The sequence below is a fragment of the Cricetulus griseus genome, chromosome 9 (assembly GCF_003668045.3).
Source record: "Cricetulus griseus strain 17A/GY chromosome 9, alternate assembly CriGri-PICRH-1.0, whole genome shotgun sequence".
Taxonomy (NCBI): Eukaryota; Metazoa; Chordata; class Mammalia; order Rodentia; family Cricetidae; genus Cricetulus; species Cricetulus griseus.
The window spans coordinates 4,103,867-4,175,955 of record NC_048602.1 but is presented as its reverse complement, the minus strand read 5'-3'; the positions used below and the strand labels follow the sequence as shown (position 1 = coordinate 4,175,955).

At 46.0% G+C, this 72,089-nt stretch overlaps 1 protein-coding gene across 4 annotated transcripts; it reads right to left on the bottom strand.

Annotated features, from left to right (window-relative positions):
• Positions 1 to 23,802: 23,802 nt before the first annotated feature.
• On the bottom strand, positions 23,803 to 65,783 carry Lsm14a (LSM14A mRNA processing body assembly factor). 4 transcript variants are annotated; one of them, XM_027430264.2, is made up of 11 exons: positions 65,484 to 65,777; positions 48,132 to 48,295; positions 46,115 to 46,244; positions 40,986 to 41,108; positions 36,424 to 36,600; positions 36,082 to 36,147; positions 32,033 to 32,215; positions 31,764 to 31,935; positions 29,188 to 29,419; positions 27,156 to 27,212; positions 23,803 to 25,102 (listed from the first exon to the last, which is right to left on the bottom strand). In XM_027430264.2, the coding sequence occupies exons 1-10, from the start codon at positions 65,602 to 65,604 to the stop codon at positions 27,189 to 27,191; spliced, it is 1,392 nt and encodes a 463-aa protein (XP_027286065.1). In that variant the 5' UTR covers positions 65,605 to 65,777; the 3' UTR covers positions 23,803 to 25,102; positions 27,156 to 27,188. The 4 variants fall into 4 exon arrangements, with proteins under 4 accessions (XP_027286065.1, XP_027286067.1, XP_027286066.1 ...); XM_027430266.2 differs by lacking the exon at positions 36,424 to 36,600 and having other exon boundaries at positions 65,484 to 65,783; XM_027430265.2 differs by lacking the exon at positions 27,156 to 27,212.
• Between the last annotated feature and the right edge of the window lie 6,306 nt (positions 65,784 to 72,089).

The window sequence follows — 72,089 nt, the reverse complement described above, 5'->3', positions numbered from 1 at the left end:
GGCTCAATCCAAGCTGTTCTGTGTGCGTGCGTGCGTGCGTGCGTGCGTGCGTGCGTGCGTGCGTGCGTGTGTCTGTGTGTCTGTGTGTCTCTGTGTCTCTGTGTCTGTGGTGGCAGGGATTGAACTCAGAGCCTGGTCCAAGACAGAGGAAATGCTCTACCACTGAGCTACACCCTCCCAGATCTTGCCTTCTTTAAAATGACGTCTATTTATTTAACGTGTGTAGGTGTTTTGTCTACATGTGTCTACGAATGTGTTCTTTGTGCTTGCCTCGTGGCTGCAGAAGAGGGCACCAGATCCCCTGGAACTGGAGTTACAGATGGTTGTGAGCTGTCATGTGGGTGCTGGGACCTGTACCTGGGTCCTCTGCAGGAACAGAAAGTGCTCTTAACCTTGGAGCTGCCTCTGCAGCCTCGGATTTCTGCTTTTTTGAGGCATTCTTACTATGTAGGTCAAGCTGCCCTTGAACTCCAGATTCTCTTGCCTCAACCCCCTGAATGTTGGGGTCACATCTGGTCAAATGACCTGCCCCTGTCATCCTCACTTCCAAATCCTGGATGGCTTCCTTGTGACAAGGAGTTAGGGCTGAGAACTTCTAATGTCTGGGCTTGCCGCGGGAGTCCAAGCACCTTGAGCTGAAGCCAAGGCAGGAGGCCTAACAAAAGGAAAATCTGATGCTATGTCTAAATTCCAGCTACCCTGGATGCTGAGCCAGGAGGACCACACGATCAGAGTCAACCTGGACTGTGGAGTGAGTTCAAAGTCAGCCTGAGCTTGGGCTTTAGTCAGACGTGTCTTAAAAAGTGAAAGGCAGGCTTAGGTGCAGCTCAGGAACAGCATGCTTGTTTAGCACGCGCCAGGTTGTACATGGGAGACTGCATCCCACAAGAGAAATAAAAGCCATGTGTGCTGTTCTCTGCGAGTTCAAGGCTAACCCTGTCTCTACAGAGAGTGCCATGACAGTCAGGGGACACAGTGAGACCTTGCCTTGTCTCTAAATAAATAATTAAAATAAAAGGTCACCTCACCAGGAAGCTACACCCAACCAATGACCTGCCATGAAGGGTGAACAGCCCCTCACAAACTGCCAGGGGTCCAGGAAAAGGGATGAAAGGTATTTGGGGCTCTGGCCTTGGGTGAGGTTCCCCTGAAAGCCAAGGGTGACTCCAGTTTGTCTATTTTACAGTCAACAGAGCCTAGGCCCTGTGGTGTATGATCCTGGCCAATGACAGTACCAAGAACTTGAAGGGGAATTCTGTGCCTTTGGTCCTACAAGATACAACTTTGAAGGAGTTAAGGATGGAGCCAATCAATGGTGGTCCACATCTTGAATCCCAGTACTCCAGGGGCAGAGACAGGAGGATGTAACGATATCTCTGGCTTTAGGTCAGCCTGGTCTATATAGTGAGTTCTAGGACAGCCAAGACTACACAGAGAAACCCTGTCTCGGGGGAAAAAGAGTTCAGGAGGAAATTGAGCATGGAGGCAGTCACCTATAGTCCCAGAATTCAGGAAGTGGAGTCAAGAGAATATCAAGTTCAAGGCCAGCCTAAGTCACATATGGAGCGTTTATCTCAAAGAAAACAGAATGAAAAGGAGTTCTTGGTTGCACACTTTCTGGAGCTTTCCACCCAGGGGCCAAGGATGAGGGAAGGATGCACAATCTATCTGGCTGTATAGCTGACTCTGTGGCCATGCATGCCCCCCTTCCCTGGGTGTGGGTGGACTTTCATTTTGGTTGTCAAAATGTAATAACCCCACCTCCTTGTCAATGGAACAAGAGGGGATTCATTAGCTCAAACAAAAAGGCACTTGTGGCCACCGGAACAACTGTCCTTGGCAACAGCCCTGATGCCCGGGGGTGGCTCGCACAGGGGCACTTTGCAGCATATCAGTTCGCTCTGGGCAGAGTAGGACAAAGGCTCCAAGGGGTCAGTCTTCATCCCTTCCACATACAACCAGCCAAACCAACTCCGAGGTTACTATGTGGCTCCAGGCACTCATTGCACAAGTGTGTGTGTGTGTGTTAAGAATGAAACCCAGAGACTGGCTGTGCTAGGCAAATGTTTTACCACTGGTCTAACTACCCTAGGTATATGCATTAGCTCTCAGCACTGTCACTCTAAACATGTCAGTTGAAACTTCAGTCCCAAACAAGGGACAGGAAAGTTGCCACTGGCTGAGTGACAGTGTGACTAGCTGTGACATAGTTACATAACGAGAGCACTGGTTACAAAGCCTGGATTTGAACCTTGGACTCCTTCCCAAAGGTGGCCTGGGACACACAAACCAAGACCGATCTCCTTTTCTGAAATAGGGTATCATGTAGCCCAGGATAGCCTTGAACTCCTGACTCTCTTGCATCCATGCCCTTCCTTGCTTTCAGTTTTTTTTTGTTTGTTTGTTTGTTTTTGGTGCTAGACATTGAGCCGAGGGCACATTAGGCAAGCACTCCACCAACTGAGCCACGTCCCCAGGTCTCTCCAGCTCAGCTCAGGTTTGATGCAGGTACTAGGGGGGAAGGAGTATGCACACAGACCCCCTGCACTGGGCAGCGGGCTGCCACCTACATAGAGTAAAGGAAGCAGGTCCTGTAGCCTTCATGGCAGCAGAGAGAGCGGGAAGGGGCAGGGCTTTCTTTTCCCTGTCCTTCAGTGCTTTTCAGGGCCTGAAGCTCACTCAGGTCCTCACAGTGCCTAGCAAGGCTGGACCTAACCTTAACTCCAACCTACATGAACGCTAGGGGAGCATGCTCCCGATCTGGGGCAAAGCTGAATACAACCTAATATTTACAGCCAAGTTATTTGAAATATCGGAGGAAAGGCTAAGCCTGTCAACCAAAACTCGACTCTACCTGCAAGGGTTTCATTTTACTGTTACTGTAGAAAATTATTGACCACAGCCAGTCCCTCTCTACACTGTAAGAAATGAGTCTGTGTGACACCATTCGGCTCAGAGTGAACAGGGGAAGAAGCTTCAAGCAACCTTTGAATCACCGTCGCTCTGAGTTTCTTTCCAACCAATGCTTAGGAAAAGGAGGGCCACTGAGATGGCTCAGTGAGTGAATGCGCTTGCCACCAAGCCTGATGACCTGAGTTCGAGCCCTAGGAGCCACATGGTGGAAGAAGAGAAGCAACCCCTGCAAGTTGTCCTTTGAGCCCCCCCCACACACACACACACACAAATGCATGCAATGAAACATCTGAGAGCCGGGCGTTGGTGGTGCACGCCTTTAATCCCAGCACTTGGGAAGCACAGATTGGCAGATATCTGTGTGTTCGAGGCCAGCCTGGTCTACAGAGTGAGTTCTGGGACAGCCTGGGTGGTTACCCAGAGAAACACTGTCTCAAACAAACAAACAAAAATGTCTGAGGTAGACAGACAGACAGACAGACAGACAGACACACACACACACACACACACACACACACACACACACACACACACACAGAGAGAGAGAGAGAGTCTAGAAAGGTTTCATAAATTGCCTACCCCCGCATACAGGTTTCTGGCCATGGGTCTCTCTGAAAGCATGTTTTCGTGGGGCCTCTCCTTGTAGAATGGTCTCTCCAAATCCTCCACTCTAAGTTTAAAATCATAGCATTTATCTCCCACCAGAACTCTGGCTGTATGCCCCCGTGACCTGTGAGCAGGGGTACTGCTCATTGCACACTCCACTGGGCCTCTAGCATCCGGTGCAGCACCCGGCAAACCACAGGGTTCACCAAGGCACTCAGGAACTCGTTCTGCGAATCTCTGAGCACCCAGGGACTACGTTAGGTATTGGAGAAAGAATGTCAAGTAAGAAAAAGGTAAACCGGCCTTTAATCCCAGCACTCGGGAGGCAGGGGCAGGTTGATCACTGTGAGTTCGAGACCCGCCTGGTCTACAGAGCGAGTTCCAGGATAGCCTCCAAAGCCACAGAGAAACCCTACCTTGAAAAAAGCAAAAACAAACAATCTCTCCCTCCCAACAAAGAAAAAAATGTTGTCTTTTGAGTGTTTCATCTTGTTTTGAGACAGGATCTCACTATGTATCCCTGGCTGTCCTGGAACTCGCTATATAAACTAGGCTGGCCTCAAACTCACAGAGCTCTACCTGCCTCTGCCTCCCAAAAGCTGGGATTGAAGGTGTATATTTTCTGCCTTTTTTTTTTTTTTTTTTTTGAGGTGAGGTCTTGCTTTGTTCTGTTTTGTGAAAAGGCTCACTGTGTAGTCCTAACTGGTTTAGAACTTGGTTTGTAGATCAGGATGACTTCAAACTCTGCTTCCTGAGGGCAGGGATTAAGAGCAGGTACTACCATGCCCTGGTAGGCTCTTGCTTGCATTTAGCCCGGGGTAGCCTTGAATTATTAATTCTCCTGCATCAGCCTCCTGAGTGCCAGGGTGGCTGCCTGGCAAAGTTGGTATTTATACCCTTGTGGTGAAGAAAACAGATTGCACACAATATACAAGCTACCTGATGCCACGAAGCAAAACAAAACAAAAACAAAAAGCGAGTCTGGAAGTCTGCTGCAAGGAAACCGTAAAGCCTTCTGGAAAGTTCTGAAGGCATGCTGGAAGCTCAATCTTTAAATTGACATTGGAAAAATGAGAAGGATTTGGCTGGGGAGAGGCCTCCAGGCAGAAGGGGCTGCCTGCACAGAGCATCTGAAGTAAGGAATTTGGCTCCTGTTAGGACGTGAGGAGAGGCCTGGGGAGTTCTCCTGGGACCACATCATACTTGGCAGGCTGGGAAGAACAGCTTGAAGAGAAACAAGAATTCCATGGAGAATTAGACGGAGCAGAGAGCATGGGGCCCCGGGAGTTAGCCGGACACAGAGGAATCTGTGTGTTATCAGAGGGGCAGAGCAACGGAGAGAATGCAAGGTCGCTGGATTCATGTCCAATAATTGCTACTTTTTTTTTTTTTGAGACAGGGTTTCTCTGTGTAGCCCTGGCTGTCCTGGAACTCACTCTGTAGACCAGGCTGTCCTTGAACTCACAGAGATCCCCTTATCTCTGCCTCCCAAGTGCTGGAGTTAAAGGCATGCACCACCACCATCAGGCTTATTTATTTATTTTTGATATTTACCTCATGCGCATGTGTGTTTATATGAATGTATGTATTATGTATGTGTGTGTGTATGTATGTATGTATGTATGTATGTATGTATGTATGTATGTAAGTGCATGCAGTACTTGAAAAGGCCAGCAGAGGGTGTCGGATCCCCAGGAACTGGAGTTGGTGGCAGTCGTCAGCAGTCATGTGGGTGCTGGGACCTGAACCCCAGCCCTCTGGAAGAACAGCTAGTGCTCTTAACCACTGAGCCATCTCTCCAGGTGTGTGCACCTGCGGAAGTCAGAGGACAGCTTGTAAGAGTCGGGTCTCCCCTTTGGCCACGTTGGTCCTGGGAACTGAACTCAGGGCATCAGGGCTGTGAGCAAGTGGTTTAAGTTGCTAGAGATGAGTTTCTCCTGTTTGGAGTTTCATGTAAATGGAGTCATGCCGCGTGTGTTTCTGTTTACACGTGTGTGTGTGTGTGTGTGTGTGTGTGTGTGTGTGTGTGTGTGTCAGGGACAGTGCTGGTGCTGGTGACTGTGGGAATCGGCCTCTCTCCTCCCACCATGTGGGCTCCTGGGACCTCAGGCTTGACAGCAGCCTCTGGAACTCACTGATCCATCTCACCAGCTCTTGTATTCTTTCCTTTTCTTTTCTTTACGTTTTTTGTTTTTTGTTTTTTTTTTTTTTTTTTTTTTTTTTTTTTTGTTTTTTTTTGAGACAGGGTTTGTCTGTGGCTTTGGAGCCTATCCTGGAACTAGCTCTTGTAGACCAGGCTGGTCTCGAACTCACAGAGATCCACCTGCCTCTGCCTCCCGAGTGCTGGGATTAAAGGCGTGCGCCACCACCGCCTGGCTATTCTTTTCTTTTCTTAAGGTTTATTATTATTATTATTATTATTATTATTATTATTATTATTTTGGCTTTTCAAGATAAGGTTTCTCTGTGTAACAGTCCTGGCTGTCCTAGAACTCGCTCTGGAGACCAGGCTGGCCTTAAACTCCCAGAGATCTGCCTGACTCGCCCTCCGGAGTGCTGGGATTAAAGGTGTGCGCCACCACTGCCCACCTTTTTTTTTTTTTTTTATTCTTAACCACAAGTTTGTGAGTTTGTGTCTGCAGGTGGGTATGTGTATGAAAATGCAGGTGCTTGCAGAAGCCAGAGGTGTTAGGTCCCTCTCCACCAAGAGTTACAGACTGGCGTAAACTTCCTGATGTGCTTGCTGGGACCTAGAACTGGGGTCCTTAGAGCACCAAGTGCTTCTAAATGCTGATCACTCCAGCCCGAACCCCCCTTGTGTATTTTAATAATTAATTTGAATTATACTAGTTGGGAATAGGTTTGGATTTGTTTAAAGATATATTTTATCTTGTGTATGCGTGTCTCTGTGCATGCTCTCGCCCGCTGGGACCCTTGGAAGTCAGAGAAGGGCGTCAGATCCCCTGGAGCTGGAGTTCCAGCAGCTGGAAAAGCAGCAAGCAGTACCAGAGAACGACCTCTTCAGCCACAGGTTTGGACTTTAAATTCAAATAAGTCATCATTCTTCCCCAAACTTTGCATCTTTTTTTTTTTTCTTTTCTTCAGGATAGCCCAGAATCCACAAATAGCCCAGGCTGGCCCTGATCCTTCTGCCTCTCCCTCTGAAGTGCCAGCCACAAACGCCACATCCCAGCTTCCCCACCCCTTTCTCTTTTCTGTTGTACTAAAGACAGTAAAATTGTCTAGTGTTCGTGCCGGACTGCAGGAGGCAGCCAGCCCCCAGTACAGCGTGGAATCCAAACCACCGTAGTTGATATGTGTGGCTTGTTTCCAATGCCAAGGTCAAAGAATTCTATGTTTCATCATGAAACAAATTGCTCTTATGTTTCTGTTTGTTTATGACACTGGACTTCTGTAGCTCAGGTCACCCTTGGACTTGAAGTTTTCCTGCCCGACCCTCCCAAGTCCTAGGACTGCACACTTGGGCCACCACACTTGGCCACCTTGGAGCTGCCCTGACCTCTCATACTTGGGTGGGTAACAACTGGTTTTGTTCCTTTGTTCCTTTCTTATCTCCTACCTGCTGTTCTTTGCATGTTCATGGACACCAATCTTCGAGCCATAGGATCTTCAACCCAGGTGATTTTTGACAGATGGGTTTCTGGTGTCTAAGCTAAGTTTCATCTTCCATATTTCCCACATTATCAAGTTACAGATCTTTATTCCAGGACGAGCTTTGTTTTCCAATTTCTTTTGGTCTTTGCACTTGCCTTATCATTCTCTTAGATTGCTCCCTTCTAACCCTATTCACAGAAGTATCCTACTTGATTTTTCAAGACAGGATTTCTCTGTATTGCTTTGGAGCCTGTCTTGGAACTTGCTCTGTAGACCAGGCTGGTTTCGAACTCACAAAGATCTGTCTGCCTCTCCTGAGTGCTGGGATTAAAGACATGCACCACCAATGCCCATCTCTTCCAAACTTTTAACAGACATCTTCAGTCTCAGTACAGACAACACCTTCTCCTTGATACACTCCCCACTTCATGAACACCAAGATGGAAGAGACCCCTGAACTCATACAATCCAATACCCCATTATACAGATCATAACACTGATCCTGGAGAGAGCTAATGTATGTCCAATACTGTGAAGCATATCAGTAGAGCAGCTGGGACTCAAATTAAGTTTGTTGGACATTTTCATTGTCTTACTCTATTTTGTTCTCTTCACCTGGTTGCCATCTGTCGCTAAGCAGTATAGAGCAAACACACACAAACTTTCAGTGCTCAGAAACATCAAAGGGAACACAGGAACATAACATTTCATATTAACTGAGGGTATCTTTGGGTACTTAGACTGTGGATGACATTTCTGTTTCTTTTTCATATTTAGAATGTTTCAAACGTTCCATGATGATAGTTCTCGTTCCCCCCCCCCTCTCTCTCTCTCTCTCTCTCTCTCTCTCTCTCTCTCTCTCTCTCTCCTTTTCTTTCTTTTTTTTTTTTTTCTTTTTTGGTTTTTCGAGACAGGGTTTCTCTGTGTAGCTTTGGAGCCTGGCACTCACTCTGGAGACCAGGCTGGCCTCAAACTCACGGAGATCCTCCTGCCTCTGCCTCTGCCTCCCAAGTGCTGGGATTAAAGGCGTGCGCCACCAACGCCCGGCTTCTTCTTTTCTTTTTTAAGAAAACATTTAATTGAGGGCTTCTTACAGTTCTGGAGGAGAAGTCCACAACATTCTCTGTGGCACAGAGAATGATGGCAGACAAGCAGGCATGGTTTGGAGCAGTGGCCAAGAGCTCACATCTTATCCACCAACCGACAGCAGGCGGAGAGAGAAACTCTGGTGTGACTGTTCTCCTCCACCGAGCACGGGAGGATGCAGTGAAGAGCTGTCAGTCAGGCTGCTCTAGAAGGCACCTTGGGGCTCATGCCTGCCACTGTGAGTGGACTGTGTGCCTTACCCCAACAGCCCGGCCAGCTCTGCCAGGTCTCCTGTTGGCTGTCCTTCCCAGCAGCTGGCTGTGACAGGTGTTAGTGTGTCCATCAGTCTTTGCCTCTAACTTTCCATCCTTCCTTAAGTTAGGTGAGCACGTGGCAAGTTCAAGCTGGGAGAAGTCAGCCAGTTGGGAGGACTGTAGCTTTCTCACGGGGCTGGAGACCACATCACGGGGGCGGTGGCCCATCTCAGCTCAGCTGAGCTCTGGGAAGTCCAGAGTTTCCAGGCTGAAAGCAGGTCATAGCTGGAAGTAAATTGGTCTAGACACCAGGGATGGTTTGAATGATTCATTTGTTTTGGTCTATAACAGATTTTTATATAAAAAATCTATCTATCTATCTATCTATCTATCTATCTATCTATCTATCTATCTATGTATCTATCTACAGAGTCTGTCCTGGGTGTCCTGGAATGTGCTCTGGAGACCAGGCTGACCTAACCTTACAGAGCTCCTAGCTGCCTCTGCCTCCCACACGCTGGAATTAAAGGCGTGCAACACATGTGGCCCAAGTCCCCACTTTCTCAGCCCCGAACCCTCCCCCCAGCTATGGGATTATGGGTATGTACCACTGCTCCAAGCACTGGGTAGATCTTAAGCACACATTGTAGTCTGGGTTGACAAAAGTTGCAGAACAGGTCCTGTGACAATCTGGAAGACCAACTGAGAGGCATCTGACCCAAGGGGAGGTTGCCTCAGGTGCAGGCATGTACTGTCAGTCAGGGAGGCGCTGAGGCCAGGTGTCATCCCAACATCTGAGAGGCTGAGGCAGGAGCATGTTAGGTTCCAGGCCAGTCTGGCCTATACAGTGATATTTACCCCAATAATAACTGAAAGAATGAAAGAGCTGAGTTTTGTGGTTGTTGCTGCTGTTTTGTTTGTTTGTTTGTTTGTGTGTTGTTTTTTGGTTTTTCAAGACAGGGTTTCTCTGTGGCTTTGGAGGCTGTCCTGGAACCAGCTTTTATAGACCAGGCTGGCCTCGAACTCACAGAGATCCGCCTGCCTCTGCCTCCTGAGTGCTGGGATTAAAGGTGTGAGCCACCACCACTGCCAGGCGAAAGAGCTGGTTTTGGTCATGCATGCCTATAATGCCCAACCCCCAGAGGCTGAGGCGGGAGGGTTACAAGTTCCAGGTCAGCCATGATTTCATAGAGAGTTGTAAGCCAACCTGGGCCACAGGGTGAGACTCTAGCTCAAGATGTAATGAAAGGGGCTAGAGACATGGCTCAGTGGTTAAGATCACCGGGGAATCTTCCATAGGACCTGTTTGACTCTTCGCGTCCACATCCTTAGTTGGGGATGTCCTTTTCTGGCCTCCATGGGCTCCAGGTACACATACCTACATGGAGGCCAAACACCCATACACATAAAATAACTCAATTAATTAAGGAAAATAAATAAACAGTTTAAAAATGATTGAATGAAAAGCAATCCTCAGAGCAAGAGGCAGCAGTTGCGCTGGTGTGGGTCCCGGCGACTGACCACAGGCTAGCCACCGAAGCCGAGGAGTGCAGCCATGCAGCTCAGGTCACAGCCGAGGAGTGCAGCATTGCAGTTTAGGTCACAGCCCTGTGGTGTATTTTTAGGTCAGTGACTCAGTCTCAGACCAGCACAGAGAAACCCATGCCTGGGAACTGGTTTTGCTTGTTTGCCTGTTTATTTCCTTCAAGAAAGGGTTTTACCACGTAGCCCTGCATTCCTGGAACTTGCTGTGTGAGCAGGCCGGCCTTAGACTCACAGAGGTCCACCTGCCTCTGCCTCGCAGGCATTGGGATTGCCATCTTGCCTGGCTGAGAACTGGCTCTCATGGCACCACCTACGTTCCCACAGCAATGACATTGACATTCATAGGGCCCAGAGGCAGCTGCAGCAACAGAACCTTCTCTCCTTTTTGTTTTTGAGACAGTCTTACTGTGTAGCTCAGGCTTGCTAGGTAGCCCAGGCTGGCGTTTAAGATTCTCCTAGTAACCATCCTCTCAAGTACACACACACATACACAGACATAGACACACACAGAGACACACACAGACACATAGACACACACAGACACATAGACACACACAGAGATATAGACACACACAGAGAGATACACAGACACATAGACACACACAGAGATATAGACACACACAGAGACACACACACAGAGACACATAGACACACACAGAGACACACACAGACACAGAGACACACACAGAGACAGACACACAGACAGACACACACACACATACATAGACACACAGAGACACACAGACAGACAGACACATACACACACACACACACACAGACACACACACACACGTGTAGAGACGGAGGAAATGACATTTCTGAGTTGAATCGAGCAGGGCAGGGCGAGCCAGGAAAGGGCTTCTTAGCGACAGACTTTGTAGACGGACAAAGCCCTTGGAAGGTTGATGGCCCAGGTAGGGCATGGGTGCCTGAACTATGCCTAGGCTTGCAGCAGCGCAGGGGGAACCACTTGCCTGGTACCTGGCAGGCACAGCAGCAGGCAGGGGTGAGAGGAGACTTGAAAAGAGGAAAAGCAGCCTGGGAACGGTGTCACCCGTCATCTCGTTACTGAGGAGCCTGGAAGACCTTTGTTAAAGGCCGGACTCCCCTATGGAGAAGACTGTCTCAACAGCCAGACCACCACCAACACTGATCTAACAGCTGCACAGTAGTGACAAGTCCCTTCTCCTGCTGTGGTCACAGTGATGTGTCAGGTGACAGATGCTGAGGAGATACAAACAGGAGGGTTGCTTTCTGTGGAGTACCGACAGCCCTAGCATGGAACCTTCTGGGATCCTGGGATCTCGTCACTGCTGTAAAGAAGCTGACGGTCCAGTCGACAAATCCTGGTCTTTATAGTGCTCTGGGGCTTCTGCACACTCCTCCTTAAATTGTTTCTCTTTTCATTTATGCGTATGTGTGTACACCGTGTGTCTGTGGGTGCCTGCACAGGCCAAAATAAGGCATGGGCACGGCAAGGGAGTTGGCCTAGTTGGTTAGGGCACAGTGTTCCTGCTGAAGAACTGGGGGGATCTGATAACCTTCTCTGGACTCCAGGGGCACCTGAACTCATGTGTGCACACACAATTTCACACACACACACACACACACACACACACACACACACACACACGCACACACTCTTAATTAGTTATTATTATTATAAATCAAAAAGTAGTAAAAAGTGGCGCACGCCTTTAATCCCAGCACTCGGGAGGCAGAGGCAGGCGGATCTCTGTGAGTTTGAGGCCAGCCTGGTCTCCAGAGTGAGTGCCAGGATAGGCTCCAAAGCTACACAGAGAAACCCTGTCTCGAAAAACCAAATAAATAAATAAATAAATAAATAAATAAATAAAGTAGTAAAAATAGGGCCGAGTGGTGGTGGCGCACACCTTTAATCCCAGCACTCAGGAGGCAGAGGCAGGTGGATCTCTGTGAGTTCAAGGCCAGCCTGGTCTGCAGAGCGAGTGCCAGGACAGCCAGGGCTACTCAAAGAAACCCTGTCTTAAAAAAAAAAAAATTTATTTTGTTAATGTGTTTGTATTTGTGAGTGCATGTCACGTGAGTGCAGGCACTCTTCTTGGAGGCCAGAGGGCATCTGGGTCCTCAGAGCTGGAGTTACAGGCTCTTGGGAGTCATGTCAGAAGAGTGCTGGGAGCTGAACTCAAGTCCTAAGAGCAGCAAGAGCTCTTAGCTGTTGAGCCTTCTCCCTAGTCCGCCTGACACCTGCTTTTGAGACAGGTCTCTCTATGTAGCCCTGGCTGTCTGGGACTCACTATGTAGGCTGGCCTTGAGCTCAGAGACCCTTGCCTCTGCCTCCTGAGTGCTGGGATTAAAGGTGTGTGCCATCATTACCAGTCCCTTTATGTTTTATTTTCACCATTTAAAATGATTTCCAGGTGTGTGTGTGTGTGTGTGTGTGTGTGTGTGTGTGTGTGTGTGTGTGAGTGCAGGAACCCGAGGAGGCCAGAGGTGTTGGATCCCAAGGAACTGGAGTTACTAACGGTCTTGGAGCAGAAGTTACCGATGTAGTGAGTTGTCGGGTGTGGGTGCTGGGAACTGAACTCTGGCCCTCGAGAAGACCAACAAGCATTCTTAATTGCTGAGTCATCTCTTCAGCCCCATTTTTTAACATTTTTAAAGATTTTTTTTTTTAAATTTATGAGTGTGTGTGAGTGTATGCCATGTGCATGTAAGTACCAGAGGAAGCAAGATCCCCTGCAGCTGGAGTTCCAGACAGCTGGGAGCCAAAAGACAAAGTCCTGGGATCTGAACTGCCGTCCTCTACTAGAGCGGCAAGCACTATTAACGGCTGAACCATCTCTCCAGCCGCTCTGTTTTCTGAGACAGGATCTTGCTAAATTGCCCTGGATGACCTTGAACTTGCAACCTTCGCTGAGCCTCTCTAGTGCTGGATCTCAGGCATGCAGCCATGTATCCGGGACCAGACTTAGAGTATGCTATTTTCTTTCTTTTTTTTAAAGATTTGTTTATTATATATACAGTGTTCTGCCTGCATGTGTGTCTGCAGGTCAGAAGAAGGATCAGACCTCATAACGGATGGCTGTGAGCCACCATGTGGTTGCTGGGAACTGAACTGAGGACCTCTGGAAGAGCAGGCAGTGCTCTTAACCCCTGGGCCATCTGTCCAACCCCAGGATGCTAGTTTTTCTTCATTTGTGTTAACCATACTCACATATTAAAAAAAAAAAAAGTCTCCCCTAAAACAGAGTAGTTATAAATAGCCCACAGAAGGGGAAGTACAGACAACTTACACGATAAAACAATGCCTACCCTCATGAAGACAAATGCATGATACCAACGTGCCGTTTGTGTGAGGGCATGCACGCACGTGTGCTTGCCATGTGTATATGCGCATGAATGCACTCTAGTGTGTGGTACCGGTGGCTCAGCCCAGGCTCACACACATCACATGCTGGGGCAGCATTTTACCACTGAGCGGCCCTCCCAGCCTGATGTCATTTCCCATATAATTTGCCACAGCCTTTTTTTGTTTTGTTTTGTTTTTCCAGACAGGGTTTCTCTGTGGCTTTGGAGGCTGTCCTGGAACTCACTCTGTAGACCAGGCTGGTCTAGAACTCACAGAGAACCACCTGCCTCTGCCTCCCGAGTGCTGGGATGAAAGGTGTGTGCCATCATAGCCAGCATGGCAGAGAATTCCAACACTGTTTGACACAGTACTGATGGCCATGTGGTGCAATCCCACCCTGACAGACCACTAATGGAGGAAGAAAGTGCTACAGTCCCTCATGAGAAGGACAGAGCAGGTATTTATTAGATGTACAAAGCCGTGTTGTTTGCAAGAATTTCTAGTTCTTGGAATTTCTCTTCCAGATAAACCCATACATACATGAAGCGATAATGAAGGACTTCCTTCTTTTAATTTTAATTTAACTTTATTTTATAGCCATTAGTGTGAGACTGTTGGATCCCCTAGAACTGGAGTTACAGACAGTTGTGAGCTGCCATGTGGGTGCTGGGAATTGAACCCTGGTCCTCTGGAAGAGCAGCCAGTGCGCCTAACGGCTGAGCCATTGCTCCAGCCCCAAGGCCTTTCACTAGTGTTGCTTGGATCACAAGCAAACAAGCAAAAGCCTGGGAAACAACTTAGCTTCCTGTGACCATAGGTCTGATTCTAAACCCTGTTCAGTTAGTTCAGCCGGGAGAATATGTACAGTGAAGACAGAGGGACAATTTGATTGGGGTGTCGCACGAGCCTCCACTGGAGGGGCACTGTGGCAAAGGCCATTGTAGCTCACACTGAGGACTCAAGATCCAAGTCAAGTGTTCCAACTACCGGAGAGCAGGGACGTGATGGGGGAGGTCCTTCTGTGTATGTTCATCTTATTGGATGATAAATAAAGCACTGTTTGGCCAATGAGGCAGCAAGTTAGGCGGGACTAGGAGTCCAGGAGGATTCTGGGAAATGTAGTAAAGAAGTGGTGATCCAGGCAGGAAGTGACATAGCAGGCAGACTCATATATAAGCAAGGGCAAGAAGGAAGTCGTTCCCTTCTCTCTTCCTCCTCCTCCTCTCTGTGGAATCACCATGTGAGCCCGGGAAGACAGGACGCTTGCCGCTGGCGTCTGCTAAGTCTTATAAAATATATAGATTTATGATGATTAAGACTGAGCTAGCAGATGAGAAATCGTAGTCATTGGCCAAGCAGCATTTGTACCTAATGTAAGTCTCTGTGTGTTACTTGGGACCTTAACGTGGCGGCGGGCAGAACTTGGTGGCCTGGCGCCCACGTGGTGACAGGGCTCGGGTGGCTGAGGCAGAAAGACTTATTGTTACAGGGACACCTGGGGTTACTATAGGAGCCATCTTGCTTCTTGGCCTGCTTCCTTATTCTGGACAGAGTTCAGCCTACACGCTTGTCGTGGCAGGGGAGGAGAAAGGGGGTGCCCGGCTTCCTCCCAGATCCTTCCCCACTACTCCACCCCTACTTTCAGACACACTGCTGCTCTCCGTGACAGCTGCTCAGGGTCACCCCTGCCACAGGGGCTTTGCAGCTGGGTGTGTGTCTATGCACCATGTGTGAGCATTGTTTGTGGAGGACAGAAGACGGCCTAGGATTCCCGGTAAGAGCTTGCCTCATGGATGTTAGGAATCTAACCCAAGTCTTCTGAAAGAGCAGCTAGTGCTCTTAACTGCTGAGCCATCTCTCTAGCCCTTGAGGTCACCTCTATCTCTTTTGAGACAGAGTCTCACTGTGTAGCTCTGACTGGAACTCACTGAGTAGACCAAGTTGGCCTCAAACTCAAGAGATCCGCCTGGCTCTGCCTTCCCAGTGCTGGGATTAAGGGTGAGTGCCACCATCCCAGTGAGGGTAATTTTTATTTATTTACTTATTTTGGTTTTTCCAGACAGGGTTTCTCTGTGTAGCTTTGGAGCCTGTCCTGGCACTTGCTCTGGAGACCAGGCTGGCCTCAAACTCACAGAGATCCACCTGCCTCTGCCTCCCAAGTACCTGGATTAAAGGCGTGCGCCACCCCTGCCTGAGACTCTTTAAAAATAAATAAATAAATAAATAAATAAATAAATGAAAACAGGGGGAAAGCATGGCAGTGTACACATTTTATCCTAACATTTGGGAGGCAGAGCAGACAGATCTCCATGAGTTTAAGGCCAGCCTGGTGTACATAGTGAGACCTTTTCTAAAACAGCCTGGGAGTGGAAGCTCAGTGGTAGAGAGCCTGCCTACTATGTGCAAGGCTGACTTCAAGCCTGGGTACCCACGAGAAAGCGGAACGTTAAAATGTGTGGTGCATTTACCTCAGGATCGACGTAAGTACGTATACAGCACAAAGCCGTATAATATACTAGCACAGTAATTAAATAATGACAGTGAAGGGCTCTCAGGCAAGGAAGTCTGTAATTTCAGGCTCTGAGGTGGGAGTTAGGGCGACAGAGCCCAGGTTGACAAGACTGTTGACAGGTCTTTTTTTTATAGGGTCCCCAGGGAGGGCTGGAAGCAGACGAGGGTGGCTTAGATTGTGGGGGCAGTGGCGTCGCGTCCCTCAGCTTCCAGGTGTCTTTGAAGTAGCTGGTTAGACCACTTGCGGATTACAGAGGTGACGACACAAACCTGCCTGGCTGGCCACGCCCAGGGCCCAGGAGAGCAAGACTCACAACGCAGGACTTCATTCCCAGCTGTTGGTGTGGTGCTGGGAACTGAACCCAGGGCCGTGTGCACACCAGGCAAGTGCTCTCCTGTTAAGTGACATCCCCCAGTCCTTCAACTGTGGTGTTCTTCTTGTGGGTGAAGATCCTTCCAGAGCTGACGTTTCTGTCCAGGCAAAAGCACATGAAGCTCACAAGAGGAGCCAGGGACTGCAGGGTATTTGCAAGATAAATGGTGGATTATGCTACCTAAGCTGGCTGGAGGCGGGGTGAGGGGGGGAGGGGTGGACAGAAAGGAGGAAGCTCACGAATGTAAGAAAGATGCCAGACCCGGAGGAGGCCTGATCCAGGCTGGAAATGGATCTTTCCCTCCCCTCCCCTCCCCTTCGCCCCGCCAACCAGCCGAAGACCAAAGCATCGGATGCTGAGCTGGATTCCGAGTTACTGCAGTTGGGGTGGACGGACAAAGCCCAGGTGTGGGAAGGGGTGAGAGGAAAAGGTCACTGGACATCGGATGGGAGTCGGGGTGTGCAGCCACGTGAGGAGCAAACACAGCAGGGCTGGCTGCTGACACTTCAGAAGGACGGTCGCAGGCCTGCCTCTTGCCTGGCATCTGGAAATGTGTACCCAAAGACAGCCGCTCCCACCCAATTTCAGAACTGCTAAGAATGGCTCACTGTCTCTAAACTGTCTGCACAAACAGTGTGGTTTACTTGTGGTTACTTCTGGAAGTGTGGAGTTTGGGTGTAAGTCAGGCGGGGGCTGCTTCCATAGCCAGGCCTCCCACCCCACCCCCAAAGCTGTGGGCACTGAGCCTTAAGCCTTAGGCAACATTCCGTCCACTCTTGGTACTGCACTAAATGCCTGAGAACTGAGCACATCCCAAGAGGCTCTGCGTCCGAGTCCCCTTTAGGGCTCGGGGCTGGTTTCTTGCACTCCGCACATATTCTTTGACTTCTTTGACTGGAACATACCACAGCCATAAGGATGATGATTTTGTGGATTCCTCCACCCCCAGCCGGAGGCCAAAGGCCTCCCAAAGGACGGGACGATGGAAAGGAGCTGAGCGTGGTGGCACACAGCTGTGAGCTCAAGTTCAATGCCAGCCTGGCTCTGTCTCCAAAAATAAAAATAGACACCTACTAATAAAAGGAGAGCGGAAAGCACTGCACTTCACAAGATGAGGGTGGTTACCTGGGTAGACAGTCATGACCAAGAGGGAAAAGATCACATGCCATTCAACTGAGTAACCCTGGCGGTCCTGGAACTTACTGGAGACCAGGCTGGCCTTGAACTCACAGAGATCCGCCTGCCCCTGCCTCCCGAGTGCTGGGAGGAAAGGCGTGCACCACCATGCCCAGCCTATAGACTTTTGTTTTAGTTTTTTTGAAGCAGGAGAGGAGGGCACAAAAACACACAGGTTGGGCTGGAGAGATGGCTCAGAGGTTAAGGGCACTGCCTGCTCTTCCAGAGGTCCTGAGTTCAATTCCCAGCAACCACACGGTGGCTCACAACCATCTGTAGTGAGATCTGGTGCCCTCTTCTGGCCTGCAGGCAGAACACTGTATACACAATAAATAAATAAATCTTAAAAAAAAAAAAACAAAAAACCCAAAACCAAAAACAAGATGTAGCAGCTCAGGGCTGCAAATGGGATCAGTGACAGATGCCATTATTCTCTTCTGGGATAAGGCTAGACATAGAGAATGAATCCTGGACTCACATCCTCTGGTACTTCAGAGTTAGTGACAGATTACTGGAAGTAGATAACTCAAGTCGACCGGACACAGCTAGGCTTCCCAAGTCCTCGGGGGCTCTAAGTCAGTGTTTCTCTTTCCATCTAGCCTTCTCTAGTTAAGGAACAGACAGTGCCAACAATATTCCAATTACTAGAAACTCGAAACTGCCCAATGTGGCATTATTGGCAGGGCAGATGAACTGGTCTGTCTACACATCTAATAACAGGATAACAAAAATCAAAAGTGACTTCAAGCCAGATGGTGACAAACAGGTGAACCCCACATTTTTAACTCCAGCACTTGGGAGGCAGATGGATCCCTGTGAGTTTGAGAGTTGAAGTCACTACTGCCTGTCTACATAGTAAAGTCTAGGCCAGCCAGGGCTGAACAGTGAGAGGGAGATGGGGGAGGTAGAGAGGCAGACAGACAGACAGACAGACACAGTGTCTGTGAGGGTAGCAAAATGGCTTGGTGGATAAAGGTACTTGTCTCCAAGCCTGATGACCTGAGTTTGAGTCCCAGGACTGACAGAGTGAAAGTTGTCATGCACAGAAATTCAAAACAACAACAACAACAAAAAACTATGACACACCCCCATGTATATGGATAGAAACAAGCAAGAAGCAATCTTCATTGAGAAGGGTTAGGAGTGAGCCTTGAAGGGGTAGGAGGGCTCCTGGGGGTGGGGCAGCCTGGGGTTCTGCCAGTGCTGACTTCTGTCTGACCTGGATACAATAGTAATCAGGGCACACATGCTTCCAACAGCTGCAGCAACAAAACAAAAAAACTATCTCCCCCCAACTCCCGCAACATAGCCTCACAGTTAACATGGCTCTAGGTGATGGAGTTGCAAGCCAGCTCTTCCTCTCCTTTCTATAATCCAGTCTTCTAGCTAGGTGTGGTGGCACATGCTTGCAATCCCAGCAATGTGGGAAACAGAGGTAGGTAGGGCAATTGCTGCTAACTCAGGGTTAGCCTAGACCACCTAGGCCAGCCAAGACCACCCAGTGAGACCGTGTCTAAAAACAAAACCAGGTCATGCCTGGTTGGTGCATGCCTGTAATTCCAGGGTTAAGGAGATAGAGGCAGGAGGATTTTTTGTTCTTTTTTTTTTTTTTTTTTTTTTTTGAGACAGGGTTTCTCTGTGTATTCCCGGCTGTCCTGAAAGTCATTTTGTAGACCAGGCTGGCCTCAAACTCAGAGATCTGCCTGTCTCTGCCTCCCGAGGGCTAGGAATGAAAGGCATGCGCTACCACCAAGGCAGGAGGATTTTAAAAGTTCAAGGTCAGCGTTGGCTAGAGTACACATACTAAGGCAGGAGGATGGCATGTTGGAGAGCAGCCTGGATACGTAGGAAAGATCTTGTCTCCAAAACACAATCTCTATTCCTTCCTTTTCACACGTGATGCTTTCATGGAGAGAAAACCTATTAATTCCACCTTATAAACTACAGCCTGCCATGCTCCCTGTACTTACCAGGGGACAAAGTCTAGGGGAATGGGGTGAGGACAGCCATTGTCCAGCTAATGCAGTTTGCAGTGTCTTCAGCAGACTCCTGCACCACGGCTGGGATCTGCACCTTCGCCAGCAGGCCCAGGAGACTAGCAGCCAGGGACTAGCTGGATTAGAGCAGCTCCTGGGTTATATAGGTGCCCTCCAGACACCTAGTATGTCTTTGGTTCTAGAACGTCTTTACAAAAGGCATCAGCTGGAACTCATTATATCTGGCCTGGACCCAGGCTCCACACAATGCTTCCGGCTGGGCACTCTTTGCTTTCAGACTGCTGGCGTCTAGAGGAGAGGTACCTTTCTGGCTGAGTGGCTCTTGGCCGGTAACTATGAGTCACGCCAAGAAAGCCTCACTCTTGACTCGAAACATGCCCTCGCCTCACACAGCTGCCTTGTTTCCCTGAAACCCTGGAACTTCAACTGTAACATGGCATCAGCACATTCTAAAGCATTTCTTTAAAATTAACCTCATTATGCCCCTGGAGTTAGATTTGGGTCTGTTTTGATAGGTTTATAGCCTAAGTGTTTTTAATCAGTAAGCCAACTTTATTAACTATGACCAGAGCTGGGGTTTAGGACAAGGGCTCACAGGTCCACAGCGGAGAACAGAAGCCACCTTAGATGTGGTCTGGCCCTGTGCTGTTGGAGCCTCAAAACCACAAGCCCTTGTCTTACGGCTGGCAAACAGGCCTAGCACCTCTGCTGGCTCCTCCTCAGAAGGCTGCTCCCATGGGAGCTTGTCTCTCAAGGTCAGGTGGGCACATTAGCAGTTGGCCGCCGACACTCAGGACTGTGACATCCTTGGATGACTTCTACTCAGATACCTCCTCCAGGAAGTTGTCACCACAAGTCTATGTGGCAAGTCTCCATTTATCACCCTGATTCGGGAGGAAACTGTTATTTTCAAGACTTCCATTCCTACCTTTTTTTGGGTGTTGGTATGAAATCCACAACTTTGTAGACATTAGGCAAGTACTCTGCCACTGAACTCCACTGCCAACTCTTAAAACTCATTTTTTAAAGATGAGTGGTGGTGGCACACGCCTTTAATCCCAGCACTCGGGAGGCAGAGGCAGAGGCAGGCGGATCTCTGTGAGTTTGAGACCAGCCTGGTCTATAGACTGAGTTCCAGGACAGGCTACAAAGCTACAGAGAAAAACCCTGTCTCAAAAAAAACAAAACCCCCCCTTTTTTTTTTTCCCTTTTTCTTTTCTATGTAGCCCTGGCTGTCCAGGAACTCACTCTGTAGGCCAGGGTGGCTTTGAACTCAGGTCTACTTGCCTCCGCCTTCCAAGTGTTACGACTACAGGCATGTGCCACTGTCTGGCTTAAAGCCATCTTAACCAGTAAATTGAGCAGTACCATCTGGGCTCTCAGAGACAGACACCTTGATTACCTCACACCTTGACACATCCCAGTGTCAACACAAACTTTAAATTACTGAGTATGGTCTAGGGGCCCAACACTAAATGCAGACATAGCACATCCAGAGACTCAAGGAGCTTAAAATACGGATTCATAGAAAAAAAAGTCGCTTCTCGGCCTCTGCTGGGAATGCAGGGTCACGTAGCAGCCTGACAGGCCCATTACAGTATATACTCATTTGCTGTTTGCTAGAAGAAGGAAAACTAGAGAAATGTTTCTCCTCTTTTTTTTTTTTTTTTTTTTGGTTTTTCAAGACAGGGTTTCTCTGTGGCTTTGGAGGCTGTCCTGGAACTAGCTCTTGTAGACCAGGCTGGTCTCGAACTCACAGAGATCTGCCTGCCTCTGCCTCCCGAGTGCTGGGATTAAAGGCATGCGCCACCACCACCTGGCATGTTTCTCCTCTTTAGTCAGGTATGGTGGCTAACATTTGTGACCCCAGGAAGGCTGAGGTAAGATGGTGAATTCAAGGCCAGCATAGACTACACAGCGGTAACGTGCAATTCATTCATTCATTCATTGTGTGTGTGTGCATGCACATTAAAGTTCAGTTTAAAAAGGATATATGGGGCTTGAATTTGGAAGGGTGAGGAAAATCTATTCCTATTGTGGACTCTCCCCAGGCTCTCAGAGGTCAATCAGCTGAGCCAATGGTGATACTGGCTGATCACAGCTTCCTGTGAGGTGAGGTGTGAGATTCTAGGCCCTATGGAATAACTTCAAAAGCACTCTGGAGCAGTGCAATAGCACATGGGAGGCTACTGTAAAAGGGATGCTCAGATGGGAGGGTCGCTCAGTTGGCACACAGTCTCCCAGTGTGCACCAAGCCTTAGTTCCATCCCCAGTGCTGCAGAGACTGGGTACAAGGTGCAGACTTACACCTCATAGCTGGGGAGTGCAGAATAAATTCAGGATCAACCCTAGCTACATGAGGCCTGACAAAAATAACTAAAGGGGAGGGGAGCACTAGAGAGATGGCCCAGTGGTTAACAGCATTGGGGACCCGAGTTTGATTCCCAGCATCCACTTGGTGGTTCACAACCAACCAACCACCCATTTGTAACTTTAGTTCCAGGGGACCTGACTTTGACCGCCTCAGGCACTCACTGTGCATAGGCATACATAAAACAATACAACCAAGAGGTAAAATGCTCATTGGCAGATTCTCATCCGAGCCTTGTGGATCACAGAGACAGAGGATAACATGGCAGCTCTTCCACCTAAGGCTGACAGTGCTCCTGGGGGTGCTCCTGCATGCCTTGTGCTGCCATGGCCCACATGGCAGCAAATACTTTCTAGTTGTCAGGAAAAGTAAGTCTCTCACTTGTCTTTTCGCAGCCAGGGTTTCTTTAGAGTGTAGCGTAAGCACGTTTGAGGGGATACACGAGACTGGCCACCAGAGGACATTAGATGTGTCTCTTTATGGTTTGACACTTCCTTCCCTTGAGATAGGGCCTCTCAATGGACTAGAAGCTTGTTTCACCTGGGCTGTGTGGCCCAATGGCGGGGGTTACATGCATACACAGGCATCGAGTGCTTTTTTACATGGTCCCAGGGACCTGAACTCAGGTCTGCAGGCATTCATAGCAAGTGTCCTTACTCACTGGGTCATCACCCCAATTCCCCACAGCTAGTATTTTAGGAGGTAGAAGGGACAACACTACACTTTGAGCTGTTACAATGATTGATACCTACCCCAGTCACACACTTTTTCTTTCGCCTGCCTCTGTCCCGAGTGCTAGGATTAAAGGTGTGTATACCATTTAATGGTTCTGCAATTTTTTTGAGACAGGGTTTCTCTGTGTAGCCCTGGAACTCCCTCTGTAGACCAGGCCTGCCTCTGCCTCCCCAGTGCTGGGATTAAAGGCGTGTGCCACCACCACCAGGCTCAGCCCTATAATCTTAAATACCAACGATGCACCCTAGCTATCCAGAGCCAAACACCACTTCTCACACTGCTTAGCATCCTGTGGAGGTCAATCCAACCCTGCCCCAGAACCTCTGGGCTGGGTCAACACTCTCAGCCCTCACCCCACATCAAGTCCTCTTGGAGGGAGAAACAGAAGGTTTCCATCTTTATCACTTGTGTGGTGCTGAGGATTGAACCCAGGGCTGCGGGTCGACCTCTCCACTGCCTTGAGCTACATCTGCAGACCAAGTCTGGCATTTCCTACACCTACCTGCCCCCGGGGGTGCACTCTGGACAGTGTTCCTGTGTGGCCTATGTGTAGATGGCCTATTCTCACGCCACAGATCTTAGTGAGTGTACTGTGCTCACAGGAGAAAGGGATTTCCAGCTTTCCTACAATTACAAACAAGTGTAGGAAGCAGACACAACTTAGTTACTTCAGGGCGAACATTACCATTGCTGCATCTGGCACCCAAGATGCTTCCCATTAATCTTCCCATGGGAAGAGAATGTCACTACTTACGAAAGAACTTTGAGAACACGTTCACAGAATAGCTCCTGATAAAAGCCTTGCTTTTGGAAGGTGCACTGTGGACATACTTGCTGCCAGTTATTACTGGGACAATGAATACCCCAGTCAGTGACCCAGGGGACTATGAAAAAGTGTGAGCTCATTGGGCATGAGCATGAAGAATTGACATTTACAGCTCCTCTGGAACTGGCCGGGGACAGTATTTTTTGAGGTATTGGTACAGCACGTGCTTTGATGCTCAGAGTGCCTAAAAATGTGTTCAATGTCATGATTTGTGGGTCCCCTAAAAGGGTTAGCTGTTCATAGGCAGGTACACAGTAAACTATGGCTGCCAAGTACTGGATCTCAACAATTAAACCAAATTACAAAACATTTCCTTGTTCATCTACACAAAAGATAGAAAATTAAAAAATAACCAACCATCCTTAAGTAGTCTAATCCTCCTACAGTGCTGTTTCCCACACCCTTATCACTACTGAATGTTTTAATGGGAAAGGTAACAAAGATCAAATTAGATAAAAATACTTAAATCTTTGGATCCCTTTATTTCATGGCCTTCGTTAAAAACAAAGTGGCCAGATCTTTTTCACTATAGCTTAAATATTAAAAAGATTTATTAGTAATTTACAGTTAGCAACAAACGTGTACACGGAGTCACCAGTAGGTCACAGGCCCACAGCTGTGTCAGTGATGAGGATTCCGAAAACCCCATCTTCTTGAAGTGTCATCGCAACAGAATTCAGGCACAGCAGGAAAACAGGGCAATGGACGCCTAGCTTTAATGTCTTAAAAAGGGGAGGGTTACTCATCTGAAAATACAGCGAGGTACATTCTCATCTGTGATCATTTACATTCATACACTGAAAATATCTGTTATTTGGACAAATCCTGTGATCTGCTACAAAATGAAGTCCATACACTATGCATGAATAATTTATTCTTTTTAGATAATGGAATAAAGTTATCAAATCTTCATTTGTGTTCCAAACATTAAAAAAGAAATCAAAAACCTTAACCCTGGAAAGCAAAGGGAAAGGACCCACCCGTAGCCCTGCTCCTCAGCACACTGACTTCTGCAAGGACACGTATGTTTGCTGACTTTAAACGTTTATTCTTTAAAAAATTAGTTGCTTTTTATACAGCTATACAAAGTTCTTAATGTTTCTTTGGCAATGGAATATAATGGAATTTTACAACTATATAAAAAAGTTACCTTTGCCTAAGAAACAGTATTTACCTGTGTGTACATAGTTGACTGACAAAATTCTCTACCATCCAGCACCCTAATTAAGTGTCAAAATAAGCTACCTCATATTATAGGCTCTCCAAAAAGAAAAAGACACACACACACACACACACACGCACACGCACGCACGCACGCACGCAAACTTTCTGTGGCTCAAACACAGTATCACGGCCTATCTGCAGGCAGCTGGAAGTAATCACCAAATACAATTAATTAGTGACAAGAAAAATCCTTTCAGTGATGAAAAAAAAAAGAAAGAAAAAAAAAAAAAAAAAGACTTAGCGGTTCCATTCAGCTCACTGTGGTTCAACTCTAGCAAGGATCACAGCCTTCTGCTACTCCACATAACCTATGCTCATGTTTTAAGACAAGCCTTCCTGCCCCAAAGCAACTGCAGTGCAGCTTTGAAATGAAGCAGAAACACAGACAGACACAACCAAGTGCTGGTGACAGACAGACAGCAACTTCACTTCTTCATTCTTCACAAAGACTGAAACCACTTTCCAGGACCATGAAGAGCTAGGAGTCACCTATTTTCAAAGACTTGTTTGTAGACTATGCAGCAACTTTGTTGTCTTTCTAAAAAGGAAAAAGAAATATTAGTTCATGCTCTAAGCCAAGAGTTGTTTTCTTAGTTTGCTTAAGTTTATCCAGGCTACCTTAAATACACCCTTCTTCTTATTTTCACAGAAAAAAAAAAAAAAAGTTTTCTGGGAATCATTGCTTTAAGTTCCACATCTGACAGTGACTGGCTTTGCTATCTGCTCACTGTGTTTTCCAGTCAGCAGACGCGGTAGCAGTGGCTGGCCTGTCCATTCTACCTTTGGTTGCCCTAGTAATTAATTTAAATGCAACAGTTCCGTGAACTTTTATCTAGTTACTCACAAAACTCTTGAAACAAGCTTCATAAAATTCTTAAGTTTTGACATCCGTTACAATAATACAATAATCCAGAAGGTAACATAACATTTCTCTCTAAAAGGCATGCTAAGAGAAAGCGGTATTGGATGTAAAATATCTGTATATGCGTGCCTGTGTTTTCCAAACAGAGGCCAGGAGAGGCCTGGGCTGTGAGAGTCGAGTCTCAGAACCCATACTTGAGCTCTGTAAGAGCAGCACGCACTCGTAACTGTTCAGCCACCGCTCTAGACTCCTCCCAGAAAACTCTTAAGGGTTAAGAGCACCTTGGCCAGCAGAGTCCTTGCCTGCCACACATGAAGCCCTCGGCTTCATCTCCACCACTATGTGAACTAGCTGTGGTGGTGGCGTATGCCTCTAATCACAGCACTATGGAGACAGAAGGAAGAGAAACATTCAGCAATCCTTGGTTATACAGTTGACTCAAGGCCAGTTTAAGCCACATTAAGACCAGGCTTTAAAAAACAAAACAAATAAACAACACTCCCCCCAAAACAAAACAAAGTAAATTAATAATTTTTGTTTGTTTTGTTTTGTTTTTGTTTTTCGAGACAGGGTTTCTCTGTGGCTTTGGAGCCTGTCCTGGAACTAGCTCTTGTAGACCAGGCTGGTCTCGAACTCACAGAGATCCACCTGCCTCTGCCTCCCGAATGCTGGGATTAAAGGCTTGCGCCACCAACGCTCGGCTATAAAATTTTTAAAAAAGTCTACATTTGAAATAAGTTTGAAAAACAAATGACTGGGAAAATTAAAAACTACAACCAGTAAAAGCAGCAGCAGCAGGCAGCTCTCAAAGAGGCCCCAGTGAGCCTAACCTAGAACTCAGGGTTGGTTTACACAAGGCCAGGGCTTCTGCTTCCCTCAGACAAGCAGCCGCTGTCCGTATCCCTGGTTCTGGAGACCCAGGGTCTTCAGGAGTGGATAAAACTATGCACGTGTGTTTATGTATCTGCAACTGTACAAAACATGTAGGAAATGTCTTTTTTGTTTGTCCTCTTCCCGTTAGGGCCTATACAACAGTCTACCAACTATCTGTGGACTAGTGACACTGCATGAGTGCGTTAGAAATAAGGAACTTGCAGGTAGGTGAAAATACCGGGAGCTGGCAGTGAAGCCTAGCATAGAACACCGGCACAGCATGTGAAACCCGGTGTTCAATCCCTAGAACCCGTAAACAGGCAAGAGGATACAACGGGGTCTATGTAAATACAAAGTTGTTTATAAGGGACTTAAGCATCCATGGACTTTGGATCTATCTCTTGTAGCCAATCTTCTTACACACAGAATGATGGCCATTCCTATATTATTATTATTATTATTATTATTATTATTATTATTATTATTATTATTATTATTACTGGTTTTTCGAAACAGGGTTTCTCTGTGTGACAGTCCTGGCCATCCTGGAACTCACAGAGATCCTCCTGCCTCTGCCTCCTGAGTGCTGGGATTAAAGGCGTGCGCCACCAACGCCCGGAACCACACCTAGTTTTCAGTGACTCACATCCTAACAATAGGACAAGCGCTTCCTGGTTGGAAGACTTCATCTGAGGGCACAACACCAAACTATTTGTACAGCGTTACTAATAAACGGAAGCACGTATGGCAAAGGACAAACTGGAACAGAAACAAACGAACTGAAGGTGAACCCTGTCCCCAGCAAACCAACCTTCACACCTCCCAATTGCTTTCTTTCTTTCTTTTCTTTTTTTACCTTTCAGAAAGCAGTATGACCAATCCAGACCTTTTAGGGTCCAAAAGCCGTGGTTTTCTGAAAGGTTAAAAAAAAAGACAGGCGAAAGAGAGGGAGAGAAAGGGGTCGGGGGAGGGAGGAGAAAATAAAGGGGAAGGAAAGAGACGGAGTCATTTCAGAGTCTTCCTCCCCGACCCCAATCAAAAAATAATTATTTGTGTGTGTGTGTCTTAGCATGTGGGCGCACGCCCGTGCAAGCCAGAAGATTGCCCGAGGCTGCAGTATAGGCAGCTCTGAGTTGCCTGGCATGGGTGCGGGCAATCAAAGTTAAGCCTTCTGGAAGTTAACAAGCACTTGTAACCACTGAGTCATCTCCAGCCCCCATTTCAGATTCTTCATTGTCTCGGGACCCTCTGAAGAAACAGAGGACTCAGTCATCCACAATGGTGACTGTGAAGCATGGGACAGAAAGAAGCTGACTACATCCACACCTCAACCCAGACACCCCCCTTCTCACCTCTTAGTGGGGTCTAGTTTGGCTCATTCTCTGTGGTTCTATCTTTACTTCTGTCTCTGTTGAACCAAGTTTGCTTACAGTCATGCCCAAACTAATACCCATGTCAATGCTCAAAGTACTGATTGTGTATGGGGCAGCTGGCAACTTTAAGAAAAGCCAGCTGGGCAGAATAAGGTCCTGAATGAAGGGTCTTGCAAATTCATGGCTGGGTAACAGGAGCTATGACTTGAAGCTAATTCTGAGCAGTCTTAGCACATTAAACAGCCAGGACATTAAAAAGAACATACCTAGTCCCCAATCCATCAATACTGTTCTCTTTGCACAGAGATCCTCAGTAAGAGCTGCTTATAAAAACCGGACAACAAAAATCAAGCCAGCAAATCTCTGCAACTGTCCTTTGTTAGGACCAGTGAGTGGATCTCTGTTCTTTTTTAAATTTTCTTTCCTTGTCAAAAAACTAAGATACTTCAACAAGATAGTTACAATACTGCCTTAATTGACAGGCCTCTTTCACTAGATATACTATACACAAAGTACACTAACTACACAGAGCTGCGAAATTCTCTTCCAGTTGTTGGTGAATGCCAATATAGCAGAGGGCTCTCAAGTGCATGCCACGATAAAAAAACAAGAGCCGAGTGAGCTCTCTACAAACCTATATTAAGAGCAGTGACTCACTCAAGAGTCAACCTGCTAGGCCCAACACTCAGCGTCATCCCTCTCTGGTGCTGTGACCTTGGACAAGTTATTTAATATCTCTGTATCTGTCTCCTTTGTAAAACTTAGATAATAAGAACCATCTCACAAGCTGACGTGAGGCTTAAATCAGTGTGTGAGAGCCACTCAGCACCACACTGCCACTCAACTCACTGCTATTCGGAAGCCAAGGCTTTCAGATGGACAGGCTTGCTTTGCTTCCTAGAGTCTTTTGGTGTTAAAGTGTAAGAATCTAATCACATAAAATAAAGGTGATATTACAGTCATTTTTTTTCTTTTTTTACTGAATACTTTTAGTGTTCCTTAGTATGTTTCCCTTAAAAAATTTCTTTAAAAGACAGAAAAAGGTAACACTAATTCAGCTGCTAGCAGAGTACTCCTTTTTGGGGAGGTAGGGGCAGGGGTTCATGAAACCTAAACTCATGGCTCTAATCAAAAGGCAAAAGTCAGTCTTCCCGGTCTCCCTTCCTTCTGCTGAAAGAGCAGTTAGGCGACAGACAGCACTGTAGATGCTGCTTAGCCCGATGCCACCAAGAAGTATTCAATACAGTACCCTTTTCTTTTTTCTGAGACAGGACTTCTTTGTGAAACAGTCCTGGAACTCACTTTGTAGATCAGGCTGGCCTTGATACTACCACACCCAGCTATTTTTTATTCATTAGCCAAGAAATTAGTGTCCTTTAAATTAAAATATTCTAATCATGTACATTCTCCAAAAAGTTAAAATAAAAGTTATTCTGATTTTAAAAATAATTCTGCCAAATTAGAGACAAATAAAATGTTCTGAAGGGCAACCCCACAGCATGCTGCTATACTTACCCTATATTCAAAATCTGCAAACTCCCTGCCCCCACGACCACCTCTAAATCCACCACGAAATCCTCGTGGGGCAGTGAAAGTCCCTCCTCGGCCACTGCCACGTCCTCTGCCTCCTCGGAAGCCAAGGCTTCCTCTGCCTCGGTAGCCCCCACGGCCACGATTGGGACGAAGGGGTATTCCAAACGTTTCAGCATTTAACCTTCTTTCTTCAGCCCAAGTAGGTCTCCTTTCTCTGTTACACAGGAGCAGATGAACATTAATTAGTGAGTCACCTCAAAACAGCACATCTCTCAGAAAATCTATACAGCCCTCAGTTTCCAATTCTGGATAAAATTTTAGTTGATTTCTCAAAACAATTAAAATAAAACAAACAAATAAAACCCAAGCAGTTAATCTAAATTCTCCCAAGCTTTTGTGGTAAGTTCCATACATTCCCTTACTATGTTTTCACATGATACAGAGGCCAGTCTGCTATAAATAGAATTGGTAAAAAGATGCTAGAAGCCTTAATATGAAGATAATTAAGAGCAAGAGGATATACAATTGATTCCACTTGACCCATAGAAAAGAGGTCAGAGCCTGGCGTTGGTGGCACACACCTTTAATCCCAGCACTTGGGAGGCAGAGGCAGGCGGATCTCTGTTTGAAGCCAGCCAGTCCACAGTGGGAGTTCCAGGACAGCTAAGGTTACCCAGAGAAACCCTGTCTTGAAAAACAAAACAAAACAAAAAAAACACAAAACAACAAGAGGGGAGGGCGCGTGCTGGAGAGGTTATGAGCCCTAGTAGCTCTTCCAGAGGACCAGAGTTCAATTCCCAGCAACCACATGGTGGCTCACAGCTATCCGTTATGAGATCTGGTGCCCTCTTTTGGAGTGCAGGGATACATGCAGGCAGAACACTACACCCACAATAAACAAACAAGTTATCTTAAAACAAAACAAAACAAAACAAAAGAGGGCAGAGCTGGTAGGAGAGCCCGGACTTAATGGCGCTAAGAGATGAAGGTCCTGTATCCTAGCCTAACCTCTGGACCTGATGAGATTAAAACCCAGCCAGTGCCTGCATCTTTACACCAGATGTTCAGCCCAGCCGGGCCTCCCTCCCTATCCACGCTTACAGCTGCAGTCAGGACAAAAGGTAATGTGATGTGGACAGCAGACGCTGCAGCTCACTGTGCTTGGCTGGCCCTCTTCAACAATCTGGACACTTTCTGGACCGTTACTATATATAATATGACAGAACTGTACTGTATGAGTCAATTCTGAAAAACATTTTCCATCTGTGTCTACTTTCATTAGAATTATGATGCAGACAGGGTAATGGAAAGGCTTACACGTTACATGAACGCTTCTCTTGTAACTGGTATCTAAATGTGACTACATCCTTAAATGAAAGTGTAAGTTTGTTTTTCCCCCATAACACAGGTTGGCCCTGAACTAGTTACATAGCCAAGGTTGACCCTGAACCCCTGATCCTCCTGACACCACCCCCTACCCAAGCCCTGGGATAATAGGTTTAAGTCTATGATTTTTCTTTTTTGTGTTAGTAGGATAAAACCCAGGGCCTTGCAAATATGCTAGCCAAGTTTTCCCCCACTGAGCTACATCTTTAGCTTTTATTTATTTATTTTTATTTTTATTTTTAAAGAGACAGGGTTTCTTTGTGTAATAGCCCTGGCTGTCCTGGAGCTCTCTTTGTAGACCAGGGCTTGAACTCACAGAGATCCACCTGCCCCTGCCTCCCAAGCACTGGGATTAAAGGCATGCGCCACTACCACCCGTTTGGCATGTCATTTAAAACTCTTGGGTTGGTGAGGTGGCTCAGCTGATAAAGATGCTCGCCAGTAAGCTTCACATCTGGGTTCCATTCCTAGAAAACCACATGGTAGAGCACTGGCTGTTCTTCCAGAGGTCCTGAGTTCAATTCCCAGCAACCACATGGTGGCTCACAACCATCTGCAATGAGATCTGGTGCCGCCTTCTGGCATGAAGTGCAGGCATAATACAGGTAGAACACACTATAAATAATACATAATACACAAATACATTTTTTAAAAAGTTGCTGCTTACATTACATTTTATGATATCAATTATATATTAGAATGACTGCATATAGTCCATAATGGGATCTGGTGCCCTCTTCAGACATAGAGGCAGAACACTGTATACATAATAAATAAAACCTTAAAAAAAAAATCAATTATGCGGCTAGAAAGATAGCTCAATAGTTAAGGGCACTGGCTACTCTTCTAGAAGACCTAAATTCAACCCCAAGCTCCCACATAGCAGCTCACAAACTTCTCTAAAGGATCCGACGACATTCTTTTCTTCCTCTGTGGGCACCGCATGTACATGCTCTACAGACAAGACACACACACACAGGCAAAATACCAATACAATCCATATAAAATAAAAATGGATACACACGCCTTTAATCCCAGCACTCCAGAGTCAGAGGCAGGATCTCCGAGTTTGAGGCCAGCCTGCTCTACAAGTGAGTTCCAAGACAGCCAGAAAGGCCTGTTGCACAAAGAAACCTTGTCTGGAAACAAACAAACAAACAAGCTTACAGTACCTATTATCATCACAAGAAATATTGTCGAAGAAGGACTTAGTTTTGTCGTAATAGCAGTTGGGGCCAAGAGGATCTTCCTCATCAGCGTTCCCTTCACTGTTCTGAGTGTCAACTCCGGAGTCCCCTTTATCTTCACCATTTACAGGTTTCTCTTGTTTTTCAAGTTTGTCTTCTAACAAAAAACATCCAAGTTAAGATTCTAAGTATCTAAGTTGAAAACATCTTTACCTAACAAATTCTATCTTATGAGTAGAAAAATAAAAATTTACCTTTTAATTTAAGTTTATTATGAAACTCTCTGTCGATTTCTTCCTTGTTAAATTGTGCATTTGCACTTTCAAAGTCAAAGTCTTTCTCAAATTTCATTGGACCATCTCGACGGATACCAAATCGTCCCCTGCCACCTCGATGACCCCCACGTCCTCTCCTTGGAGCAGAAGGAACACCTGGAACTATGGTAAGAAAGAATATTTATAACAGACATTCAGTATGTAGCAGCACTGTGGTCTACAATATAAATGTTTAAAGGTCTGTATACATATAGCATGTATGGATTTTTATATAAGTAATAAATGGGGAAGAGATGGTTCAATGATTGAAACAAACAAACAAAAAACCCCACTGGCTGCTCTTGCAGAGAACCTGGGTTCAATTCTCAGCATCCACATGGTGGTTCACAACCTTCCAAAACTCCAGTTACAGGGAGTGACGGATGCCTTCTTCTGACCTCTGCATGCACTAGGGACACAGGTTGTACACAGACATTCATGCAGGTAAAGCACACACAGACATGTAATGAAAGTCTTGCAACAACAACAACAACAGAAACTGGGGTGGGAGAGGAATGATTACAATCTCTGGGACCATTACAGTGGCAAAAGAGAACTGACATCCACAAGTTGTCCTCTGACCTCCACATCTGTAAATGGCACATATATAGAAATAAATATAAAAAACAAACACACACAATTCCTGCAAGTTGTCCTTCAACCTCTACAGGTTCACTGTAGCACACACATGCCCACACATACAGACAAAAACAGATGTCAAAAAGTAACAAAAACTAATTAAGTCGCTAAGTTAGTATGTATATTAAAAAATAGAACATCAAAGTTTCTATGTAATTTTTACACGGTTGTATCTAGGAAGATCACAACAAAGATGTATAACTGACTGATCTGGGGCCTTCCTCACTATGTTAACACAGGCTCTAGAAGCTCTGTTCTTTCTGCCACGTCCCTCACAGCCACCCAAAGCAGGGTCCTCTGTGGAAAGGGTAAGAGCAGACAAGATGTACAGTAAGAATAAGTGAGCACTAGTGAGCACAAATGCACTGGACGGTGTTCTTCTCACAACTCAGGTCCTTCATGGCCCCACTTACTCAAGTCTCCCTGCATCTACGCGTTCCCTTTCTGTAACAGCACCACAGGGCTTCAGCCAATCTTCTGAGATAGCGTAAAGCAATATGAAGAAGCATCATAGTGAAAACTTAGGAGCCCAAGCATCTCACACACACGTGATCAAGAAAAAGACAGAATGTGAACTAGTACTCGGGGTGAATTTAACTCTAAAAAATGCAGAACACAAAGCAGGATGAATTTAATGAGGTACAAATCGAATAGTTATGCGAACTGTTTAACATAGTTACAAGAATCAAAAGCAACAGCCGGGCGGTGCTGGCGCACACCTTTAATGCCAGCACTCAGGGCAGAGGCAGGTAAATCTCTGGGAGTCTGAGGCCAGCCTGGTCTACAAAGTAAGTTTCGGGACAGCCAAGGCTGTTACTCAGAGAAATCTTGTCTTGAAAAATCAAAAAGAATCAGAAGTGACTTCAGGGTAACAGGGGGATGCTCACAGTTTGTGAGGACTGGCAAGTAAACTGGGGGACACCAAGCATAAAAGCCCAGAGTAGCAGATCCAGACCATTAAGTCTAGATAAGCAGGTCTTTTAACACATTCAACTTTATTATTAAAGGCAACTCAGTTACAGGCCAGGGAAAGGCCTGCTTCACCTTAAGGTTCTGAAAAGGAACACCTACCTATGTGTGTAAAATCCAAGGAGAAATTGCGAGAACATCCCCCCCTTCTGTTAGTGACCCCTAGTGGTGGATGAGGGTAGTGAAGCCTTTTCGTTATCTTTTGTTTGTTTTTGTAATACTGCAGACTGGACCTAAGGCCTCCTGGATGCTAGGCAAGCATTCTACCATTGAGTGTCATCTCCAACACAGCTGGTGAGGGTTGTTTTTGTTTTTGAAACAGAGTTTCTCTGTGTAACAGTCCAAGCTGCCCTGGAATTCCCAGAGATCTGCCTACCTCTGTCTTGAGTGATGGGGTTAAAGGCCAGCTGTGCCCGGCTTACAGGTGTTGAGTTTTGAAGGACACTCTTAACAATTATATATTATCATTATGTTTTAATTTGGAACAGTCTTAGATTTTGTTTTCCATTAATAAATTGGAAATTAACAGCAACATGCTTATTAAATACTAAATATTGTCAAGGAAAATGTAAAACCTCACTAAATCAATAATCATTAAAGAAAACGCAAGTTCTTATACAAGCCGTTCAATTTGAAAAAGTTAAGGGAGTTTGGAGAGGCAGCTCAAAGAGCACTTGCTACTTTTAAGAGACGACTCAAATTTGGTCCCCAGCACCTACATTAAATGGGCCACTTCATGTAATTCAGTTCCAGGGGAATCTAACAGGCATGGGGTACACATATATGCATAAAGGGAAAATACTCATACACAGTAAAAAAAAACAAAGATCTCTGCGCTGAATTTGGTAGCACATGTCTATTACACCAGCACTTGGGAGGCAGAATCAGGAGATGGAGGGCACCCCTAATTATTCAGTAATTTCCAGGCAGCCTGCGCTGCATGAGATTGCCTTAAAACAACCAACCAACCAACCAACCAAACCCCCAAATTCTGGATTTAAACACTTTGTGTGAACACTAACTTACTCAGATTTGGCAGTCGCACCTTTATCTGGAGCCAGCCATCTTGCTGGTGCCTTAAATACTTTTTTAAATAGTTTTTTTGGGGGTGGGGTGTCAGGAAATTGCTTATAGATAAAGAGTACCGGCTGATCTTCCAAAGGCTGACCTTCTAAAGGACCCGGGATTCCCAGCACCCACATGGCAGCCCACAGTTACCTGTAACCCCAGTTCCAAGTGATCTGATACCTCGGTGGGCAACAGGCATGCACGTGGCAATCATACATGCAGGCAAACACTCAATACATATAAAGGGCCGGCCGAGGGTAAAGCTCTCCTGCTGCACAACTCTGAGGGCGGCTGTCTGGATGCTGGGAGGGCACGGTAGCCGCACCTATGATCCCAACTCTCAGAAGGTGGAGGTGGGGGAGCCCTGGAGCACGCTGGCTAGTTAAACTAGCATAATTAGCAAGCTCAGGGCTCAAGTGAGAAAGCCTTCCTCAGTATGTAGGACGAAGAAGAGTGATTGAGCAGGACATCTGATGTCAACCTCTGGCCTCTACACACATGCCCATGTACACATAAGCACCAGGACCCAAGTTCCGAATACACGTGGATCCCAGGAGCTCACTAGCACCCAGCCCAGGCAAGTTAATGAGCTCCAGGTTCAGTGAGACTTCTACCTTAAAAATAAAGTGGAGAGTGACCAACAAGGACACCTAATATTTATTCCCTCTGGCTTCCATCTCCACGTGCACACATATGCCAGAACCTGGACATAACCTGCCCCCAACACCCAACTGGACCATCAAGTAGAGTCTTTTCCAGAAAAATAGTACTTCAGAAAAGCTATATTAAATTAAATATAGACATAAGAGTCCATTTTCCAGCTCCCTTCCCAACAGTAACATCTGAACTACTGTATACTAGCAGAACTAGGAAACAGACACTGGCAGAGTGCAACTAACCAAAGTACAGATCTTCCTCAGATGTCACTCATTTCCGACATCCATCTTCTGGTGTGTCTTTCTGTAGAGGTCAGCAATAGTCTGCCACATGTGCAGACTCACAATAACCCACTCTCCTGGGTCAGTCCTGCGCAGTCGCCAATTCCCACCTTTCTTTTTCAGGGCAACTACGCATCTTGAAATGCTTTTCCCCATTGAGATCCACAGCACATAGCCTTCAGACTCAGCTAACTTCTGGGCGTGGTGGCACATGCCTTTAATCCCAGCACTTGGGAGGCAGAGTTCCAAGCCAGGCATGGCTACCCAGTGAGGACCTGTCACAACCAACCAACCAACCAACCAACCAAGCAAGCAAGCAACCACAAAACCCCTCAAATCAAATGGGCCCAAATCAAATAGACCCAGGAAACTTACCTATTTGCCTCTTGGTATCATTTCTGAGCTGCTCATTTTCTGGCCTTGGGACTTTATGAACTTCAGCTATAGAAAGAGACATACAAAGTGACAAACCAATTCAGAATATATAACCAAAAATTTCTGCAAAGTTAGAATGGAGATGGCAATACCTGCAACAGCCCCACAAAAAATACCCCCACACTCCCACCGCTTTGAGTCAAATTTGAAAGACCGGAACTCTCTTAAAATAAAGTTCAGCTTAACCCTGCTAGGGCTGTTCATATAAAGTAACCCTCTTGGTGAAATGAGAAGATGGAGAGTGATCAGTCAGTGCAGGAACAGTAAACAGCTCAGCTCTACCTCGCCTGTGCTCTTGGTTGTCTATTGCTTTCTGGCTGGTGGATGGCAAAGGCCTGGCTGGTACAGGGCTCCTTCTCCCAACAGGTGCTGGAGCAGGTAAGTGGGCCGAGGCGGTCTGTACTGCTTGTTCCATGGTTGGACTTTTTCTCAAAGGGTCTAACTGAGGGCTTGATCGACCTAAAATGTAACCAAAAGATAATAAACTACCCTAACCTGGGATTTCAAAACCATCTAGACTTTGTGAAAATAAGTCTAGAGTTTTATTCTGCTACCTTAGATCCTCAGGATAAAACTGAATTCATTTTATTAGACCAGAGTTTAAATCTACTTATCTTTAGTGGGCTGATGAATCAGCAATGAAAACAAACAAGAAAAAACCAAAACCCCAAAACAAACAAGAACCTCACAAAATACATAGTAGCAACACCACTCCATGACTTTATCTCTTTCTTTTCTTTGTTGTTTGAGATATAGTCTCTCTGTAGCCTTGGCTGTCCTGGAACTCACTCTGTAGACCAGGTTGGCCTCGAACTCAGAGATCCACCTGCCTCTGCCTCCCGAGTGCTGAGAATTAAAGGCATGCGCCTGACACTGTAGGCATGTCAAATGGAGGCTTTCCCTAATCACAAGATTATACTGACACATTCAGATTTTTATTTTTTGGAGACAGAATTTCATACAGTCCAGGATGCCCTTAAACTCCTGATTCTCCTGTCTCCATCACCCAAGCACTAGGATTCCAGGTATGTATGTATGTTCCTGTAAAAGACTGAAGCATGAGGCTCTGTCACGAGAATGTAAACAATAAAGCACGGCCGGTAGATGAGTAATTAAATGCCAGAATTAAAGAGGCAGTGAAAACAATCTGAGAATTCCAGAACAGTCACACACATTCCTAGTCATATAGAAGCTCCCCTGCCATGTCTCTGCTTACCAAGGATTTGACTTATTAAAATGGCATTAAATCATGCCTTTTTTTTGGGGGGTGGGTGGGGGGTTGAGACAGGGTTTCTCTGTGTAGCATTGGAGCCTGTCCTGGAACTTGCTTTGTAGACCAGGCTGGTCTCGAACTCACAGAGCCTTGCCTCTGCCTCCTGAGTGCTGAGTGCACCACCACGACCTGGCAATAACCATGCTTTTTGTTCCTGTAATGTTTGGTCTACATTTCTTTTCTTTTCTTTTTTTTTTTTTTTTTTTTTTTGGTTTGTCGAGACAGGGTTTTTCTGTATTGCTGTGGAGGCTGTCCTGGAACTACATTTCTAAAGCTCTCAGATTCCATGACATTGTACCCAAATAGAGAATTCTGCTTAAAAATTACCTTCATTCTAGAAAAAAAATTCCCAGACAGGCCACTGTCTACATCTGTCTAGGCTCAAGCAATTGTGGAAGAGGGTGGGTGCCGACTACTCTCTGGCTGTAGAACACTCAGGCTCCCAGGGATGATTTACTGGCACTATTCTCCAAATATGTAATTACAATGCCTATGGGACTTCCAGATATTTATGGCAAAGTTCCTTTAGTCAACAGTTGAATTACCAGTAAAACACTGGAAACATGAGGTGCTATTAACAGAAACCCTCAGTTCTTGTTGTCTCTGGCTCACAGGAAACACTGCTAAGCATTGCTTGAGACTGACGGGGATGGCTAAACTGCTCAGGCTGGCACTCACCACCTGGACTCAAGTGACGCTCCTGTCTTAGCTTCTAATGCAGTTGCCTATGCGGCAGAGGTCACAGCACAAGCCAGCACGCACTTTTCAAACACTTCAGTTTTTCTTCCTTCTCCCTTTCGAGCACGTAGAAAAAGCTGGCCTTGAACCCGTGACAGTCCTGCCTTAACATTCTATATGCTGGGATTACAGGTGTATAGCATCATAAGCAGCTTGAAGGGTTAAGATTTGAGAAATGCCTGTTGCTGCAGTTCATTTTATAATCAAATGACCTTTCAAATTGATAAAACTTCTTGTATCACTGCTTTTCTGAGAAGAAAGCCTGTGACTCTGGATTAGTACAGAGGTGAACACAATGGGGACACACATTGAGTCACCAGCTCACTGGCTGCATACTAAATTTCCTTTTTACTAACAACTTACCAATCATGATGTTGATTTCACCACACATAAGGATTAGGAATAAATCCAGAAATGACTTCAGCAAATCAAAACAACCTTGAGTGACCATAACACTCTTATTATATAGTTTAAAGAAAGTCTAGGGACTGGAGAGATGGCTCAGAGGTTAAGAGCTCTGACTGCTCTTCCAGAGGTCCCAAGTTCAATTCCCAGCAACCACATGGTGGCTCACAACCATCCGTTTTGAGACCTGGTAACCTCTTCTGGTGTGCAGATATACATGGAAGCAGAATGTTGTATACACAATAAATAAATGAGATCTTAATAAAAAAAAGAAAAGACAGTCTCATGTATTTGTGTGGAATTCAGAAATTTCTCTATTTATTTAGTTTTTTGAGACAGCATTTCACTGTGTAGCCCTGGCTGGCCTGAAACTAACAGAGATCCACAAGCCTCTGCTTCCAAAGTGTTGGGGTTAAAGGTGTGCGCCACAACGACCAACCTTCTTATTTTCTTTTTATCCCGCGTATGTATCTGTGCATGTGGAGCAGCAGTCTCCGCTGGGGCAGAATTGTCTAATACACAAACTCTACAGAGCAGCCCCAGCTCTTACTGAGCCCCCTGTCCAGTCCCCGAAATCTAAACATTTCAGTTGGTGAAATTTAAATGGATTCTTAGCTTCCTGTGCCATAGATTTAGAAAAATATTCACATCAGAATTTAATAAAACTACTTCTGTTTTCAAGTCTTCAGTATGAGGGAAGGAATCCAATCTTTTCTTAAACCAACAGGCAACAATGCCACGGGAATAATCAGCCCTTTTCTACTATAATTTAATCTAGAAATATTGATCTACTCGGCTGTGCAAAAGACCAAACCCAGATTATCACACACAGCTAGGGAGTGTTTTGCCACTAAACAACACCACCCGCATTGTACATTATTTTATTCACCTTTAAATTTATTCTAATAGTTTTATTATACTTATAGCTTTTGGTTTTTTATGTATATGTTGTTTCGCCTGCATGCGTGTACCATGCACATGCGTTGCCCACAGGGGCCAGAAGAAGCTGGATCCCCTGAGTCTGGAGTTACATACGGGAGCTTCCGTATGGGTGTTGAGAATCAAACCTGGGTCCTCGGAAAAAAAGAAGCAAGTGTTCTTAAACCCTGAGCCACATCTCCAATCCCTTTTATTATTCTTTTTTATTTACTTATTTACTTTGTATACAGTGTTCTGTCTACATGTATCCCTGCAGGCCAGAAGAGGGCACCAGATCTCATTACAGATGGCTGTGAGCCACCATGTGGTTGCTGGGAATTGAACTCAGGACTCTGAAGAGCAGCCAGTGCTCTTAACCTCTGAGCCATCTCTCTAGCTCATTATTATCCTTCCTTTTATATATATGTAGTTTATTTAACTTTATTTTATGTGCATTGGTATGAGGGTGTCAGATGCCCTGGAACTGGAGTTACAGACATTTGTGAGCTGCTATGTGGTTGCTCTTAACCGCTGAGCCATCTCTCCAGCTCCCTCTTTTGTTTTTTTAAAGACAAGAGTTTGACTATGTAGCCCTGGCTATCCTGGAACTCAGAGGGATCTGCCTGCTTCTGTCTCCTCCAGACTGTCAGGATTAAAGTTGTGAGCTACCACACAGCAAAATTTGTATTTTTACAGGAAATTTGGTGATCACAGGGGCAAGTCCCACTTTATAATTCAGGAAATTAAGGCTTATATTCTTTCAGTAAAGAAAGAGCTCTAACACACCTATATACTTAATTATGTTTTTGTTCAGAACCCTTGGAAGCTAGAGGTTATCAGGTTTTCCGTTTAGATCCCACTGTGGAGTCATGGGCAGTTCTGAGCTGTCCCATGTGGGTGCTGGGAACCCAATTCAGGTCCTCGACAAGACTAAGTCCTCTTAACAATTATGACTTGTGGCTTCAGAAGCACTACAAGATGGTTCTTTTGTGGTGATCCTCTGAGACAGAAGGTCCCACATCTGTGAGGCGACAGACAAGACTCGATCGACAGCATATATATCAACAGTTTATTTCTTTGGACAGGTTTTCAAATTCACCTAAGAGTTCAACCTTCAGGGGTGAGTCTAGGATGAACCTGATAAACTTTGTAAACAATTATCAAATACATAATGCTCATCATTTCAAATCCTATTTGTAGAAAGTTTAAAAAGTAAAAATAAATAGAAGCCATTCAGTAAAACATTTATTGCAATAGAGTAACTGGGGAAAACAAAAATTCCCAGACTAGCCAAGTATGTTGGTACACACCTGTAATCCCAGCTCTCAGAAGGCAAAAGCAGGAATATACTGAATTAGGCTAGCCTAAGAAGTGAAATCCCGGTCTCAAAATCGAAATTTAAAGAGTGAGACTCCAAGGATACACAATGTTAATAACCCTTCAGAACAAGAAAAAAAAAAACTGCTAGAGATGTTTAGAATGCAAGCAGTTGACAGGCAGAAGAGCTTACCTTGGGCTAGCTGTGGTTTTACAGATCTTGTGTCCTGTGTGAAGGCAGAACCAACTGCGCTGCTCTGGGATAAGGTACTGCTATTCGATGCTTCTGTTCCAAAGGATGTCAATGAGCTCCCAGCTTAAAAGGATTAAAAACAAAACAAAACAAAACACAACAGCATTTTACTGATTGTTTAGGACCCAATGCATACTTATAAAATACTAATCTTGAAAATTAAATTATACAAAAAATTTGGGAAATCTATGACAGTGTAGGATGAAAAAAAATGGGATTATGTAGTCCTATGGCCTTCAATCAAACAGTTTTTGGAACACATACTGCAAAAATAAAGCCACAATCAGATGGTGAGCAACAGAAACAATACATTGGCAATTACTGTGACGTTTGCAGTGAGTCACCAGACGCCTCCACTACACGCTTTCTTTCCACCGTGTAAGGCAGCAGACAATGGACTCTGCCTGGAGTGCCAATTCAACGCTAACCAGCTGTGTTCCTTCTATTCTCACAGTGCCCCCGCTCCTTGACATAATTCTGCCACTGATTCATGTCTGCAACCCTCACCTCAAACACTCTATCATGCTCTCCACTCTGAAGGAATCGTGGTGCTGCATTTTGCCCAACAGTTACAAAAGAGTGGGAATTATGATAACAAAATGACTAGAAAGGACCCAGTGCTCTGCCATCCTTGCTTCCCCAATCTTCTCTAAGACGAGTGGGTGAGCCTTTATGTATTTCAACCATCCCTCTACCTCTCATTGGTATACCTCTATGACGGGAGTCAGAATAAGCTTACATAATACAAATACAATCACACCATTATGGTATGTGGGACCTCTCACGGTTCCCGGTGTCCGCCAACTGTTACCTCAGTTTATAAAGCTCTCGTTACTTGCCCTCTCCTCACATCATTTGTCGTATTTGAACCCGTGAAGTGTGTAAACCGTCGTAAAATGCAATGTGCTCATTTCCAGGGTACTCCAGTTCTTTCAACTATCTCTAACCACGTCAGCCATGGTTTTAAGACGCTGTGCTGTTCCCCAGGCTCCTCCTGGTTTGATAAATTCTACGGGCCAATCAGAATGTAGCAGTACCTCACACATCAAGTACTCTCTCCCACCAGGGCACATCCCAGTTAGGCTTCTGCTCTGACCAGCTCTGGAAGAGACGACACATCACCCCCACAAATTCTGGGAACACAGCAAGCATTTTTAAAGAGCCTGCTCGTGTTCTTGAGCAAGGCAAACATAAGCTAGTCTGCAGGTGTGCACTCTTACCTCCTCGCTTGCTGCCTGCTGCCTGCTGGAGCACCAATTCAATGGCAGCAAACTGTACCTTCTATTCTCACGGTGCCCCCGCTCCTTGACTTAATTCTGCCACTGATTCATGTCTGCAACTCTCAAATACTCTACCATCATCATTACTATTAGTAGCGACAAGGTCTTACTATTTAGATCAAGCTTGCTTCAAATTCAAAGCCTCAGATTTCCAGATACTGAGGTTTCTTAGTTGTTTCTATTGCTGGGACGAAACCCCATGACCAAAGAGCAAGTTAGGGAGGAAAGGGCTTATTTGGTTTACACTTCAGCACTGCTGTTCATCCCTGAAGGAAGACAGGACAGGAACGTGAAACAAGGCAGGATCTCGGAAGCAGGAGCTGATGCAGAGGGGAGCTGCTCACTGGCTTGCTTCCCCACGGCTTTCTCAGCCCGCCTTCTTATAAAACCCAGGACCAGAAGCCCAGGGGTGGCACCACCCACCATGGGCCGGGCCCTCCCACTTTAATCACTATCGAGAAAATGGATCTCAAGGAGGCATTTCCTCAGCTGAGGCTCCTTGCTCTGATGACTCTAGCTTGTGTCAGGTTGACACACAAAACTACCCAGCACATGGGGTAATAGGCACGAGCCACACCTGCCTCCCAAACCACTTTTTATCCAAGGCTCCACCACCGCCTGGCTCTACTGTCCACTCTTTAATAACAACATGGTCATACTGTTTGAATGCTTTACTTATTCTGAGATCCTATTTCTATCAATCTGAGTATGTCCACATGGTCTTATCTACCAGAGAAAGGGTCTGGACACATTACTCCTCCAGTGTCCTTCATGGTGACTAACTCAGCATGTCCACAGGGGAGAGAGCGATTTCCTGTTTGTCCCTGCTTATATTCTGATCCTGCCCAGGTACATCACTTCCTGGTATTACACGACAACTCCTCTGTCTACACTTCCCAGAATCCTCCTTGTCTCCTAGTACCTATCATCTTGCCTGGCCAATTTATTCATCAACCAATAAGACAAAAATATACACAGAAGAACACTCCCCATCACAGTGCTTAAAGAAAGCCTACTTAGTACATTATGTTTTCAGTGTATCTATTTCCTCAGGATGTGGCAAAAGCATGTTCTGAGTTTCTGCCAAGCTGAAAGCAAAAAAAGGGTATCTCAGTGTGATTTATTTCTCATAGGCAGGGCCTCAAACCTTTCACATCTAGATCCTTGCCTCTGGGTTTGAGAGACAGCTCAGCAGCTACTGCTTACGCAGAGGTCCTAGGTGCCCGGCACTGACAGTCCCAGGGCATGTGGTACACATAAATGCACCCAGGCAGGCAGACACACATACACATAACATAAATAAATCCAATCAATCTTCAGACCCCCTGCTTCCACCTCAGTGCTGGGAACACAAGTGGGCACCACCACATCCCGTTAACTGTGGTGCTAACATCAAACCCAGGGCCTCCTGCATGCCATGCAAGTACCCTATTAACTGAGCTGCATCCCAAAACACTTGCTTTGCATCATTTTATTGTAAGCAAGAGCAAAGCACCTTTTCACATGTTTATGGGACATTTGTATTTATATTTTGGAAACATGGTTCCTCTATAGAGCTCTGGCTGTCTTCAAACTGTCTTTGTAGAACAGGTTGGCCTTAAACTCAGAAATCTGCCTGTTGGGATTAAAGGTGGGTGCTACCATGCCTGGTTTGTATTTACTTTTTAAAAAGTACAAGGCACTTGTACATTTATATACAAGTGTATCCAGGCCAGAGGTCAACGTCGAGGGTCTTCCTTCATTTAGTTGCTCCTTTTTTATTTTTTGAGACAGGGTCTCTCACTGAACCTGGAGTCCAGTGAGCCCCAGTGATTCACTCATCTCTGCCCTGTGGCTTCTGCCCCTTCCAACTGCTATGCTTGGCCTCTATGTAAGTAAGGAGGATCTGAACTTGGGTCCTTATCAGCTAAGCCAACTCTCCAGCCCTGGACATTTGTTTTTTTTTACAGTGAGTTCCAAACCCTTATGATGGGGGAGGTCCTTGTGTGTATGTGTCTGTCTTATTAGTTGATAAATAAAGCGCTGTTGGCCAATAGGGAAGCAAGTTGGGCGGGACTAGGAGAGGAGGATTCTGGGAAATGTAGGAAAGGGAGAGAGCGCCATGTGACCCCGTGAAGAGAGGGTGCCTGCCGCTGGTGTCCTTCATAAGTCTTTATGAAATATATAGATCAATGGTTATGGTTGATAATTAAGACAGAGCTAGCAAATGAGAAATCCTAGTCATCGGCCAACAGCACTGTAAATAAGACTCTGTGTTGTTTGGGGGCCCTAACATGGCAGGGGAACTCGGGCGGCTGGCGGGAAGAGCTATCATTACGCCCTGATTCAATTCTGTTGCTGATCTTCTCACTATGTCGAGAGGCTCTCATTAGAGATAGAAATTAAATCATGGAACACAGTGGATTCACTGACACAGCTATTATGAAGAGAAGTAACAGCAGCAAATTTCAGATGGGCTGACTATAGTCACTCTATTTCACAGCAACAGGAGAGCAGGCTTATTCAGTAGACATTATTCTTGAAGCTGTTTCCTAGGCTAGCCACATGAAGTAAGATAGTCTTCTGTGATGATGGACAGCAGCAAGCCATAGCTGAGTCAGCCATGGGATCAGAGGAGCAACCCCCATTCTACCATGTGCTGTGCAGGATGGCTTTTTTTTTTTTTTTTTTTTAAGAATCTTTGTGTTTTCACACGCCACTATGTCTGCATAAGCCATCTGTATTTATACATGAGTTTCTACACTTCATAAAAAGTGGGTTTTGTGCTAGATTAAGTTTTTTTTTTTTTTTCTAAACTGTGGATTAATGTGTTACTCTGCTAGTATGTTTGGTGGGTTAAATGCTTATTTGTTTGCTTCTTTATCAAATGGTTATGTGCACACCTGTGTGCAATAACTTTAGGATTAGTGATATATTATTTATGATCTATTAAACCTTGCCTGAGGATTCAGAAAGCAAAGTCACAGAAGCCAGGAACACACCTTTAATCCTAGGACTCAGGATTAAGAGATAGACAGACCTCTGTGAGTCCAAAGACACCCAGATCTACACAAGAATAAATCAGTCTAAAAGAGAATTATAGCTCACACCTTTAACCCCAACATTAGGGAAGTATATGAAACAGAAGCAAGGTCTCAATAGAGACATTTGTTCTCCAGCCACAAAGAGACTTGTGTATGGATCAGTCCTTTCAGCCTGAGCTGGAGGTGAGAGCTAGCGGCCAGCTGCTTTGCTGTTCTGATAATGCAGCTTGAAGTTTGAACCCCAATATCAGTCTTTGGGTTCTTTTATTTTTGTGTGTGTGTTACACTAGGAGGCCAGAAGAGAGCACTGAATCGCCTGGAACTGGAGCTATAGTGGCTGATAGCCACTCTAGGTGGGTGCTAGGTACTGAACCACACACAGTCTTGGACAAGAGCAGTTAAGGACCTTAACTGCTAAGCCACCTTTGCAGCTCCTTAACTGCATTCTGACTCATTCACTACAACATACGTTAAAGACTGTGAGCTGGGGGGGGGGGGGCGCTCAGGGGCGCGCGCAGGGTCGCATATGTCCTAGGCTAGCCTCATACTTGTTATGTTTCTGACAATGACCTTGAACTTCTGATCCTCCTGCCTCCATTCCCAAATGCTACAATTATAAAACGAACCACCATGCCCAACTTACAACATAAGTACTTATAATCATAAAACAAAGATCAAACAATATTTTGGCAAGTTTTCTATACGTTTATGGTTAAGAAATTGAGGGGAAAAAAAAAAGCAAAAGAGGAAAAATATTACCACATACCAACACCAACGGCACCAAACTGCTGCCCGACCAATGTGCTTGGACTGAACTGACTGTATGCTGGCATCCTGCCAAAGGGTCCATAGGAGCCCACTGACTGGAATGAAGATGATGATGAACCCAGTGAGGACTGAAAGAAAACCATAGGTTATTCTAATTTCTTTTTTTTTTTTTAAGATTTTATTTATTTATTGTGTATACAACATTCTGCTTCCATATATATCTGCACATCAGAAGAGGGCACCAGATCTCATTACGGATGGTTGTGAGCCACCAACCATGTGGTTGCTGGGAATTGAACTCAGGACCACTGGAAGAGCAGTCGGTGCTCTTAACCTCTGAGCCATCTCTCCAGCTCCGGTTATTCTAATTTCTAAGCAACGTGCACATAATGGAGACTAAGATTTTTCTAGGATTTTAAAAAACATGCTAACAAAAAAGCAATCACAATGACTTACAGTATACACTTAATATTACAACAGTCAACAACCTTATTTCAATATTTATTTGTGAGACACCATGTAGATGCTGAGGACGAACTTGGGACCTCTGTAAGAGCAGTCAGTGCTCTTACCTGCTGAGACATCTGTTTAATATGTCTATTTGTACCAGTCACATTTAATGCCATTAAGAAATAACTTTCTCTATGGTAAATTCCTCTTCTTTCTTTCTTTCTTTCTTTCTTTCTTTCTTTCTTTCTTTCTTTCTTTCTTCCTTCCTTCCTTCCTTCCTTCCTTCCTTCCTTCCTTCCTTCCTTTTTTTTGGTTTTCAAGACAGGGTTTCTCTGTGGCTTTGGAGCCTGTCCTAGAACTCGCTCTGTAACTCAGAGAGATCTGCCTGCCTCTGCCTCCCAAGGTAAATTCCTCTTCTGAGTTTACTTTTATAACAGATTTAGGAAATACATGAACAGTGACTTCAGTTCACTGTTAACTGTAACAGTGGATAAACAGCTATAAAGTAACTGCTTATAGAAAAATTACTCATGTTTTCTTAGGGTTACTTCAGACTTTGTTGCCTCAAAATAAAAATTGAAAAGAGAGACAAAGACCTAGTTTTTCCTAGGATGAAAGTTCCAGTTTTATTAATAACTTTCATCTCCCCCGTCCCCGAGCACTGGAGGTTGGAAGAAGGACTTTGTATGTTCTTGGCAAGCACTCTACTGAGCTGTGTCCTCTGCCTCATTTCCCTTGGATAGCTGAGAGAAGTGATATTTTCCTATAACAGTCAGAAGAAAAATCTTAGGAAAGATAAATATTGTAAGAGTAATTTCTGGAAAACTAAAACTTCCCCACGTGACTTTTTAAAAAACCAACAAATACATCTGAAATGGCAGATTTATGACAAGAAAAAAAGATGACAAATAAAATGAATTCTCGAGACAAGCCCTGAGAAGACTACATCCCCCTCCCTGTGTGCTTAGTCTTTGTTTCTAGGTGAGATGTGTAGCCTAGTCTGGCCTCAAGCTTATATGCAGTGCTCCTGATGTGCTCACCATGGTTGTGGCCACTATGACCGAGGGGAATGCAGTGTGGGCAACAGTGCCTCGCGGCATAGCCATCTTTAATAAAATATGCAAAGATTCAATTCTAAGAATACTTAAGGCTAACTTTTAACTTGGGACCTTAAAGAGCTTACGCTAAAACCCTTCTGTGCTTGTGGTATCATTTAGACGCCATTGCGTATTGTATAATAGACACTATGACTTAGTACCCCATTAACCTAGGTATTTTATCCCAGAGTGGCTATTGTCACCTGGTTTGTAATATGAACCGTTATCTGCATAGTGCAGAGGCATGGGTCCTAGACTCTGGAGACTTACTACCTGGATCCACTCAAACTGTGGTTCCCTTTTAATTTCCTCACGTAAAAAAGCAAAAAAATTATGGGTATCAAGTTGAAAGACCACCATGAAGACCAACTTTTATATGTGCAGTTTCTGTGCTCTGTATTAAAAAAAAAAAGTCAGTTTCAACTTAGGGTCCCAACTACCACTCAAAGGCAATTTACTATCAGTTACCTGAACGATAGCTGGGTCCTGAGGCAAAGAACACTGCGGTTTTGGGGGCTCACAGACAGTGAGGTCTTTGATATCACTCCCCCGGAAGATAATGTACTCAAAGACTTCATCTCGAGGTGGTATTGGACGGTCTGTTGGTCTGTCTTCTGTACCGAAGGATCGAACTGGTGAGAAAACAGAAGAGGACGTGAGATGGATGTTTGCTATTGAACATATTAGGCAGGGCCTTAGGATTCCATTACAAACACATGCATGAGAAAGTGTTATTAACGTGCAGTCAAGCATCTTTACAAGAGAAAAACAGAGCACACTGCTCAAAGCAGTGCAAGAGCCTGTGCTCTCAGTTCCACTCCTATCTTTGGTGGCTGTTTGGGGTAACATGTGAAAATGTTTGCTTTTTTTCCCCCATTGCTATTTTATTTTTAGTGTTTTCATTCAGCAAAATAAAGGTCTGATAACTTGTATCACAGTTCTTGGGTGGGAAGGGATGGTAACAACCATTTCTAAGTTTTGAGGCAAGGAGGAGCCAATGAGGTAACATCTCCCTTGGTGAACAGCAAGTCTTTCAGAAGCTGAGTTTCTATGGGCAAGACTAAAATACTCGTCACCTAAAAATAGCTGCCATGTATTAACTCTCAGTGTTAACACCAAAGATGAAATTAATCAAAGTGAAATGGTGGTTCACACACAATGTAAGCAGGCTACAACGAAGAGCTCCACTCAAGTGTTTCCTGAGAACAGGGTTCAGATTTTGGGGACTACTGAAAATACCAGCATCCATGTGATGTTCCAAATAAGAAAGTGTCAGCTCACAAGCTGCTTACGGCAAGAGTTAAAGAGTGGAGGGCAGAGATAAATTGGAAGTTAATTTTTCATAAAAATGATCCACAGCTAGATTGAAAACCAATGCTATTTCAAAACATTTAATAATGTCCTACTTTCTTATTCTAAAAATTCCTCCTAATAATTATGAGGAAGTTTTGCTAAAGACTATGGCAACATCATTAGTTTGTAGAACACCCTTCCCTAAAATGTAAAGAAATGAGTCAAAGGGAAGCTTAAAAACCAAACCAAACCAAAGTACAGAAATAACTCCCTAAAACAAGCAACAGCTCACGCTTGCAAGCCCAGCACTTGGGAGGCTGAGGCAGAAGGACTGCTGCGCACAAGTTCCAGGTAGGTCAGCATTACAGCGAGACCCTGTCTCAGAAGACTAAAAACCAAACCACACTGAACAATCAGGTAGGGCAGTATACTCCATAATTCTGTAGTCTATGTTCAGGGAGCAGCCTTAGCTACACAGCGAATGAGATCTGGTCTCAAAACCGACAATCATTTAGGTACAGACTTAGTCTAAGCTGAAAGAACAAGTGTAGAACAAGTAGCACCCTTTGTCCACTCTTCCTCCACAGACACTCTCCCTAGCAAACCAAAGGATGGATGAAGGCAAGGACAGAGGTGTGCTAGGAGAAACTGATACAGATGGCTTTAGCTGAGTAGCACTCCCCTGACCTCTTCATGGACAAATGTGGTGTCAGCAGGCAGGAACCAAGGTGCATGTCCTCCCCCCAAAAGAGATAAAGGTAAAAAGGTTTATTCTTTGACCCTTTGATAAGAAGACTTGCTTCACTGTAAATTATGGGCGCACTGTAAATGTATGTGTAAGTATGTGCACGAGTGCGAATGCCCATGGAGGAGAGGCACAGGATGGATGCCCTGGAGATGGAGTTACAGGTGGTGTGAGCTGCTACCCCATGGGAGTGCAGACAGCACACTTGGGTCCTCTGCAGAAGCAGTGCTTACTCTTAACCTTTGTGCTGTCTCTTCAGTCCCTACTCTCACCTTTTCTATACAGAAGACCAAGAACAGAAAATAGAACTAAGAATTACTAAGAATTACAGGTAAAAATCAATCTCAATCCACCTTCATCATCACCATAAATGACTAATATCCCCGGCCTCAAAGCTGCCCATTAGCTTGTTCTGAAGTGGAGTGGATAAGGCAAGGCCCTTCTACAGAATCAGAGCATTCAATTAGGCTTTCCAAGGCCTAATGAAAACACTTAACCTGTCTCCAGGGGAATCTAGTGAATTACAAAAACAAACAAAAGAAAGAAAGAAAGCAACAACAAAACCCAAACCTTCCCCTTGTTTACTGAAGGCAATCCATACTGAAGGTAGTATCAAAAACAAAAAGGATGTATTAGGATAGATAACCAAGCTGATTCTGTAAAGATAAAAATTTCTAGAGTAACAGCACAAAAATGTTAAAACCTAAAGCATTCTTGAGGTTTTACATGGCAATATAGTAACAATAACACCCTCTTGGTCTGTTTATTACAAGGTAAACTCTGACTGTAAGAGAGATCACGTCCCACAAATTTCTACATAGTACTGGACAGACAAATGAAAGTGATATAAACACATCTGAGAAAGTAAAATGTTCCAAATACTGTCTCCAGGCTAGGTGAGATGGTTATCCCATCACTCAGGAGGCTGAGGCCAGTAGGGGTTACATGAAAGACCATGCCTCAAAAAACACTCCCCACCCCCGTCATTCCAGTCTTCTAAATAAATACTTGTCAAAATTTGAGCTGTACACTTTCCAACCAGGCACAAATTTTCTGGAAAAAGTTCCTTTCATGTGATCAACAAACAGCTAATATGCTGTGTACAAACGACAAAACTATGTCTGGTAGTTAAACAGAAAGATAAGCTTGATAGGCACAAAACTAGGGTTAAGTCTACACTTGCTCTTCCCCTGCCCTTAAAACAGTGCTACGCCCCTCACCAGCACCGTTTCTTCCCTGCAGACACTCAGGCTTCACAGTGCGGGCGGCATGACCTGCCTAAGGCATACCATTGGTGAACACTTTTTCCAGCTCCCTATAGCTCTCCAGGAAAAGTTAACCTGCCATTCAAATGATAAGTGAAGCACGTGTGGCCATGGAAGCCAAGAGCAATGGGTAAGCTGGAACTTGAGCCTTCTACAACCGTGGACAAATCGGCACTGACAGAGCTTGAAAATCCACCACAAGGAAACTCTGGAAAGCCAGGGGTTTACAGTAACTTGACAGGAGCACTGACTACCAGGGATTTGCTCCTTTCCTTCCCCAATCTGGGAATAAACCAGGAACTACAGCATGTGCTAATTAGCCATTCTACACAAAGACAAGAATGATAAAAATGGGGGTTAAAGGAAATCCCATCAAGATCAAAGAGCTGTTTTCACTGTCAACATGTGAGCTGAGATTCCAGAAAGACACTGGCTACAGGTGTGGGGCCAACTCCCTAGGGTAGGGATGCATGCACGCTACGAAATGAAAACAGGAACAAGTACTGAGTAAAATGAGTAAAGGCTTCCCAGAGAGACATGATTTGGGGTTTAAGTGTTTTCACACAGTACATGCTAGAGAACAGGGACTACGGTGGGCCAGGGAAGAGCAACAGTCTTGGCTAGGATGGCTACTGAAGAGAGGCAGAGAAGTAGAAAGCATCTAGTGGGCCACGGCTTGAATGTGCATGTAAAATGCAGTGGGAACCTGACTGCCAGCTCATGGGCTCTAGGGAAGGGACTGGATCCTGAGGGCTCTGACCTAACCATGAGGAGTGGAGTCCTTCCATGGAGTCACAATGTGACAGCAGCTAGTAGGACCTACCTAGTTAGAGAAGTCCTTAGGAACATGCCCTGTGAGGTGCTGGGTGCTGGGAACGGAACCTGGGTCCTCTGGAAGAGCAGCCAGTGCTCTACCTGAGCCATCTCTCCAGCCCCCAATCCTTCTTTTAAATATAAACATGCAACATTTAAGGAAAAGGGACATTTAAAAATTCATCTATTTGTCTTCCATTCCAGCCACAGCCTCCCCCACATCCTCCCCTCCCATGCCCCCAATCCCCTCCTCCTCCAGCTCTGTCCAGGAAAGGGCAGGTCTCCTGTGGGTATCAACACAACATGGCATATCAAGTCGCAGTAAGACCAAGCACCTCCCCGTGCATGAAGGCTGGCAAGGTGTCCCAGTATGAGGAGTAGGATCTCAAAAGCCAGTAAAAGAGTCAGTCAGAGACAGCCCCTGATCCCACTGTCAGGAGTAGCACCAAGAGAATCAAGCTACAGAACTGTAACACAGAGTGCCTAGGTCAGTCTCAAGCAGGCACCCTGGTTGCCGGTCCAGTCTCTGTGAGCCCCGGTTAGTGGACTGTGTGAGCCTTCCCATGGTGTCCTTGACCTTCGAGCTCCCACACTCCTGAGAAGGGGCAAATTTTAGGTGCTGGTTTACTACACTTATTGTTTACTCAAGGGCAGGAAGGCCAACTCTTCTTAGAAAGCTTCAAATAAGAACTTAGGAACAAAGCCATGTTCACACCTTTAATCCCAGCACTTAGTAGAGGCAGACAGATTTCTCCGAGTTCAAGGACAGACTGGATTATGCATAGAGTTCCCAGCCAGCCAGAACTACACAGAGGAAACATATTTAAAACTAAGTAACTTTAAAGCAGAGATCCATAATAAAAAGCAACAACCAAATAAGAGACAAACATTTGAAAGGCTAGCTTCCTTGGATAGCATGGATATGAAATACAAGATATGCTCTTGAAGAAAAGGCCCGCACAGCTTAAATAGGAAGTTGCCAGAAAGCTCACCAATAATATGGATTTTTTTTTTTTTTTGGAGACCATGCCTACCGCTGGCTAGACTTTAGCTTGTGGTGATCCTCCAGCCCCTGCTTCTCCAGTGCTGGAGTGACAGGGAGGACTACCATGCCCAGCTAATAAGATGCACTCTATACAGAAATGAAAACCAGAATAGAATGGTAGCAAACTTCTTCAATCTCCTCCTCCTGTCCTCCAACTCAGAGACCCATCTGCCTCTGCTTTCTTTCTTTCTTTTTTTTTAAGATTTATTTATTATTATTATTATTATTATTATTATTATTATTATTTTACAGTGTTCTGCCTACATATATGCCTGTTGGCCAGAAGAAGGCACGAGGTCTCATTATAGATGGTTGTGAGCCACCATGTGGTTGCTGGGAATTGAACTCAGGACCTCTGGAAGAGCAGTCAGTGCTCTTAACCTCTGAGCCATCTCTCCAGCCCCCTGCCTCTGCTTTCTAGTGCTGGGATTAAAGGTGTGCACCGCCGCAGGGGCCGCCACCACCACCAGGCTTGGTAGCAAACATCTTATGTGAGTAAGTAGACAGGAAAACTACACAACAATGTTTAAAAAGCACACTGGGTGGGGTGTGTGTGGGTGACAGATGGACCTGGAGATGCCTTGGTGGTGTGATGCTTGCCTAACTTGTGTGTGACACCCTAAATCTTATTTCCATCACTGGGGAAGGAGGTGACAAGGAGACAAGATAGCTGGAAAGGCAAGCTACCACACAAGAGGAAATAGTTAAGACATAGGCAGACATATACCTCAGACTCCACAAAAATTTCTCCCTCTCCTTAAAAAAAAAAAGGGGGGGGGGTGGATTTCAGCTAAACAAATTCATGTTGAGTCATGAAATAAATGTCTAAGTTTTCATAGATATACATTTGCTGTAAATGAATGCTGCTAATACCACCATTTTAAGGGACTCTAAAACCATAACTATGCAATGCAATGAAAACCTGCACTAGAATTTCAAACTGTTAACCTGAAAAGGGAGGCAAGAAAGAAAGGCAAACACATATGTTAATATTCTTATCTTAGGCACAGGGAAGATAAGCTCTACTCACCTGTGTCTTAGAGCTCACTGGTTAAAAGCACCTGCTGCTCTTGCAGAGGACCTGGGCTCCTGGCGCAGGGACTCATGAGCATCGTAACTTCAGTGGAGGACACAACACCTTTTTCCTAACTCTGGCACCAGACACACAGCAATGCACATACATAAAGCTGGGACTCCACTGTAACTGTTTCAAGCATAGCTTTGTGAAATATAGTTCTGAATGAGGAACCCAATCAGTATAATTTACATATTAGAAGCAAAGGGAATAGGGACTGTAGCTCAGTGGTAGAATTCAAGGCCCAAAACAAAGGAGAGTGGATAGAATAACCAGACACAAAGAAACTTTAGGATGGTGGAACTGTTGCAAACCAGATTCCAGTTCTGTTTCCTATTTTACCAAGATGGAAGGAGCCCGAGCTTTACACGGCTGCCATCATGGAGATCTGCCACCTCACTTCCCTCAACTGTGAGACAATAAACTCTTAGGAAAAAAGGAAGGAAGGAAGGAAGGAAGGAAGGAAGGAAGGAAGGAAGGAAGGAAGGAAAGAAGGGGAAGAAAGAAAGGAAGGTGATGGCTACAAGACTCTCACTGCCTTGTACACTTAAAACGGGTGAATTTTACAGCATGTAAACTATACGATAAAGCTGTTGAAAAGAGAAGGGAAAAATTATAGCTGCTGAATTGCACTTCATACAACTTAAGGTAGTTGGGTGTGGTGGTAAATACCTATAACTCAGCATTCAGTAAGAAGCAAGCTGATCATGGTAGATTCAAGGCCAACCAGCTTTACTTCAAAAACAAAACAAAAGCAAACAAACAAAAAACCATAAAAACAAGGACACAACCACTAACTGCTACTAGCACAAGGCACAGCTTCACAGGAGAGAAACACACTGAGCACAGTTGTCTCAGCATCAGTGCGCCTATCTTCACGATATCCCATCTGCTCTCAAAATGCCTGGTTTTTCTGGAACCAGTTCTACTACTAGTTTTCCATCTCCAGTGAACAAGAAAGTCATCAGCCATATAAACAAAGAAGGAACTTTGCTGGCCTGAGCACTGTCTGAAACAAACTCTGAGCTAACCCTCCAGTTTTGAGCTCTATCCATATCATCAATTCCTTCCTTTGTACTTGCCTACGTTGATTCTGAGCCTTTCAGGGGTTTAGGGTACAGAGCAGGCTCCTTCTCAGCTTTACCTGCCACCCACTTTACAGGTACAGTTCTACTGAGAATTTGTTCTACAAACCCATTTGCTTGCTGTTTGGCCTCCAAAACTTGGTTAATATTATCTCTTTTCCAAATCTACTTGGTCTTTTGTGGATTTATGCTTTTAAAAAGCTTTCATCTTATGCATTTTTGATAGGAATAATCAACAGGAAGAGAAAATAAAACAAAAAACATGTACTGTACTTCCCCAGCAGTCAAATTTAACCTTGACCTTTTTGGGTTTGTTTTGTTTTGTTTGGGGGGGGGGACAGGGTCTCTCTATGTAGTCCTAGAACTTACTAGGTAGCCCGGGCTAGTCTCGAACTCATGGAGATCCACCAGCCTCTGCCTCCCATGTGCCACTACACCTGGCCTAATATTGTCTTCGTAAGCTGTTTTCAGTTGGGCATTTTTCTTGTGCCTGATACTATATTTTAGTCTCCCAAATGATAAAACCAAGAAAAACAGAAGTGCAACTAGAGAACAATGAGGAAAGCAGAAATAAGGGTGGAGCTGGTTTGTCTATACTGCCCAGCAGACATGCTTGCTATGTGTGCACACACGGGGGACACACGCTGGTGAAGCCTGCGGTGAAGAGGACAGTCTGCAGGAGCTGCTTCTCTCCTTCCACCATGTGGGGCCCAGGCTACACTATCTGACTAGGGTCACCACGTCAGGGTTTTCAGCGAGCACCTTTAAGCACCGACCCACCTTGACGGCTCTACTATTTATTTTTAGGCTGATACGTAGGAACACGGCAATTGTACATATCAGTGGGGTGCCATAATGTTTTGTTACATGGATCCACACAGTATAGTGTTTAAGTCAAGTTAAACATACCCATATTCTCACCTTTATCTCTTTATTGCCAAGCTTCCAAAGTCCTTACTCCTAGTCTTCTGAAATGTATAGCATGTTTCTGTTATCTGCACACTAACAGACTGCAGGTAAAAATGGGGTAGAAAGTGTTGAAGGTCTGAAGAAAAGAGAAGGCACACAGGAGCCTCACAGGAAAGAGTAGAGGATGGAAATACAGCTCGACTCCTGGGAAGTGACTAAGACTGCTGGGGTCAGTGAAGAATCCACGCCAATTCAGTGAAGCTGTGACTTATGCAAGCTGGTATGTATGTATAAGAGTGTAAGAGAGATGTGGGGGTGTGGAGTGAGGCGAGGTACAATACTCTGATTGTAATGACTGCTCACAGAATTGAAACAGGAGAAAGACAGTGAAATGAAGAGCCAGCGAGAGGGGCACGAAGGACTGTCACACTCAGACACCGTAGAATGAGAGCTGCATGGGTGACAGAAGATGGGGTGTTAGCTGCTAAGCACTTAAAAATGCTTTGCTACTTCATTAAGTACTGACTCTAAGCTGATTGCTTTTATGCACACTCCATGTAATTATCAGGGTGGGTAAAAGGTAGGCACTGCATCCCCATGGAAAAGATAAAGATGCTAAAACCCTTGACTGTGGTCAAGTACTCTGTACTCCAATCAACCTGTTGGGTCACAGGTTCTCCCAGAAGTACACAAACTACAATAAGCCTGACCGACACTTTATCTACACAAAATATGAAAGAAAATCAGGGGAAAGTGTTCCTGGGAAAGAATTAAATTCAATGTAAACTACCTGTACTTATGGCTGTTATGACTGCAGCACTGAGTTAAATACAGCTCTTGCAGCTACCCTAAGTCAACTAAGCTTCTTTACTCCTATTTCATTTCCCTCCTCATTTATTATTATTATTATTATTATTATTATTATTATTAGGCTTACACTGTTTTCAGTATTATTATACAGAAAGTCATGGCTCATCTTACCCATCTTGCAAGAAAAACAACACCCTAGTTAAGACTCTTACAAGTAGCCAGGCGTTGGTGGCGCACGCCTTTAGTCCCAGCATTCACTGGGGAGGCACAGGCGGGGGGATCTCTGTGAGTTGGAGACCAGCCTGGTCTATAGAGTGAGTTCCAGGGCAGTCAGGGCCACACAGAGAAACCCTGTGGGGGTGGGGAGGGGGGTCAGCTATCTCTTCCATGACATGGGTCCTAGGGGTTGAACTGAGGTCCCGAGACTCAATAGCAGGTATCCTTACCCACTGAGCCATCTCATAGGTCTCTCCAGCCCCTCTTGTTTTTTTTTTTGTTTTTGTTTTTTTTGTTTTTAAACCAGTTATGAGTTGAGCAACTCTGTCCTACCACAGGCCCAAAGCAATGGTGTCAACCAACCATCATGAGATAAAACCCCTACAACCGAGCTGAAATAAACCCTTTTTATGTAAGTGGGTGACTTCCAGTATTTGTTACAGTAATCGGAAGTGACATACTCATCCTCTACTAGAAATCTGATGGACTTAGAAGTCCGTATTTCTGTGGCTTATATAGCAGTAACAACAAAAATGCTTTTAAGCCTTAGTTTAATTGCACAAAATAGGGCAAAAAAAAAGAAATCTGTGCTTTAAATTTCATGAGATCTTTGTTGTTTGAGGTAGCAATTTTGTGGGTTGTTAGATTTAGGTTTTACCACGCAAGTTGTAGCCAGGCATCACGGTGCACACCGTTAGTCTGAGCACTGGTGAGGCAGTAGAGACAGGTGGACCTCATGAATTTGAGGCCAGCATAAGTGTCAGGTCAGCCAGGCCACACAGACAGAGTCCATCTCAAGAAAATGTCAAGCTTCTGCTAGCTCCAGGACAGTGGTTTATGACTAGGTGGCCAATGAACAATCAGGAGGATAAGCTAAGCCAGTGGACAAGACTCAGCAGATGAAGAAAGATAGTTAACAGTTTACCACCCCTGTATAGGACACAAATTCCTTCAAGTTTAAGGGCAACTCATTTAAAAGCTACCGACCTGCCTTTCTTTCCCATCTCTTCCCTCTGCAAAGGTGTCCTGAATGATTCCCCAGAGACAGCTAACTAAACATACAAAAATTTCTTCATTTATGTACAATCATGCCACAGTTAGCACACTGGGCTTATTCATCTACAGATGAAATGCAAACACACTGGAATTATTCCACAAATTATTTGTGCCTGTCACTTTATAATTCTTTTCAACACCCTGACCTGATTTTTTTAAAAAGGGATTTATTTATTTATTTATTGTGAACAGTGTTCTGTCTGCATGTAACCCTGCAGGCCAGAAGAGGGCATCAGATCTCATTATAGATGACTGTCAGCCCACCATGTGGTTACTGGGAATTGAACTCAGGACTCTGAAGAGCAGCCAGTGCTCTTAACCTCTGAGCCATCTCTCCAGCCCCCTTGACCTGATTCTTTTTTTTTTTTTAAGATTTTATTTATTTATTATGTATACAACATTCTGCTTCCATGTATATATGCACACCAGAAGAGGGCACCAGATCTCACAACGGATGGTTGTGAGCCACCATGTGGTTGCTGGGAATTGAACTCAGGACCTCTGGAAGAGCAGCCAGTGCTCTTAGCCTCTGAGCCATCTCTCTAGCCCGACCTCATTCTTTTAAGTGAAAACTTAAGTCACAGAATAAAAGTTTACCGCCCTGATAAAGTCTATTTGTTATAAAACTTCCTCTTTTACATACCCACTCATGCAAATTCCCCAATACTCCCATATAGGGATTTTAAATTAATTAAAGAAATTACTGTGGAATCTCTGCCTGCATGGATGTCTGTTATGGGCACCACACACATGCAGTAGTCCCTTGGAGGCCAGAAGAGGGAGTCAGATCTCCAGAGACTGGAGTTGCAGATGGCTGTGAATGGCCATGCTAGGGCTGCAAAGGGGACCCAGGTTCTCTGGGAGAACAGCCAGTGTTTCTAACCACTGAACCATCTCTCCAGACCCAGATGTTTTCATTTTAAAGGAATAACACAGGACCACAAAGTGCAGGTGCCACTAAAACCGCCACATTATCCACAAACACACTTAAGGGCAACGGTCGAGGTCATTTCAGATTGCCTTTAAGACTTCCTGACATTTACATAGGTGGTTAGGATCAAAGGCCATCTAGCTTATCTGGGCTTCACCTTCCAGAAGAGAGCTAATTTATAAAATCTTTAGCAGAATACAAGAAGAACCTAGGCACTCTGTGTTACAGTTCTGTAGCTTGATTCTCTTGGTGCTACTCCTGACAGTGGGATCAGGGGCTGTCTCTGACTGACTCTTTTACTGGCTTTTGAGGTATTCTACCTCCCCAGCAGGCTTTCACTTTCTTTCTTCCTTTTTTTTGTTTTTGTTTTTTGGTTTTTCGAGACAGGGTTTCTCTGTAGCTTTGGAGGCTGTCCTGGAACTCCATCTGGAGACCAGGCTGGCCTCGAATTCACAGAGATCCCCCTGCCTCTGTCTCCCAAGTGCTGGGATTAAAGGCGTGCGCCACCAATGCCCGGCTCATTTTATTATTATTGTGAGATGATACAACCTATCACTCAAACTAGAACATTGAGACATACTTTTAAAACAACGACATTAAGATAGGCATAAATGATGACTTTCTACCAGGCAAAGCAACAAATATGATCACTTTAATTCGTTATCATACCAAATGTTAACTAGCCAAATTGCAAAAGAATCATAGTTTCAGGTATATGTAAGTTATACATGATAGCCATATAAAAGACTTAGATTATAGTACAGACCATAAAAGCCAGGTGAGTCTTTTACTGCAGTTAAAGTTCTAAACACTCCATGCTATACACAAAACCAGTTTCAGGTGTGTTATAGACCTAAATGTGAAAATCAAACACAAGAAGTGTTCTAGTGGCGCACGCCCTTAATCCCAGCACTCGGGAGGCAGAGGCAGGCGGATCTCTGTGAGTTCAAGGCCAGCCTGGTCTCCAGAGCGAGTGCCAGGACAGACTCCAAAGCAATACAGGGAAACCCTGTCTGGAAAAACCAAAGTGTTCTAAAAAGATGAAGTAGCATAGCACTGGATTAAAGAAAAGAACATTATTAACATGGATAAAAAGATGAAACACCACCCCACTAGCCCTAAAAGAAAAGCCTGATAAACATGTCTACACTAAAATGAGGAAATATCTACAATAAAACCATTACATGGGAAAGGATATTTGTAATACACACATCCACCAAAGGATTCATATTCAGAACTCAAAACTCCAGAAAATAACTCCACTGATAAATTTCAAAGGCGCTTAAGGAGAGATCAACATCAGATGGCTTAGATGTGGAAAGCCAGAGAAGAGGGGCTGAAGCCACATTCAAGGCCTGAAGATGGCCTGGTGGTTACAGGCATGTCTGACCCTCAGCTCTCACAGGAGGTGCTGGTGGTTACAGGCATGTCTGACCCTCAGCTCTCACAGGAGGTGCTGGTGGTTACAGGCATGTCTGACCCTCAGCTCTCACAGGAGGTGCTGGTGGTTACAGGCATGTCTGACCCTCAGCTCTCACATGAGGTGGCTCCAAACCTCCCGCAACTCTGGCTCCAGGGGAAATCCACACCTCTGGCAACCACACTCATGTGTGCATACCTTCCTACACACCTAATTAATAACAAGAATAAATAAATGAAAACCACACTGAACTACCCACCAGACTGGCGAGAATTAAAATACATGGCACCCAGTACTCATTGGTGAGGCATATGGGACAACTTGGATTCTTACTATTGAAATAAAAACTAGTAAGCACCTACTAGAAAAAACTGCTTTGCATTACTTAGTAAAGACACACACTTCCTGTGCTCCTGCAATTCAAACTCTATGTGCCCCCTCCAATGATTTAAACACATCAGTGCATTCAAACACTAATTTTCCTAAAAGCACTGTTCTGGATATCCCCAAGCTGTAAACAATCTGCTCACTGTCAAATATATCCATACCTGTGGGAAGATTAAAGGCCAAAAGTGAAATATTCTATCTGCACAAAGTTCTACCCGTGGTGTTGACACCAGCTGAGCATTTTCTCAGGATTCAGGGGTTATTCAGACATAGCTGCTCTTCCAAGGGATCTGATGTCCTTTTCTGGTCTCCATGGTCACCAGGCATGGATGTGATGGACAGACATATATGCAAGCAAAACTTCCATACATATAAAATAAAATGAAGGTTGCGCATATTAAATGTACTCTGTGTGGAGGTGTAAAGGCAATCTGCTGGCGTTGGCTCTCTCTCTCTACCACGAGTCCTAAGAACTAATGAAGGCTGTCAGGCACCTCAGGCTTTAGTCACCCCCAGCTCCTAACAGCTCATTTTGAAAATTGAGGTGTTAAACTGGGCGGTGGTGCACACCTTTAATCCCAGCACTTGGGAGGCATGATCTCTGTGAGTTAAGGCCAACCTGGTGCTCAGAGCGAGTTCCAGGACAGTCAGGGCTGTTACACAGAGAAACCCTGTCTTGAAAAGCCAAAAAGAAAATTGTGGTGTTAAGGACATTAAGGAAAATAATGTGTCAATATGTAGATAAAATAACTATATATATATATATATATATATATATATCAGAATTTATTACAAAGTAGTAAAATGCCTAAAATATTTTTTTGTTGAAGAGACACCTTTTTAAAAATTTGGGCCATTAAAAGTCTTTTTTTTTTTTAAATTTTAAGTTAATGTATAAAAGGATAGGTTTACGGCCAGGCGGTGGTGGCACTCGCCTTTAATCCCAGCACTCGGGAGGCAGAGGCAATCGGATCTCTGTGAGTTCCAGGCCAGCCTGGTCTACAAGAGCGAGTTCCAGAACAGCCTCCAAAACCACAGAGAAACCCTGTCTTGAAAAACAAAAACAACAAACAAAAAACAAAAACAAAAACAAAAGGATAGGTTACAATTCAGAAATATCTAACACATTTAAAATCTTAAGAATAGACTGTGATAGCTCAAGTCTATAATCCTGGAGACGGAAGCATCAGAATTTCAGGGGTAAGGTCAGAAAAGGACAGCAGTGAGACCCCAACTTCAAAATCCCAAAGGGCTGGCCATGGGGGCTTACACCTGCAGTACCAATACTTGGAGGGCAGAGGCAAAGGATCACCACACTTCAAGGACTGCCTGAGTTACAAGACTGACAGACTACCTCAGGTAAACCAAATGACCAACAGAGCAACCCAGAGGAAACAGGAAAAAGACATCCTAAAAGCATTTGGCCCCCCATTAAAGAGTGCACTCTGCTCTTCTACCAGAGGACCGAGTTAGAGTCCCAGCACCTGACAGGTGGTTCACTACTGCCCCAACTCCAGCAGGGGTGAGGCTAATGGAGCTGACACCCTTGGCTTCACGGCACCTTCGCCTATCACCACACAGAGCACACACATACAAACAAAAATAATAAAAAAGGTTTTCAAAAAGTTACTATACCTTATAATCCCAGCACCCAGATGTCGGCTAGAGGACCAGGAGTTCAGAGTGGAGCTGGCAGATCAGTCCTTCAGTCATCCTTGACTATACACACATCCAGCTTGAAGCCAGCCCAAGCTACTCGTAGACAGACCATCAAGTGAACAAGAGCCCCAAACCTCTACAGAACCACTTTAATGAGAAATACTGTTCCCAACCAGTGTCTACATCACCTGGTCAGAGCACCAACAACGTGAGAAAGCTTTCCCCACACTTGAACAAAATCATTACAACAAATCCTACGAAGCAAAATCTCCACCAGTAAGAAGCACCATGTTCAAGTCTTTCTAGCTTGCTTTGAGGCAGGGTCTCACTCACTGTGTAGTTTTGTTGATCTTGAACTCCCTAAACACACCAGGCAGGCCTAGAACTGAAATCCACCTGCCACTACCTCTTGAATGCTGGGACAAAGGCCTGTGCCACCACGCCCAGGTCACACCATTGGTCAAGTCTTTAATTTAAATTTCTGAAGAGAACTGTACATCCTGAAGTACAGTGAGTGTGTAAAAAGCAGGCTCTTTAACAGGCAATGTGTTACAGTACTCCACCAGGCAAAGAGGAAGTTTGGGGCACTCCTTCCTTGGCTTTTGAGTTTTTGTCTTTTCTCAGCGAGATCTGGGATGCCTGACCTCCTGCCGCCCCCTCCCTCTGCAATTACGCCTGTACCACCCACACCCAGTTTTTCCCACTGGGACTGAACCCAGGGTTTTATGGACAATAAGCAAGCATTCTATCAACTGAGACACCTGTATTTTCTGCCTTTTAAGATGACCTGCCTGGCCCGGCGTTGATGGCGCACACCTTTCATCCCAGCACTTGGGAGGCAGAGGCAGGCGGATCTCTGTGAGTTTGAGGCCAGCCTGATCTCCAGAGCGAGTGCCAGGACAAATCAGGCTCCAAAGCCACACAGAGAAACCCTGTCTCGAAAAAAAACCAAAAACGAAACAAAACAAAACAAAACAAAGATGACCTGCCTGTATTGCTTAAGCAGGCCCGAAGTTCCTCAGTTCAAGCAGCCTTGGGAATAGCTGGGACTATAATAAGCAAGCGTCACAGCAGCAGGCTTCATACTGCTCCTTAAAAAGCAGACTTTTTAACTTAAGTGATTCAAGGATGCTTTAAAAGCAAATTGCCAAAAGTTACACAAGCATCACTCACCACAAGTCAAAATGTGGAAAATCGCACCCTACTCTTTCATAGCGTACCTTTTTAAAGCATTGGTTTTCGTGGTACTGGGGATGGAATCCAGATCTCCCCACTTTTGAGACATCTGTCAATCGGGTGAACTCCTAATCCCTATCAGGTGTTCAACAACATAAAAAAAAAGTATCTCACCTAGGTCAACTCGTCCCCAAACAAATACTATTAAAAGGGCCTACAAAACAGCTTAAAAAAACAAAGGTCACCAAAGCTTGTTGGGTACTGTGGAGCGACCTCCCTCTCAGCTGACCATCAGACCCGCTCTCACTCCTCTCCTCCTGGCCGTGCAGATCTGCACAGTCCCACAGGTGTGGCGGGGCAAACACTAAACCCTCCTCCCAGAGTGCTCCCTGCAAACCGCTGTAGGGCCACTTCCTCTGAGACCAGAAGCTCAAGTTTATTTTCTTTCTGCCTTCCTGGCAGAGGCCAGCACGTGTGGACGGAAACAAAACCCGCACGCAGACTGTGCGGCGGGCGCTGCGGGCTGTGCGGGGCAGGGGAGGCCCGTCCCCTCCTCTAACACCACAAGTCCCTCCAACCCGTTAACACTCCAGCCCTGAGCTTCCCTGTCCACGGGGGTGAGAGAGAGAGAGACAGAGAGAGACAGAGGGGGGGAGAGAGAGACAGAGACACAGAGAGACAGAGACAGAGAGAGACAGAGAGACACAGAGAGAGACGGACACACAGAGAGAGAGACAGAGAGACACAGAGAGAGAGGGGGGGAGAGAGGGAGACAGAGAGAGACAGAGAGAGGGGAGAGAGGGAGACAGACAGAGACAGAGAGACAGAGAGAGGGGAGAGAGACAGAGAGTCACACACAGAGAGAGACAGAGAGACAGATTCACACAGAGACAGAGAGAGAGGGGGGAGAGAGACAGAGACAGAGGGGGAGAGAGAGACAGGGGGAGACAGAGTGAGGGGGGAGAGAGACACAGAGAGAGAGACAGAGGGGGAGAGAGAGACAGAGAGACAGTGAGAGACACACACAGAGAGAGAAGGGGGAGAGAGAGACAGAAACAGACAGAGACACAGAGAGAGACAGAGACAGAGAGGGGAGAGAGACACAGAGAGACAGAGAGAGGGGAGAGAGGCAGAGAGACACACAGAGAGACAGAGAGACAGAGAGAGGGGAGAGAGAGACAGAGAGAGAGGGGGAGAGAGACACAGAGAGACTGACAGAGAGAGAGACACAGAGGGGAGACAGAGAGACAGAGAGAGACACAGAGAGAGACAGAGAGGGGAGAGAGACAGAGACAGAGAGAGACACACACAGAGACAGAGAGAGAGAGAAAGAGAGAGAGAGAGGCCCGTGGGGGACGGGCGAGCAGGCGGGCGAGCACTGAAACGCGCGCCCCTCACGAGACGTCTGCACAGGATCCGGGTGTAACAGGTAAGCATCGCATCGCGGGGGCAGGAGTCAGCAGCCCATGCGAGCGGCTCGCCCGTCCGCGCGGGCCCCGGCCCTCCGCGATCTCACACTCACTCACACTCACACACGCACCCCCGAAGTTTCGAGCGCGTTCCCCGGGACTTGCACTCGGGGGCGAGCGGACGGCTTCTCGGGCTCGCCCGGCTTTGTTGGGCGGCTCGGAAGACGGGAACGGCCGGATTTCGGTCTTGGAAGACGCGAAGCCGGGGGAGGGGGGGGGTCTCCCGGCCGCTTCCTGGGCCCGGCTCGCCCCCGGCTCGCCCCGGGCGGCGCGCGCTGGTGCCCCGGATGGAGGGCGAGCCGCTCCGGGGAGCCGGGAGAGGGGAGGCCGCGCCCCGGGCCTCGTCGCCCGCCCGCCGCTCGCTGTGTGGCTCGCTGTGTGGGAGCGGCCTCCCCGGAGGACCGCCCCGCCCGGCCGCCCGCCCGCCCGCCCGCCGCCCGCCCCGGCTCGCCCGGCCCGCGCGCACCTTTGGCGAGGGCCACCGTGGAGTTCTCGGTGTCGATGGTGTAGAGGATGCCCTCGTAGCGGATCTCCGCCTTGGAGATGAGGCTGATCTTGCTGCCGATGTAAGGAGTGCCCCCGCTCATGGCGCCCGCCGCTCGCCCGCCCCGGCTCGCCCGCCCCGGCTCGCCCGCTCCGCTCAGGCAGATCCCGCGCTGCGCCCGCCCGCCCGCTCGCCCGTCCGCTCCGTCCGCTCCCGCTCGCTCCGTCCGCGCCTCACAGCAGCCTCCTCACAGCCAACATGGCGGCCGCGCCCGCTCCGCTCCCCTCCCCCAGCCTCCCGCCCTCAGCCCGCGGCGCGGCGGCAGCGCGGCGGCGGCGATGGCGGCGGCGGCGGCGGCGGCGGCGGCGCGGGGCATGCTGGGAGGGCGAGGCCCGGCGCGCGCACGCGCACACGCGCCCTCGCGCGAGACTGGGCGAGCCCCGCCGCGGCCGCTCGCGGGTCCCCGGGGCCGCGCCGGCGTCTCCGCTTCTCGGCTCCTCCGCTCCGAGCGGTCGGGCTGCTCCGAGACACCGGAGGGGTTGGGGTTGGGCTGCTTGTTTTGTTTTTGCGGCACCGGACGCGGAGGGAGGGCGAGCGAGCGGGAGGGCGAGCGCCCTCTCATCCCGCCTGGGGACGCCGGCCGCGGCCTCCGCCATTTCCAGGCGGGCTGCACGCACCGGGTCACGAGCCCCGGGTCTTTGTCGGCGCCCGCTCGCCCGCTCGCCCGCTGCCTCAGGGCCGCCCGCCTGCCGGTCACCGCGGTCAGGCCGCTGTCCACCCCGTGTCTCTCTCACACACACCAACACACCACATACATACACACACATATACACATATACACACACACACCACATACACCACACACACAGACACAGACACACACACACGCCCCAGCACACACACATACACACATATATACACACATACACACACACACACACCACACACATACATCCCAGCACACACACATACACACATATACACACACACATATATACACACATACACACCACACACACAACATACATACACCAACACACACACACCACACACACACACCACACACACATACACATATACACACACACATACACACATATACATACCACACACATACATACACATACACTCACCACACACACATACACATACACACACACACTAACCTAGGTTGACCTCTTTCACCCCCGTCTGTTGTAGCTGTAACACACACGCACACACTGTAAATGTTGGTCTCTCGGTCTAGACGGTCCCCATCCCTGTGGCTCCACAAGAAGCCCCAGAGACTGCGGCCACGATGGCTGCCAACAGCCTCCTAAGACTTCCCTGCTTCTCTAAACTCCCGCCAGGTTTTCTTCCACAGTAGCCACACCCGGGCATCACGTTCAGGTAGCAAGAGATGGCGGCCTCTTGTTCAAGTCAGGTAACACCTCTCCCCTACTCAGTCCTCTCCACAGATTCCGTGTTACACAAAACGAAAAGCAGACTCCTTGCTAGAGCATGGATTTAGCTCCTTGTTACACAGCTCCGTGCTGTTGGAAGCATCTCCTCCTCACACAGAGCTTTACACGCGCACAGCACCCTGACATGGTTTGTCTACAGTACTGTCACGGACCTCACTCTACACCGCCACCCCCCCCAGCACTTATTTTTTTTTTTTAAGATTTTATTTATTATGTATACAACATTCTGCTTCCATGTATATCTGCACACCAGAAGAGGGCGCCAGATCTCATAACGGATGGCTGTGAGCCACCATGTGGTTGCTGGGAATTGAACTCAGGTCCTCTGGAAGTGCTGTTACCCTCTGAGCCATCTCTCCAGCCCCCCCCCCCACCCAGCACTTATCTCTCCAGCTCCGTCTGATCAGAGGTGTGCGTATGCCTCCTTGGCTGAAACACAAACATTTTGAGGAAGGGATGTTGGTTTTGGTCACTGCCGGCATCGTTGGGGCCAAGGGTAGCTTTGCTGCAAGGATGAACAACTGCTATGAAAGCAGCCCCAGTAGCAAGCAGGACATGTGTTGAGCTTGCGCTCGGTGGTTATTGGGGGTTCAAGTGGGGGAAGCAGGAGAGATTAATGAGCTGTGGTGCGATTGGGGGTGCCTGCTTCAGTGCAAAGTCAGCGTCAGGGCGTGCAAAGCTCGTGTTTGACTTCCCATCGTAGGCCCCAGGGCAAAGTTGTCTTCTCGAGTACGCTTAATTGCCAACTTGGTAACTACCTCCCCCTCCTCCCCAAATAATCTGTCTTTACCCATGGTTCCTGGGGCCATCAGTGTCCTGTGTCACGTGTCTGTTATGGTTTGAATGTGTCTCCCAATATTGCAGGTAAAATTTAGTCCCACCTGGGGCAATATTGAGAAATGGTAGTGTGTATGAGCATGTTTTTGTGGATACCACGTGCCATAGCACCCAAGTAGAGGCATGAGGACCACTTGCTGGAAGAAATCAGTTTTCTCTGATTAAACCGGTAAACCCTGGGAATCAAACTCAGGCCACCAAGCTTGGCTGCAGATAGTTCTCACCCCGCTCAAGCCATCTGGCCAGCTGATAAACTGTAGAACTTGTTGATTGTTTGGAGACTGGCTCTCACTCTCTAACCCTGGCTGTCCTAGAACCGTAGACCAGGCTGACCGTGAACTCACAGAGGTCTGCCCTCCTCTGCCTCCAGAGAGCTGGGAGGCGGGTCTCGGTAGCCAGTCGGCAGGCATGGGAGGCTTCATTCTTGGGTGGATGAGTGCTGGTCTTGAGAACTGAGTTCTTATATGAGCAAGATTATACCGGAGAGCAAGACTGACCTCTCTCTATCTGCTGTCTGGTGTCCTGTCCTACCATAGCTGTCCTTCCTACTGAACATGCTGTATGCTCTCAGGTATGACGATGTCATGTGGGACTCAGTTGTGTGTTGGGGGGGGGGTCGTTTCTTTCAATCAGATGAACAAATAAAACAACTGATCTTGGATTTGCAGTCTTCAAAAGGGAGCTAAACAAATCCCCATTTGCTTTTAAAGTACCTAGATTCAGGTATTTGTTATAGTAACAGAAATGATGGGGTATGGTGGCTCATGGCCTGTAATCCCAGTAATTAGAGGCGGAGGCACAAAGATCAAGAGTTCAAGCCCAGGCAGGGCAGTGGTGGTGCACACCTTTAATTCCAGTACTTGGGAGGCATAGGCAGGTGGATCCCTGTGAATTCGAGGACAGCCTGGTCTACAGCCAGGGCTACACAGAAAAACCCTGTCTCAACACCCCTCCCCCCCACACACAAAAAAAGTTCAAGGCCAGCCTCAGCCATATAGTGAGTTTGAACACAGGCTGTGCTACAGGTGACCCTATCTTAAAACCAAACTAAACAATGTAAGAGGGAAAGGGGGACAATACAGTATCCAGTCTTGAGACCACGGATTCTTATCTAGGTTCTCAGCAACCAATCTTGCTAATTCTACTTCATGTTTTACAGTCCATAATTCATCATTACGGATGGCCTTTATGATTATTTTGTGAGGTCAGCTTTGCTTATGATGACTAGGGATATAGCAGATTTCTTATGGCAATGTTAGGTGTTTATCGTGTTGTAATAGCACACTGTGGTGGTTTGAAAGAAAATGCCCCCCAAAGGGAGTGGCACTATTAGGAGGTGTGGCCTCGTTGGAGGAAGTGTGTCACTGTGGGGGCGGGCTTTGAGGTCTCTTTCTACAGCTTCACTCAGTGTGACAGTTAGTTGACTTCCTGGTGCCTGCAAGATGCAGGACTCTCAGCTGCTCCAGCACCAACATCTGTCTGTGTGCCTCTCTGCTCTCTGTCTTGATGATAATGGACTAAGCCCCTGAAACTGCAAGCCAGCCCAGGTAAATGTGCTCTTTATAAGAGTTGCCATGGTCACAGTGTCTCTTCACAGCAACAGAAATCCTAACTATGACACATACACTTAAGCTTTGTGTTTTTCATACATGTGTTCATGTATGTGTGCACCTGTGTTTGAAGATACATTTGCATGGATGTGGAGACCAGAGGTCAAAGTTGGGTGTCTCACTGCAACCCGGAACTTGCTGGTTTGACTAAACTCTCTGGCCAGAAAATCCCATGATTCTGTTCCTATATCCACCTCCCCGGTACTGGGACTACAGGGATTTACACCAGTTGCTTTTTTCTTTGTGATGTGGGTCCAGGGACTTGAACCCAGGTCCTTCCGTGACAAGCAGTTTACCAAGACATCTCCCCAATCCAACTTTTGTATTTTTATTCAAGTTGATAAGTTCTGATCCAGACTTGGAATCTCTTCACATCTGGTTCCTCCTTCTTTTCCTCCACCCCCCCTTTTGTTCCTTTTCTGATTTCCTTTGTCTTAATATTTGCCGTATTTGTGTGTGGGGCTGGGGGGTGGGTAGTGTGCATGCACACTGTGCTGACTTGTTTATGTCGACTTGACAAGCTAGAAAGGAGGGAGCCTTAACTGAGAAGATGATTCCATATGATTGTGGTGATATTTTGTTTATGATTGAACAAAGCTTGTCTGAAGATCAGAATGCAAAGTTAGCCATAGAGGCCAGACAAAGGCAGATGGATCTCTGTTAGCTGAAGGCCACCCTGGGCTAAATTGATCCAATCTAAAAGAGAACCAGAACGCACACAAAGGTGATCCCAGTGCTTGAAGTGACACGCCTTTAACCCCAGCACTAAGGAGATGGAGTCAGGAAGGGATATGGCTGGGCGGGAGGAGACAGATGTCTGAGGAGCAGTGCAGTCTGAGGTTTGGTGGAGGCAGATGCTGTCTGAGGACAGGATCGCCCTTTCGGCTTGAGCACTGGTAGAGGTGAGAGCTCTCTAGTGGCTGGCCGCTTTGCTTCTCTGATCTTTTATCCCCTGAAAGCTGACTCTGACTTTTTATTATTAATACCAATTAGAATTCATGCTATATCTGGCACCCAACTTTTGGGGCATGAACTTATGAAAAAGCCATTTGTGGCTTTGCAGCCACTGGCATAGGCCAGAGCTACACGCCACCAGAGTCACCACCCCACTAGCTGGGTTTTCCTTTCTTCTTTCCCGGTGGGCTCTCCCTGGACTCCCTTCTCGGGCTGCTGCCAAACCAGGTAACTGCCTTGAAATTCGGTCAGACTTTTACTGTTCTACACAGCGGCAGTCAGCCAGCCACACGTCTTCATTGCCATCGGTGGCAGATTTGGTGAGACAACTGGGAATTCTTAAAGGGAGGAATTAATTAAAAGAGAGGTTTTTTTTACCCCCACATTAAAAAAATGGGAAGCATGATTTAAAAATGGAACAATTAAATGAAGGGATAACCAACTGGAATTGTCATACTGTTTATCATTTTGATAATCCTTGTTGTCATTTGGGTAATTCTTGGTTTATCTCCTAAAAAGCCCTTTGGTATGAGTGCCAAGATACAGGCCTTAGAAAAACTTAATAAAACAGATCACACAGATATTCAAACCCAGACAGGAATTTAAAGGAGAACCAATGTCAGCACTGCATTATAAGGTAGAAAGGAACAACCTAAGATTTTCAAACAACCGGCCCTGAGATATCAAGTATTCTCACAGGACTTGCCAATGACAGATATTCCCAAGGCTGTGCAAGAGCTGATTGGACTCCTGTGGCAATGACAGATTTCGGGAGACTCAAGGAAGTGATAGTCTCATATGACATGTGTTGACCTTTTGTGATATTAAACTCGTGGTCAACTTGTAATAGAATTATCCTCAAGACTGGAAAGACTTGGTTACAGCAGTCTCGGAGCCTGGTTCGCAGTTAAAACGGAGGACCTGGCGGGAACATAAGGCTAAGACCATTGAGCAATGGAGTAGAGCTGGAGGTATGGAAGTCTCCCAAGATCAGCTCCGGGGAGAGGGAGGTTATGCTGCTATAGGAAGGCAATCCCTGTATGATGGCCACACCCCGGTTTGATGCCAGGCAGCAGCCTTGAATGCTTGGGACAGAACTGAAGAAGTGTGCAAGAAGATTGAGCCAATAACTAAAATGACTCAAAGGGCCTGAAAGAAATCTTCACTGACTTTTTTTTTTTTTACAAAGATTGACATCAGCAGTAAATACAATGATGCCAATTTCAGAAGCTAAACAAATAATAATTGAATCTCTGGCTTTTGAAAATGCTAATGCACAATGCGGGAAGATAACTAGGCCTTAGAAGAAAGATGAGCACCTTGGAGGAACAGATCTGAGATGCAGTCAGTACCGAATCTCATGATGGCGATGACGCTTTCCAACAGTCACAATCTCATAAACCTTCCTAAATGTTTGTTGCCCTCTTCTCTGCGCACACACCATGCAAACGGTCTTTCTGTAGTCCCGGTTCAATTAACATTAAAGCTGGCATTGGAGTTGCCCACTCCTTCTCTAAACCCAGGCATGCCTGTCCAAGTAAAATCCAAAATCTCTGCCTCATGTCAGAAGACCCACCTGATATGTGACAGAAGAAAAACCAAAATTATAGGACTATCTTATTGCCACCAATCTCATGTCCTCTCTAACAAATCCATGTTTGGCTCTCTAACAGCTTTTCTTAAGGTATAAATATTAGCTCAAAAATTGTAAGATTATATATATA

Excerpts from the sequence above, each read along its gene's own strand:
- Lsm14a (XM_027430264.2), bottom strand. The coding sequence starts at position 65,604 with ATGAGCGGGGGCACTCCTTACATCGGCAGCAAGATCAGCCTCATCTCC. Across the intron at positions 36,148-36,423 it reads CAACCAAGAGCACAGGCGAG|CTGAAGTTCATAAAGTCCCA; the intron begins GTAGAGCTGAGC and ends CTCTTTCTATAG. Across the intron at positions 31,936-32,032 it reads TAATAAACTTAAATTAAAAG|AAGACAAACTTGAAAAACAA; the intron begins GTAAATTTTTAT and ends GTTTTTTGTTAG.